This window comes from Erinaceus europaeus, chromosome 17 (assembly GCF_950295315.1).
Source record: "Erinaceus europaeus chromosome 17, mEriEur2.1, whole genome shotgun sequence".
Taxonomy (NCBI): Eukaryota; Metazoa; Chordata; class Mammalia; order Eulipotyphla; family Erinaceidae; genus Erinaceus; species Erinaceus europaeus.
In genome coordinates, this window is record NC_080178.1 from 9,633,303 (window position 1) to 9,705,391 (window position 72,089).

The 72,089-nt window shown below is 40.0% G+C and overlaps 2 protein-coding genes across 5 annotated transcripts in view; both read right to left on the reverse strand.

Annotated features, from left to right (window-relative positions):
- Window positions 1-10,727, reverse strand: part of MS4A6A (membrane spanning 4-domains A6A) — a 12,941-nt gene extending 2,214 nt beyond the window's left edge. The window contains exons 1-4 of one of the 3 annotated variants that reach the window (XM_060176258.1): window positions 10,568-10,727; window positions 7,569-7,722; window positions 4,224-4,286; window positions 2,992-3,048 (exon numbers count right to left, since the gene is read on the reverse strand). In XM_060176258.1, the coding sequence (XP_060032241.1) occupies window positions 2,992-3,048; window positions 4,224-4,286; window positions 7,569-7,715 (267 nt within the window). In that variant the 5' untranslated portion in view covers window positions 7,716-7,722; window positions 10,568-10,727. Of the gene's footprint in view, window positions 1-2,991; window positions 3,049-4,223; window positions 4,359-7,568; window positions 7,723-10,567 lie in introns of all 3 variants that reach the window. The other 2 variants (XM_060176257.1, XM_060176259.1) reach the window with 2 other exon arrangements.
- Window positions 10,728-20,618: 9,891 nt separating this feature from the next.
- LOC103110469 (membrane-spanning 4-domains subfamily A member 4A) lies at window positions 20,619-46,284 on the reverse strand. Of its 2 annotated transcripts, none has more exons than XM_007519635.3 (7): window positions 46,112-46,284; window positions 31,287-31,446; window positions 29,420-29,548; window positions 27,853-27,909; window positions 25,834-25,992; window positions 23,224-23,325; window positions 20,619-22,271 (listed from the first exon to the last, which is right to left on the reverse strand). In XM_007519635.3, the coding sequence occupies exons 2-7, from the start codon at window positions 31,428-31,430 to the stop codon at window positions 22,164-22,166; spliced, it is 699 nt and encodes a 232-aa protein (XP_007519697.1). In that variant the 5' UTR covers window positions 31,431-31,446; window positions 46,112-46,284; the 3' UTR covers window positions 20,619-22,163. The 2 variants fall into 2 exon arrangements, with proteins under 2 accessions (XP_007519697.1, XP_060032248.1); XM_060176265.1 differs by lacking the exon at window positions 46,112-46,284 and adding an exon at window positions 41,311-41,777.
- Window positions 46,285-72,089: the final 25,805 nt, after the last annotated feature.

The window sequence follows — 72,089 nt, forward strand, 5'->3', positions numbered from 1 at the left end:
GGTAGGACTTTGATAGGATGATAGGGCATATTTCCCTCCTATAGGCTTTATCCTGGAGAATTACTATGCCTGCAAAAGTCCCCAAGAGAGTGTGACTAAAGGCAGATGCAATTTCTCTCTCCTCAGCTGATTCATAACCCCTGCAAGAAGCATCAGTCATGCAGACAAACAGGGGAAAGCAGGTTACATTCCTTCTAGGCAACCTCTCTTAGAAGGACTGTCCAATAATGAGTGTGGGGGCAAAGGCCTCAGCCTCAGGCAGGCCTGGAATGTGTATAGGATTATTATAGGTGGGTGCCTCCAGGGCTATGTGGAGATCACTGGAAGCAGTGCTCTAGAACTAGATTCAAGATGGGACAGTATGTGAGTGGTGTTACCACCTTCTCCACCAAAGTATTATATGAGATCGTTTCACCTGAGAGAGTGAGAAAGCTCTGAGAACGAGGAAGGGGGTGGGGTTCAGTGCAAAGATCTAGGTTCGAGCCCCCAGTTCTCCACCTGCAGAGGGGATGCTTCACAAGTGAAGAAGCAGGTCTGCAGGTATCTATAGGTGTCTATCTTTCTTTCTTCTTCTCTATCTCTCCATCCCCTCAATTTCTCTGTCTTATTCAGTAATTTAAAAAAAAAAAGGCTGCTAAGAGCTTTGGGTTAAGTGTTGGTACCAAGGCTCAGTATAACCCTGGAGGAAAAAGAGGAGGGGGGGGACAGAGAGAGAGAATATCACTTGAGGATATACAGTCCCCAGGATTGAATTGGGAGCCTGAGGTATATGAATCCTGTACTCAATCCATTTGGCAACTTCCCCAATCTCTTGTTGGTTTTCCTGACAATTCCATTCTTCAGTTTCACTTCCCACCCTGCCTCTTACTTCCCCATTTTTGAAGTGAAGGGAATAAATGAAATGATATGAGAAATGGCTTCCTCCATTCTGAAACCTGCAGAAGGGGGATTCAGTCTAAAACCATTCTGCAAACTACAGTTAGAGGCAAGGAAAGCCCAGGGAACACCCAACGGTGAAAATGAGAATCTTCTTCACCATCTTTAAGTTCTTTCTAGGTACTCAACAGTGGAAGCTATGTGGCACAACAGAAATCAGACAGGCTGTGTCTCCCTTCCCAAAGATGGCTTATCATACACATTCCAGGGATGATTGACAACCCAGTAACAGTCTGCTCCTGACTGCCCACCAGCAGGATATCTAGAATGTGTGCTTCTTAGAATAATTGTGTTTCATTCTGAAAGCACTTTTCCTCAATCTCAAAGAGGGCTTGTATAATGTGTGGTCACAGTAGGACCCACAAGGCAGATGGCTTTAACCCAGATCTATCCTAAGACCCCCACCTTGCATCCTGGAACTTGCTCCCAAAGAGATTATCCTTCTCGTGGTTCAGAGCCCCCATATGCTTCTATCTGAACATCTAGGAATACTCTTATTTTATTTTGTAAAACTTTATTTGATTTATAGGACAGAGACAAATTGAGGAGGGTGGTCAGAATAGAGAAGGAAATAGGGAGACAGAAAGACGCTTGCAATACTGCTTCACCCCTTGGGAAATTTTCCCCTTGCAGGTGGGGGCCAATGACTTGAATTTGGGCACTTCCACATGCTACCACGTGCACTTAACTAGGTGCACCACTCCCCAGCTTCTCGAAGCATAATTCTTATGCTGGGCCATCCAGTGGTGGTCATTAGTTATATAGTGACCATCATCCACTCATAGGTAAAGCAAATATAAGGGGAAAAGGGGCAGTTCACTGGCTAGGACACATGCCTTGCCATGCTCACAGCTTGCATTTGAGTCCCAGCATCACATGGGAGGACCAAAGCACTGTGGGTAGCTCCAGTGCTGTTTTTTGTTTGTTTTCATTTCTATTTGAATTAAAAGGAATAATGAAAGTCATCCCAAGAGAGATAAAGTGGGGAATGAATGAGACCTCAATGCTACAAGTAAATAGATAAGCAAACAAACAAATTTAACTTGAATGCAGTAAACATTTCATTTCCTTTCATTGCTATTTTTTACAAAAGATTCCCATCATTCAGTGGCATAAAGGGTAAAATATTGACTGGAGACCTAGTGAAACTTTACAAATTTGACTTCCCTCTGTAAGTCAACTTTCTGCCACTTTCTGAATTACTGACTACTTTCTGAATTACAGAGAGATGTAATTCAGCTTTCTAGTTTTTCTGTGGCAAGAGTCAGAAGCAGGTAAATTTGTTTTCCTAGTTTATACAATGACTAGCATCAGCTTTCAGGAGGTGGATAGATGTACACAAATCCAGCAAAACTACTCCTTTCTGGATAGATGTAGAAGAGAATGAGAGTAAACTCCTCATATTTCAATGAAGCGTCCCAGAGGTTTTGAGAGATGGGCTTCAGTGGGGGATTAAGTAGATCTCTGTGTAAGCAAACAGCTCCTTCATCTTGAAGATCTAGATTTAAGTGGTTGGGCTGTGACGCGCCTGGTTAAGCGCACACATTACAGTGTGTGAGGACTTGGGTTCTAGCCCCAAGTCCCCACCTGCAGGAAGGAAACTTCATAAGTGGTGAAACTTTGTTGAAGATCTCTCTGTCTCTCTCTATCTCTCTTTTTCCTTCTCTATCCTCCCTTCCCTCTCAACTTCTTTTTGTCTCTATCCAAAATAAAAAAAAATAAATGTTAGGGGAAAATATTTTTTAAAAGAAACAAAATTATATATATATGTATATATTCTATATTTGAAGGCTACTCACTGCCAAAAGGGCATCGGAAGGAGGCAGAGTGTCTTTAGAATAACTCCCTTGGCATGGGTCTAGGGTGTAATACAAGATCCTAAGAACAGGCTTCAATTTGGGGGTGTAGTGGTTGGAGAAATGTACACTGGACATTTGGGTGGTCTAGGCTTAACTCTTAATCTGTTGAATAGCAGTTCTTAAGTATCCTTCTCTATTCTACAAAGTGACTAGGTGAACATTAATTCAGCCCATTGAGTCTTGGGTTCATACTCACCAAAATCTTCGTTGATTTTTTCTCTGTGATGATTGCTAGACATCCCGAGGTGATGAACTACTCAGAAAGGAGGAGAAACGGTCATGTTAGTTTCAACATACAGATGGCGCTACAATGCTGTTATGGTAGTATTTGTGGAAAACTCCATGAAGAAAAGCTCTGGGATCCCAACCAACGACATATGCCTGATACAAGACCCAGTTAAATGCATATCACCCTTTAGCTCATAGGCTATTTCTACAAGCCCAAGCAGTGGCAATTACTTAGCAATTTACCTCCAAAGAGTAGAGTCAGATACCAGGAGGAAGGAAAGAAACTCTGCAGTGGAGAAACCTAGAAAACTACCATTTGATACAGTTTCTCTTCATCGTTGACAGATTTGGTTGATAGTATACAGCCTTGACTCAAATGGGTGACAAGGACACTTGCCCTCTGTCATCTTTCACCTAAAATAACCATCACTTTAGTCTACATATTAGCAAAATACCAGGCAAGCCATTATTTAGGAGTAGTCTACCAACCTCCTTCTTAGTACTACAGAAAACAACCCAAATCATGGGATAAAGGTAGTCTGAAAAAGTCTAGTAGAACCCAAGCACAGACAGGTTTCTTCTCATGATGATCCCATTACTGTAGCGACTACTTCCCAACCAGTGTGCCCCAGAACCTCGCCTCAATAGGGAGTCCTGCCCCAATAGGGAAAGATAGAAACAGGCTGGGGCTATGGATCCACCTGCCAATGCCCATGTGCAGTGGAGAAGCAATTATAGAAGCCAGAGCTTCCGCCTTCTGCACCCCCCAAAATTTTTTGGTCTATCCTCCCAGAAGGATAAAGAGTAGGGAAGCTTCCAATGGAGGGGATGGGACACAGAACTCTGGTGGTGGAAACTGTGTGGAGTTATACCCCCCTGTTATCTTATAATCTTGTTAATTATTATTAAATCACTCAGAAAATTAACTACAATGATATTAACAGTTTGGACCTAGAGAGAAGTCACTAGCCTCATTCTAATTTGAGATGATAAGGAGGAATATCAGAAGATCTTCAGAAGCGATGATCATTTAAACCAATTGAAAAATAGACTGAAAATCAGACACTTTCTTTCTTGCCACCACTTTCAGTACTTCTCCAAAATACACTCACAGGAGAACAAAGGCCATCATTGAGACCTCTCAAATCTATCAGCAGCTTCCAACTCTACTGCTCCCATCCCTCAATGATCTCTACTCACACACATGGCTCCAGCGAAGGGGTAAGCCGCCTTCCATAAGCTGGAGAACCTGTTGGTAAAATGCTGAGAGAAGGGAGAAGACATCAAGATGACGGCCAGACTCAACACCATGATACCACACAGGATTTGGATAGTCTGTTGGAACGAAGGAAATTGAGGATGAGAATTTGTTGTAGTTAAGACAAGACTTCTCCCCCTTTCAGGGAATGTGTCCATTATTATCTATAGGGTCTCAGTGACTAGACACTGCACACACTCTAGAATGAAAACTGGGAAATGATGTTTTGGGGACAGAGAGATATCTCATTGGGTAGGGTATGTGTCCTGCCATGCTCAAAGCCACTGTGTGAACCTTCACACCACCTGGGAGTCTGAGGCACCTGGGAGTAGCTCTGCTGCTGTACTCTCTCTCCCTTTTCTCCATCTCTTACTGTCTCTGTCCCTTTATCTCTAAATAAAACAAAATTGGGATGCAAGTGGTGAAATTGTATACGTAGGAGACTCTGGCTCTACAAAGGCAACAAGACATAAAAATGAAAAGGAATGAAGGAAGGAAGGAAAAAAGGAAGGGAGGAAAGAAGGAAGAAGGGAAAGGAGAAAGAGAAAAAAAAAAGATGTGTTGGAGGAGAATGTTGGTGTGTCACAGAATATTACTGTGTCATTGGATCATCTAGAAAGAGCTCAGTTAAACTTCACAAGTTTTCTGCTCCCAGAAACACTTGACAAGGGTTGGACTCTGCTTCCCCCAGTTCTCTCAGTTCATTACTACAAACTTTCCTGTGACCTTTCATGGAAGTGGGGACTTTGGAAAGTCTTCACAGTTTTCAAAGCAGACCGTGTGGGATGTCTTCTTATAACCCCCAGAACTTGGCTTGCTGGCAAAACTTGGCCTCCTCAGACTGTCACTGTATAGATGAGCATCTTGATTCTGTTTTGTTTTTCTTTACCAGAATGTTACTCAGGACCTAAGAGATATCTCAATGGGTAGGGTGCCTGCCTTGCCATGCAGTCAGCCCAGGTTCAAATCCTGGCACCTAACAGAAGGTTCTGTGATAACAGAGGGAGCTCTGGTGCTTTAGCATCTCTACCTCTCTCAGTCTCTGTCTTGCTGTATGAATGGAGAAAGTGATTCGGAGCAGTGGAAGAAAAATGCACAAATGTCTAGTTCCACCAAATTAAAACACACACACACACACACACACACACACACACACACACACACACACACACACACACAACAAGATAGCTCTGGCTATTGTGGTGCCAGGAGTTGAATCAGAGACTTAGCATGCAAGTCTTTACTTAATTATTTTGGTCATTTAAATAAGATAATAGGATGTGTGTGTGTGTGTTTGTGCATGTGTGTGTATGTGTATATATATATATATATATTTTTTTTTTTTTTGCCTCCTGGGTTATCACTGGAGCTCAGTGCCTGCAATACAAATCCACTGCTCTTGAAGGTTATTTTTTCCCCTTTTTTTGTTGCCCTTGTTGTTGTTATTATTGTTGTTGTTATTGCTTTCGTTGTTGTTGGATAGGACAGAGATATCAAGAGAGGAGGGGAAGACAGAGAGGAGGAGAGAAAGACAGACACCTGCAGACCTGCTTCACCACCCCCCCTTGCCTCACAGGTGGGGATCTGGGGGCTTGAACCAGGATCCTTACGCCGGTCCTTGCTCTTAGCACCATGTGCGCTTAACCCACTGCACTACTGCCTGGCCCAGATAATTTTTTTTTTAACCAGAGCACTGATCAGCTCTGGTTTTTGATGGTGTGGGGGACTGAACCTGGAGCTTCAGAGTCTCAGACACACAATTCACTTTTCATAACCACTATGCTATCTACCTCGACCGTGATAATAGGAATATTGATCACACCATTCCCATCACCAAAGTTCTGTACCCCCAGCCCCAAAAGATAGTCACTATGATTATCTCAAAGCCCTAGATATGGGTTGTCTTTCTTTTATAATTTTCAAATTCATGTGTTTCAATTCTCTATAGTTCACATACGAGTGAAATTATCTAGTAGCTGTCTTTCACTTCCTTGTGCAAATCTTGAATCTCTACCTTAATAAATCAAGCATCAGAGAAGAGAGATAAGCAAAAGATTGCATTCAGTTTTCGTGATTTCCAGTGAAGGAAGAATTCTCATTTAAAAAAGTCAATACAGATTATTAAGCGTGCAATAACTGAACAAAGAGGGGGAAATGTATAGGACCAGAGAGATGGCTTGGCTTAGTATTCTAGCCAAGTGAGCTTGGGCTCTGGGTTCAATCCCTGGAACGACATGGGAGCACCAAGGACAGAAACTGCTGGATTTCCATGGCTATTGGAGTGATGTTTTAGTCTCTCTCCCTCCCTCTCTTTCTCCTCCTCTTTCATAAAAATAGAAAAGAAAAATAAATGGGTTGGGTTGGTAACTCAGCAGCAAAGTACATATGCAAAGCCCTGGGTTTGATTCTCAGCACCACACTGAAAAATGTCAATAACATAGGTAAATATTTGCCACTATTGTGGAAACAAACGAACAAACAAACAAAAAAAGATGGGTAGCTTTTTGTATGTCACATATCTCGATAAAGTGGTTTCTAAAAAGAAAATGTAGAGAAATGCCATATTATAAATATATACCATGTGTTGTATGTTGTGGAAACAACAACAAAAAATGCTTTTGCTCATATTCACAATTAGGAGGGAAAATAATTTTTAAGACCATCTCATGGGGGTAAGTTTTCAGGAAGTTTCCAAAGGCTTCTCTTGGTCATTGGCTCAACCTAGGGTTCTGACAAAAAGGAAGAATTTTTATACTTACAATGAATCTTTGGTCCCAAGTCCTAAAAATTCTCTTCCCTTTGCCCTCCATCCCCCCTTCTCCCCCAACACAGAGTTCAATACACTCTTAAGTGAGCTCACGGATATCTTCGCCCACCCTGTCCAACGCTTGACGTCTCGTCACCCAATCTGGTCCCCTACGCCTACACTGAACTTCTCTGTTCCAGTCTCTTGGAAACAGAGTTGGCAGTCAGCTGAGGTAAAGAACAAACACCTCATCACAGACCCCTGCGAGCGTCAACCCGGCTTTGACCTAGCACGTTATGATTGGGCCCTCCTCAATCGCTATCGAACAGGCCATGGCCGGTGCGCCGCTATGTTCCATCGCTGGGGAGCCAGAGACGACCCGAACTGCCCCTGCGGCTCCAGACAGACTATGACCCACATAGTCAACGACTGCCACCTATCCAGATTCAAAGGAGGTCTCGAAACTTTACATCAGGCTCAACCTGACGCCGTTGACTGGCTACAGAAGAAGGGCAAACGCTAGAAGAAGAAGTGAGCTCACCCCAAGGACTTTGACTTCTGCCTTCACATATTTCCTCAGGTAGCCCCAATTCTGATTGATGGGGTTGGGTTTCTCTGCTTGGGGCAACCGGATACCATCAGGAGTGAGAACCACCATGGCTTCCCTGGTCACGGGTTGGGATGACATGGCGAGACTAGTCCAGGATAGAAGAGAAAAGAAATTTAGCTTTCAAAAAGAGAAAGAAAGAAAAAAAAAAAGGCACAGATTTCCCTCCTCCAGTTTGGCTCCCCAAACAGGAAACCACTGTTTTATCCATGGCTTATCCTTTAGGGAAGGAAACACATGGTTTTAGTGTCAAGAACATTTTACCACAGTGTTGATCACCTTCCAGTCATTCTAGATGACATACCTGTTACCAGGAGGCAGCAGAATGAATCTTGAGAGGCCTCAGTGTTGAGAGACAGATGATCGCACAGAAAAGGCCACGTGTATATTTGTCTACCTTAAAGAATTGCTTTGTTGTAGAGCTGAGGAATTTCTCTCTCAGCTCTTATCACAGTCAAGGGGTCACCAACCTTTTCTTATTCAGTTTCTGCACTGCACAAATTTTTAAACTCTGGGTTTTATGTTTTGTTTTTTTTTTCAATCAAATACCAACACTTATTAGAAACAGCCCTGTGGTCTGGGAAGTGGTGTAGTGGATAAAGCATTGGACTCTCAAGCATGAGGTCCTGAGTTCAACCTCAGGCATCACATGTACCAGAGTGATGTCTGGGTTTTTTTCTCTCTTATTCTCTGTCTATTTTCATGAATAAATTCATAAAATCTTTTTTAAAAAAGTCCTAGATATTTTTATCAGATTGTACTATCTGTAAATGTACTAACACCTTATATATTTTATTTGTTTGTTTATTTATTTATATTTATTGCCACCAGGATTATTGCTGAAGACTCGGTACCAGCACTATGAATCCACCACTCCCAGAAGCCTTTTTAAAATGATTACTATTATTATTTGACAGGACAGAGAGAAATTGAGAGGGAAGCAGAGATAGAGAGGAAGAGACAGACACCTACAAACCTGTTTCCCAGATCATAAAGCATTACCCCTACAGGTGGGGAGCAGGGTCTCAAACCCAAGTCCTTGCTTATGAAGATAGGTCCACTTAACCAGATTCACCACAGCCAATCCTTTATTCTATAGTATCTTTAAATCTTACAAAAAATAATAAATAGGGGTTTGGGTGGTAGCGCAGCAGGTTAAGCACAGGTGGCACAAAACGCAAGGATTGGCATAAGGATCCTGGTTCAGGATCCCAGTTCAAGCCCTGGGCTCCCCACCTGTAGGTGTCTGTCTTAATCTCCCCCTCTCTGTCTTCCCTTCCTCTCTGCATTTCTCTCTATCCTATCGAACAATGACAACAACAATAATAATCACAACAATAAAACAAGGGCAACAAGAGAGAATAAATAAACAAATAAATAAATAAATATTTTTTAAAGGATGAAATAAATAAACCCTTCTCTTGGTTAGCTAGCTGTTTAGAAAACACATGTAACAGGCAAAACTCAGAATCAAAAACTTTAATGTGAACGGAAGCAATAAGAACTTTGCACGTATATGGATACACGGCGTAGAGTTAACATTAAAGAAAGGCAGGCAGATAAAATCGTAGTTCAGGCATATTCAAGTAGCTGAAAAAATCACAGTCAAACCCTAGTCAGACAGCAGCTACCCCAGAGTCTAGAACCTTTTCGCCATTGACTAAATCTTGCTACCTCTTTCTCCTTCCCCTACAGCAGCTGAACAGATTCTTTTGGGAGAATGGGCTTCAGACAGTGTTATTCAGATAGAACATGGAATCACACAACCCACATTGAAGACCTGATCCCTCTAATGGCAACCTCATCAAGGACCAGGTGGCCTGTGGTGTTTACAGCCTGCTGTCACCTGGACTCCCTTTTTTGCTGCCCCATCCTCAGGTCTCAGACTGGCCAGTGTCCATATGTCTTGAGACCATCTGAGGAGGTGAAGAGTTAGGGTCTCATTAATCACCTTAGAGAAAAGTCTCATCAAGTCACTGCAGTTAGAGGTGAAGAAACAATGAGAAAACTAGATAACCTTTGAGTGGTCTGATAACTCAGGCTGTTAGAATGCAGAACGTGTATGTCTTGGCTCCAAGAAACTGCAGATTCTGTCCTCTTATGCCGGAGCAATGCGCCCTGGTCTCATTCTCTCTGTGTTTTCTCCTGCTCCTTCCTCGCTCACTGTCTTATAGAATCAATACTATATATTTATATATATAATATATGTGTATACATTATATATAAATATATATTTCTATATAATATATAAAAATATATTATAATATAGAATATATTTGTATATAATATATATTTATATATTATTATTTATATATTATATAATATATGTATATATAATATATAAATATATGTATATATATTTTCCAAGGTATCTCTTTTGCTTGTCCACCTTATTTCAACTTTTTTTTTTTTTAAAAAAGATTGTATTTATTTATGAGAAAGATAGGAGGAGAGAGAAAGAACCAGACATCACTCTGGCACATGTGCTGCCGGGGGTCAAACTCAGGGTCTCATGCTTGAGAGTCCAAAGCTTTATCACTGCGCCACCTCCCGGACCACTCCACCTTTTTAAATAAATATATATTTTTGTTTCTTATTGGATAGAGACAGAGGTGAATTGAGAGGGGAGGTGAGATGGAGAGAGAGAGAGAGACAGAGACACCTGCAGTCCTGCTTCACCAATTGAGAAGCTTCCCCTCCATCCACAGATGAGGACCAGGGGCTTGAACTCTGTAATGTATGCACTTAACTCTATAACGTATGCACTTAACCAGCTGCACCACCACCACCTGCCCACCCCCACCCCCCACCTGATTTCCAAAAACATTCTAGCTTCTGGAAACCTCCCCCTGGGAGCATCCTATAACATATTCTCTCTAACAGTATCCCAGCAAGGGACCGGGCAGTACACAGTCTCTCTCAACATTACTTACTTGTGGCTGTGGACCAGCTTGGTGCCAGCTCTAAGAAACTCCCAGGAGATTTTTAACTCAGGTTTCTCATACAACCCCGTCAGAATTTCTCATGTTCCTTCATCCTGAAAGACACCAGCACTTCCTGAGTTTGGTGCTGTAAGCCACACAGGATATGATTACTAAAAGAGTGGTGTTTTTCAAACATGCCTGCACTTCCTTTTTTCTAAGCCCTTTGCTACTTCATAGGAGATACAAACAGATCCAGCTGATAGTTGGAACCACTGGATGCTCTCTCTGATCTAAGGGAGAGATGTCTCCTCCTGTGTCACCAAACAAACTTATCTTCCACCCCCTGCATTGTCCAAACTTCTAAGTAGAAAACAATCTCAGGGCTCAAAATTTCTTCTAAAAATTCCAGAAAATGCTTATACAGGGTCTCCCCTGCTTTCAGGGAACATTTCTTGATACATAACTTCTCATAATATCAATGGTCATTGTCATATTGATAGAATTCAACAATATCATGAATGCCCGTAATAATTTCACAATGAGGGTATTGCTTTCAAGGATAATTGAGTGACGTATCTTAACAGTAATAACAAATTAGAGACACATATGTACATTTATCCTTAGTATTTGTTTATATCATTTTTCTTTTTCTACTTTCTCTGGGAAGGCTGGACACAGACCCTCAGTATTCTCTGCCTTGTTGCCGCCTGTCAGACTCTGGTTTCTTTCTTCATCTGACAATAGCTCTTCACTCCTGAAAGACTGGGCTTTTCCAGTGAAGTAGGGGCAATGAGGGTGGGGGGTAGGTAGGGAGATGGCGGTGGAGGGGTCAGCAGGAATTGCACACATTAACAAACTCACAAGTAGGGGAGTTTTGTGAAGCAGTGAATTTTTTTTATTTCTTTTTAAATTTTTTTAATATTTATTATTTTCCCTTTTGCTGCCCTTGTTGATTTTTATTATTGTTGTAGTTATTATTGTTGTTGTTATTGATGTAGTTGTTGTTGGATAGGACAGAGAGAAATGGAGAGAGGAGGGGAAGACAGAGAAGGGGAGAGAAAGACAGACACCTGCGGACCTGCTTCACCGCCTGTGAAGTGACTCCCCTGCAGGTGGGGAGCCAGGGACTCGAACTGAGATCCTTACGCCGGTCCTTGAGCTTTGGGCCACCTGTGCTTAACTCGATGTGCTACCACCCAACTCCCGAAACAGTGATTTCTTATGCCTCTTCAAGATCTCTAGTTCTTTGGAAGCTGATCATGATGGTCTGGACAAGACTAGCAGAGCCACGGCTAGTCACAGCAGTGGACGTGCTCTATTCCAGAAGCTTCCTCCTTTTATTCTGGGAATGCTAGAAGGTACCCAAGAGCATAGCTTCTGTCACCTCAGGTGCCACTTAAACTTAATTCCATGCATGAATCTTTCTGGTGTCGAAAGAGTGAAGAAACGCTGGTCAAAAGGTTGCCTTAGTTCTCAGAAGCAGAATGACACATCTTACTTCACACAATATCATTGGTTTGACTTCTAGAGATGAGTCTGAGGAAGGAAATGGACAAGCCCAGAAATAGGTGGAAGAGAAACAGAAGAACTTGCACAACTTTCTCTCTCTCTCTCTCTCTCTCTCTCTCTTTCTCTCCCTCCTGACACTTCCAGAATGACTGCTAGAATTGTCTCATCATATTCCACACTCTTTTTTATACCTTTTTACCCCCATAGAAGGACTCCTGTCTCTATCTTCTCCATTTATTTATTTTATTTTTAACAAGGAACATGTGAGGCTATGCACAGGGCCAAGTTCAAGTTCCAGAACTTGGACACCAGAAGATCCACATCTCCAAGAAGCGGGCTTCACTAAATTGAATGCAGATGAATTTGAAGACATGCTGCCTGAAAAACACCTCATACCAGATGGCTGTGGAGTCAAATACATCCCCAACCATGATCCCCTGGACAAGTGGAAGCCCTGCACTCCTGAGACGCTCAGAGATATGCCTTAATCAATCATAATAAATCAACATCCTGCCTTTAAAAATGATTTATTTTGTTGACTTTATGTGTGAGAGAAGCCAGAGCTCTGTGTCAGTGTATGGTGTGCCAGGCTGGAACTGGGAGTCTTAGACATGGTCAGTCTTGCACTCCACCAGCTGGGCTATTTCTCCAGCAACTATCCCCTCAATTCAGAGCCCCCACCCCCACCCCTAGCCCAGACATCTGTTAACATTCCCAGCTGCCTCCTGAGTCCCACTGCTGGCAACCTAACTAGAAGGAGAAGCACTGATTTAACATTAATCCTTCCTGTCATATGGTCTTGTGGGACTTCTCAGAAGTCACTCTATGCATTCTGGATTGTTTCATTGGGGGAGGGGGCTGTCCCTGTGCCTTAGGGGATGTCTAAAAGGATCCCTGATGACTCTACACCAGATGCCAGGAACAGCCTCCGCCCCAGATGTGATGACAGACCATCAACGTTAGTAGATGCTGCCAAATGTCCCCTGATGGAAGGGGAACAAAATCTTCTCACTTCCTCATTCAGAACTGCTGATCTAGAAGCAAAAGTGCTTTCTGTGACTCTTGTGGAAAGAAGGCATATCTGCATGGAATAAAACACTGCTTTCTTGAGATCAGTTCACTTGGTTCAAAAGAAAGTTTAAAATTTCTTATTTGTAACTAATAGTAGGTTACAAGATTGTAAGATGACACTGTATAGTTAGATACCACCAAAGTTATTTTTTTTTAAATTTCTATATTGGGGAATTAATGTTTTACATTCAGCAGTAAATACAATAGTTTATACATGCATAACATTTCCCAGTTTTCCATATAACAATACAACCCCCACTAGGTCCTCTTCATGCTTCTTGGACCGGTATTCTCCCCACCCACCCACCCCAGAGTCTTTTACTTTGGTGCAACATGCCAATTCCAGTTCAAGTTCTACTTGTGTTTTCTTTTCTGATCTTGTTTTTCAACTTCTGCCTGAGAGTGAGATCATCCCATATTCATTCTTCTGTTTCTGACTCATTTCATTTAACATGAATTTTTCAAGGTCCATCCAAGATCAGCTGAAAACGGTGAAGTCACCATTTTTAATAGCTGAGTAGTATTCCATTGAATATATAGGCCACAACTTGCTCAGCCACTCATCTGTTGTTGGACTCCTGGCTTGCTTCCAGGTTTTGGCTATTACTAATTGTGCTGCCAAGAACATATGTGTACACAGATCTTTTTGGATGGGTTGGGTTCCTTAGGATATATCCCCAGGAGAGAAATTGCAGGATGATAGGCTACCCTATGATCCATTTCTAGCCTTTTCTACCTATGATCCATTTCTAGCCTTCTGGGAGCTCTCCAGACTGTTCTCCACAGAGGCTGGACTAATTGACATTTCCACCAGCAGGGCAGGAGGGTTCCTTTGACCCCAAACCCTCTCCAGCATTTGCTGCTGTTACCTTTTCTGATGTATGACATTCTCACAGGAGGGAAGTGGTATCTCGTTGTTGTCTTTATTTGCATTTCTCTGACAATCAGAGATTTGGAGCATTTTTTCATGTGTTTCTCAGCCTTTTGGATCTCTTCTGTGATGAATATTCTGTCCATGTCCTCCCCCCATTTTTGGGTGGGGTTATTTGTTGTCTTGTTGTTGAGATTTGCAAATTATTTATATATTCTGTTTTTTAGCCTCTTGTCTGATGCATGACATGTAAAGATCTTCTGCCATTCTGTGAGGGGTCTCTTGGTTTGGGTAGTAGTTTCTTTAGCTGTACAGAAGCTTTTTAATTTGATGTAGTCCCATAGGTTTATACTTGTTTTAGTCTTCTTTGTAATTGGATTTGTTTCATTGAAGATGTCTTTAAAATTTATGCAGAAAAGAGTTATGCCAATATTTTCCTCTAAGGATTTGATAGTTTCTGGTCTAACATCCAAGTCCTTGATCCACTTAGAATTTACTTTTGTATTTGGTGAAATACCGTGGTTCAGTTTCATTCTTCTGCATGTTTCAACCCAGTTTTTCCAACACTATTTTTGAAGAGACTCTGCTTTCCTCATTTAATAGTCTGAGCCCCTTTGTCAAAGATTAGACGTCCATAGGTGTGGGGTCTTACTTCTGGACTCTCAATTCTATTCCACTGGTCAGTGTGTCTGTTCATGTTCCAGTACCAAGCAGTTTTGATGACAATGGCCCTATAATACAATCTGAGATCTGGGAGTGTGATGCCTCTGGTTCTGTTATTTCTTCTCAAGATTGTTTTGGCAATTCTAGGTCTTTTCTGGTTCCAGATAAACATTTGTAGCATTTGTTCTATTCTCCTAAAATTTTGGTTGGGATCTTGATGGGGACAGCATTAAATTTGTAGATGGCTGTAGGTAGTATATTTATTTTGATGATGTTAATTCTTCCAACCCATGAACATGGACTATCTTACCACTTCTTTGTGTCTTTTTCAATTTCCTTGAGTAGTGACTCATAATTTTCAGTATACAAGTCTTTTACTTCTTTGGTTAGGTTTACTCCTAGATATTTTATTGTTTTGTTGCATAGTAAAAGGAATTGATTTCTGGATTTCAACTTATTAACTAACTTGGTGTTTGCATAGAGGAATGTCACTGACTTCTGAATGTTAATTTTGCAGTCTGACACCTCACACCATCAAAGTTCTGTGTCCCCACCCTCTCACTTGCCAAAGATAACCATCAGAGTTCTCACAAGTCTTAGAAATACTTTGCTTGCAAGTGCCAGGCTACAAAATTAATGTACAAAAATTGGTGGCATTTCTTTATGCAAACACTAAGTTCAAGGAAGAGGATATCCAGATATCACTCCCATTCACTAGCACAGCAAAATATATAAAATATCTAGGAATAGACTTGACCAAAGAAATGAAATACTTGTACACTGAAAACTATGAGTTGCTATTCAAGGAAATAGAAAATGATACAAATAAATGGGAAGATAACCCATGTTCATGGATTGGGAGAATCAATAAAATAAAAAACGATTATTCTACCCAGAGCCATGTATGAATTTAATGTGATGCCCATCAAAGTCCTGCCAAGTTTCTTTAAGAGAATACAACAAAAATTACTATCAGGGAGTCAGGCTGTAGCACAGCAGCTTAAACACAAGGACTGACATAAGGATCCCAGTTCAAGCCCCCAGTTCCCCACCTGCAGGGGAGTCACTTCACAGGTAGTGAAGCAGGTCTGTAAGTGTCCTTTTCTCCCCCTCTCTGTCTTCCCCTCCTCTCTCCATTTTTCTTTCCTATCCAACAACAATAACTACAACAATAAAGTAAAAAGGGCAACAAAAATGAAATAAATAAATATTTTTAAAAATTACTATCATTTACCTGGAACCAGAAAACACCTAAATTGCCAAAACAATACTGAGGAAAAGAAACAGAAGTGGAGGCATCACACTCCCAGATCTCAAACTATATTATAAGGCCATCGTCATCAAAACATCTTGGCCCTGGAACAAAAATAGGTACACAGACCAGTGGAACATAACTGAAAGCTCAGAAATAAACCCCCCTACCTATGGATGTACATCTTTTGATATAAGGGACCAAATTATTCAATGGAGGAAGGAGGCTCTCTTCAATAAATGGTGCTGGGAAAACTGGGTTAAAACATGCAGAAGAATGGTTCAGAAGAACCTGAACCATTTTATCTCACCAGAAACAAAAATCCACTCCAGATGGATCAAGGACCTGGTTGTTAGACCAGAAACAATGAAATATCTAGAGAAAATATTGGTAGAACACTTTCCCACCTAAACCTCAAGGATATCTTTGATGGCATTAACCCAATTGCAAGGAAGACTAAAACAAAAACAAATCAATGGGACTACGTTGCACAGCAAATGAAACCACCACCTAAACATAGAGACCCCCTCACAGAATGGGAGAAGATCTTTACATGCTATACATCAGAGGAGAGGCTTATAACCAAAATATAGAAAGATCTCAGCAAACTTAGCAACAAAAAGCAAATGACCCCATCCAAAAATGGGCAGAGGATATGAACAGAATATTCATGATAGTCTGCAACTGAAAATGTATCTGGAAAGCCGTCTCAGACACACTTCAAGGAATTAGGAGGAGGAAGGGCTAGAGTTCATCAGAAAGGCAATAAATCTGAAAAGTCAATCCTCTCAGTCAGATATTTCTTTTCAGAATGGGGAAGCTGAAAGTGTGAGGGGGGAAGAAAGACGAAAAACAAAGTCCCTACACTGACACTTCAGCAAGATCCAGTGTGAAGGATCTTTGTGGTAGGAAAAAATTCAGAGCTATAAATGAGGCCTTAGGTTCTGCTCTCTGTGAGCACTTGGGCATATAAAACTTGATTTGCTGCAGCAAATCCCCTCAGATTATTGTGTTCTATTTGTGTCTCATATATATCACATGGTATTTTCATTTAATGATATATGTCTGAAAATATCTCTTGGCTTCCCTACTCAAATCCATGCTTTTGACAAGGGTTATAGCTTCCTGAAAAATCAGTTTCTTCACTTAGCACCCTGACTACTTGGGGTAGGAAACATTGTCTTAAGTGAATTGTCTAGATAATTTAAACTAGCTAGGTCAAATCAGTACTGTACATAGGCTAATTCCTTCATTGAATCATTAGCATTGATGCATAATTAGGAACACTTTACCTAAGAGAACTTGCTACAGTTACAACTTCCCTTGATAAGTACAACACACATAGATTACCCTCAGAGTTCTTACGTTTGGGTTAATTATATTGTTAAGTGTTGAGATCTAATGAAAATATTAAAGTTATAGCGGAGATCACTATTTGTAAGAGGCAGATCCTGAGCACACTGAGACCAAGTAGCATGATGGCAACCAATATGAGCACATGTGTATATGAAATGTCACTTATAGGTAGGCCAATATCAACAATGCTCATCTAATCAACAGCATCACAGGCAACTATCCAGCAAACAATACGAGGCTCTTTGACTTGGTGTCCTAAGTGATAAATGCAGCCATGTTTGAACTGACTTAAAGCAGAGCATAGATGCATGCAAAGGGGTTACTAGACATCAGTTTAGAGTCCTGTTTCTATAGAAATTATAAAGTAGAAAAAAATCATGTATAAGATATAATATCCAATCTTCTTTAGTGAAGCTTTGTACTGGTTGTTCTAATTTACTTCTTGAAACAACTGTTGTGATTCTTTGCTTAAGCAATCTAGAGAAAATGACTGGCAGATAGCCAAATGTATGTATTTCTTCTCATGTGTAATCTATTTGCAGAATGATGTGACACTTTTTTTTTTTAAACCAAATCACTGCTCATGTCTTGTTTATATTGGTGCTTGGGACTGAACCTGGGACTTCAGAGCCTTAGGCATAAGTGTTTTTTGCATAACCATCATGCCATCTACATAATCCAGTACATCATTCTTAAAGAAATTTTCTGGGCAAAGGTAGATAGCATAATGATTATGCAAAGAGACTCCAAAGTCTTTAGGCTCCAAAGTCCCAGGTTCAATCCCCTGCACCACCATAAACCAGAGCTGAACAGTGCCCTGGTTTAAAAAAAATGAAAGAAAGAAAGAATGAATGAGAGAAAGAAAGGAAAGAAAGAAAGAAAATTTCTTTCATCCCTCAATCTCCCTTTTTAAAAATCATTTTATTAAGGAAATGATAATTTTCAAGAGACTTGTGAAATGAGAAATTAAAATTTCTTATCTCCCAGTGATACGTGTCTACACATCACTTCCAATACCATAGAGAGAATTTTTTTTTTAGTTGTCTTCATCCAGGATTACCAGATAACAGAGCCTAAAATGGAGGCTTAGTGGTAAAGCTTTAGTTGAAAGAACATAAAAAGCCAAAACACAAATCGTAAGTGTATAGCTAGTGAACACACTAGTATGAGTCTCTTTTCAAAAAAAGAATTTTTTAAATAAAATGCCAGAACATGGAATCAACACAGCCTTTGTATTTCCTGCAAACACACAAAGGTAATCTCTGTATTAATTTCTAATATCATGGACTGGTATGCAAATTAATTAGCGAAAGCAAACACAACTCACTCTAAGACACCTTGAAAACTAGGACGTCTTTTCCCCAGGGGGAGGAGAAAAAGGGAGAGGGAACATCTTGACAGTGAGATGATTCTAGAACTTTGTTGGTTGTGTGTTGTATGCTTTACATTGGGTTCTAGTTCTCCCCCGCCAAGAGAATTGGATCAGTCCTGTTAATTTTGCGGGCCTGCTTGGCCCCGCCCCAAGGAACCCTGCAAGAGTTCCAAAGTGGCAGAGTTCCAGAGTAAGAGAGAGTGCTTGTGCCGCCGCAAAGAGACAGCAGAGTTCTGTTTGGTGATTAGTTTGGTTTAGTTTATGAATCGTCGTTCTTGAATAAAGAAATACAGCTTCCCTGCCCAGCCGTATGTCTCTGGTCGTCTCTGTTACCCGCCCGTGAAGCTAACCTGGCAAACAAGAGCCGTCCGAAATTTTAACAACAGTTGTGTGTAGTGAGTCTCACACACATAGAGATATAAACCTGAAATTCAGACTTTTTTTTTCCTTTTCTTCTGATAGAGGAACAAACAGAGAGGGAGAGAAAGAGAGATACCCGCAGCACTGCTACACCACTTGTGACGCTTACTCTACACCACTTGTGATGCTTACTCTACAGGTGAGAACCCAGGGCTTGAACCCAAGTACTTAGGCACAGTAGTTTGTGTACTTTACCTGGCATGTCCCTGGCATGTCACTGTCTGCTCCCACCCTCCTGAAAATTCTATAGTATTTTAAGCCAATGACATCAATTTAGTAGGAGAAAAATAAAGCAATAATAATGCCTAGTAACTTCAGCACTACACAATTGATCAAAATGACTTAAATTCCTGGAACTCATATGACTAGCAGCAACTTCAAGAAGCCTCCGTGAGCAAAAATTTCGCTGACCCAAGTGGTTCCAAAAGAAAGCCAAATGCATTGTCAGCTCTGTTTAAGCCATTCTCCAATGTTGAAGCTGAGGTTTTTTTTTGTTTTTAATCTTTTCTCTTCACCAGGCAATCCAAAGAAGGTAACTTATTTGTATGTTCTGAGCTTACTACATAGAAATTAAAAAAATAAAAGAAATAAATCAAAACAAGCTAATTATTTTACATAATAACAAATGGAAATATTTGCCTGAAATTGTTCCTCTGTGCTAAAAAAAAATCTGAATGGTACTCAAGGCATTGAAAAACACATTTCAATAATAATTCATTAAATATAAATTTTCTGTCGTAAGTTTAAATGTAAAGAAATGAACGCATGTCTTTTGTGAGCTGGTTCTTAACCTAAATTAGACCACTTAAAATTAGCATATGGGAATGGTTACACTTGGACTTTGTGACTGAAACTTTAAAACTATCTGGTAAGCATTGATTTAATCAAAGAGGAATTAGGTGGTCCTGCTGTGTTAGGGCTCAATCACATTATTTGATTGTGATTATAATGCTATAATCACATTATTTGGTAATTGGGTTAACTTTGAAAAATCCTTTTGTTAGGATCTGCTGTATCATACACAACATCGCCGTAACGTCCTTTGATATTATTTGTATATAGCTGTGCCACTGGTTGCTGTTTTTTTTTTTTTTTGGCTTCCTTTCTTTAAAATAAAAAGATTGATTTATTTATTTGTTAAAGGGAGAAGGAATGAAGCAGATCATCACCCTAGCATGTGAGATGTTGATCAAAACTGGGGAACTCAAGCTTTAGAATTCAATGATTTATCCACTGTTCAGTCTCTTGTGTACTATAACAGATTTTTCTTAGGTGCCTATAGTGCCAGTCACTCCACTGTTGGTGCAGTTCTGTAGTGGCCAGGTTCCAGATGGAGTTGTGGATCAAGCAAATCCCACACTTGTGTCTAAATGGAGACTGAAGGAATGAATGATGGCACCATAGAGGAAGTTCCAGCCCTCATGATCAGAACAAGAGGAAATTCCTGCCATACTCTCAGCATTATAAAAGGTAAATGAAATCTTGGAGGAGAGGATTACAAGTGAGGGAAAAATTGCCATTCAAGGCATCAAGGCATGCAAAATACTTATTTAAATTTTTATTTTTTATTGGGGAGATTAATGGTTTACAGCGAACAGTAAATACAGTTGTTGGTATATGTGTAATTTTTTTTTTTCAGTTTTCTGCAAAGCATTCTTATACTCCACCTAGGTCCTCTTCCCCCATTCTGCACCAGGATCTGAACCTCACCCCATATCCAACCCTCCAAATTCCTCTGCTTCGGTGTCCAAAGTAAAAATTATGATTTGTGCTTTCTCTTCTGTTGTTATTTCTTAACTTCTGTCTATGAGTGAGATCATCCCATATTCATCCTTCTCTTTGAAAGATAGTAGGAAAGAGAGGAGATCAGTGCATTGCTTATTTCTTGCATGAGAAGGTACCAGGGATTGAACCTGCCACCTCTGGATCCTCAGCCCTGCAAATTGGTGTTTTAGGAGACTGAGCTATATCCCTGACCCACAGATAAAATATTTAGAAGACTATGATTGGCATAAGAACTAACAAATATGTCTTTATTATAAAGAAAAACAAACATTTCTATTTAACATTTGAAAATATTCATAAACAACACTAATACATGCCAGCTACAAAGTCACAAAAGAAGTAAGTAAAAGTGAATTACAAATGAATATGTTGCAAAATTCAGATGAAAAATGAAAAAAATGTTAAAATAATATGAAGAAATCAGATAAAATGACAGACTAAAAGTATTTTCAAGACACCAAACATAAATGAAAAATATAATTTTATCATCAAATATAGATAGCAGATTGTTACCAATAATTATGAAATATACACAGGTAACAAGTAAAATAAAATATGTAAAGATCATGAAAAACTCATCAAGAGGAAGAATGACAAAAACCTTATGCTTCGGTCAACAAGAAGCATGGGTCCCGTGACTGAAACAATAAAAGTTATTTATTAAGAATAAGAGTTAAAATAAGTACATGGGATAGCTTCTTTACCATGGAATAAGGAAAAAAACCAACTAGGGGCCTGGCATGTGGCATTCTAGGTGAAGTGAACATAGTAGTCAGAAAAATCCAAACTGTTGGAAAACATGGGAGATATTTTCCAGCACAGCAAAAGGATATAATCTTCACTTACGCAACCATGCATGCTTGCGTAAATTCATGCCAGTGGAATCTTGATTTTTGGAAAATTCTGTTAAATCACTAATAGAAAAAAAAGGAGAGAAAAAAAAAGAAACACAGCTAATAAGCATAAGTAAAACTGTAAAAAAAAAGTTATAAATGTATCTTCTCCAAGGAGGCTTCGTTGCAGCCATTTTGTTCAGTCCTTTGTCAGATTTCACTTACTAGTTTCACCTTATTACATCAAGCTCTAGATATGAGTGAAAAACTTCCAAAGGCTATCGACGTCTTCAACATCTGGTTTGTTCCTTTCACAACTGTTCTTCTTGACAAAGAAGCACTCATCTGAGTTACTGAGTTCATAGAGGGGGTGGGGAGGATGGAAACCTGACTTGAATTTGACATATTATAAATCAAAGTTGGATTCTGGGACTTTCTCTGAGCATGCTACTTGCATTACTTTCATGTTGACGTTACGGAACGTTTTTCTGTTGAACTATTGCTGGCGTCGAATAGTCCATAAATGGTGCAGATGGTGATGATTCTGCCATGTGAGAATTGGATGGCATAATGAGTACAACCTGTGAAAGCAATCAGGATGCACCAGGTGAGTTCATCACATCATTCCAGCCCTTCCCTACCCCGTCCACACAAGGTCGTCATGTGCCAAGTCTACTTTCCCTTTTCAAAATTCAATCTCAAGATGAACTGCATGAGGGCTCTCAGGAATTCTGTAGAGCGGGTGAAATCTGGAGAAAACCCTCAGCAACAGCTTTTGGGAAATGCTTGTAGCTGTTGTCCTACGAGTGAATTCACCTCATACGCAGGTAGTGGTTCCGAGCAAGATGGATAAACCCGAGTGTTGTGGAAAAGATAGCACTCTCTCTTCAAGTTAAGTTACTTGGTTAAGTATGTGTGTTGCCATGACAAAGACCTGGGATCAGGTCCCCAGCCTACACCTGCAGGGGGAAAGCTTCACAAGCAGTGAAGCAGGTCTGCAGGTGTCTGTCTTTCTCTCTCCCGTTCTATCTCCCCCTCTCTTCTCAACTTCTGTCTTTCCTATGCAATTAAAAAAAAAGAGTTAACAATCACATGTGCCTTACTTTAACCCCTTTTCCTAGTGTGGGGCATGTGTCTGATATATTGTTATTACTACTATGAGCTGGATACTAATCAATTAACTTCTAGCTTCTCAAAAAGGGCAACATTCTGGATGGACATGATCTACTCATGAACCCAATTAAAAGGACATTAATGAACAAGAGAAATTTAGAGTTCATGTCTTAATGGGCTCAGAGTATAAGCAGATTGCAGTGGATTCCACAGCTGAGAGGAAGTATATTCCGCCACGTGTGCTTGGAATTTGACCAGAGGCCTCATTTGGTCCACAGTGCCAGATGTGTCCTTTATTAAGGGATCTTTGAGCAAAAGATCCTGTTAAGTCATGGCCAAAGGCTTCTCCCATAGGATGTGAACAAGATGCTCTGTGTCGAAAGGCAATGAGGACTGAATGCAGGCAGCTTCAATACTCACCCCACCAGGATTACAACAGGTGACTCTGCATCCAAAAGCAGACAGGGACACAGCAATGCAGAACTCCAGTATGCTTAAAATTAACACCAGGAATTCTAGACCCTAAGGACAAATTCATAATAAAGACCAGTAAGGAATCAAGGTAAAAAGCTCTAAAGGTTGTCCATGGATTACAATTCCAAAAGAGTATTAATTATTGGCCAGTGGTCAGGAAAACGTGTCGCTAAATGCTCCATATTCTTGAGAAGTTCTTGACTTGTCAAATATCTTCTCTCTCTCTCTCTCCAAATAAGCAAATAATTACATCAGTTTTCTCCACCCTTTGTTTCCCAGCAATATTGTACATACAGTTTATGGAAATGCTTTAAAAAGCTCAGATGGTGAAGATAATTATCCATCAGTATTTTTCAAAGACTAGAAATTTCCTATATTGGGCTGTCAAAAATATAAATAGATAGATGGACAAATAGTTATGCAGATAATAGTCAACCTATATCTGTAACCTTGGGGAATTCACTGAAGTTTCCAATGGAGGGGATAGGGAAATAAAACTCCAGTGACAGAAATGGTGGGGGATTGTACCCCTGTTATCTTGTAATTTGTAAAAGCAATATTAAATCACTAATAGAAAGTAAATGGAAAATGTGTCACGACCTTTCCAACAACCCCATAGTTGATACAGCCACACAGTCCTGTGTCTTAGTGATTACAGCAAAGTGGAAACTGACACGTATAAGAAGAGGATCTGCTGTCTGAGAGAAGAGATTTGTACATCACACGTCCAATAAGAGGTTAACATAAAGCTATACAAGACACTCAGAAAGTGGCTCACTCAGTAGAGGGCACAGACATCACCATGTGCAAGACCCCAAGTTTAAACCCTTACTCCCACCACAAGTGGTGAAGCAGTGCTGTTGGTGTTTCTTTCTCTCTCATTCTCTGTATCCCCCTGTCCCTCTCACTCTCTCAAGTTCTCTACCTCTAGTCAAAAAAGAAAAGAAACAAACTCAGATACATCAACAACAAAACACATAATTAAAAATAGGCAGAAGATCTGAATAAACACCTCTAAAGAAGACATACAGCTAGCCCAGGAGAACATGAAAAAAAAAAAGCCAGGTATCATTTCTTTCAAAAGAAATACAAGTCAATGCCACCATGAGTGTGAACATGGTCTAGATTATAAATAATGGAAACAGCAAAAGTGTTGTCAAAGGTATAGAGAAAAAGGGAACTCTAATAAATGGTTGGTGATAATGTATGTTGGTGGAGCTCTTATTCAAAAAAAAAAAAACAAGCTGGAGATTCCTCAACAAGATAAAAACAGGTGGTCCAGGAGGTGATGCAGTGGATAAAGCACTGGACTCTCAAGCAGGAGGTCCCCAGTTCAATCCCTGGCAGCACATGTACCAGAGTGATGTCTGATGCTTTCTCTCTCCCCTTTCTCATTAATAAATCAATCTTTAAAAAAAAAAAAAAAGGTGGTCTGGGAGGTGGCACAGTGATAAGGCTTTGGACTCTCAAGAATGAGGTCCTGAGTTCGATCCCCGGCAGCACATGTGACAGAGTGATGTCTGGTTCTTTCTTTCTCCTACTATCATCTCATGAATAAATAAATAAATTATTAAAAAAAAGAATTTAAAAAAGATAAAAATAGGGCTGGGTGGTGGTGCACCTGGTTGAGTGCACACATTACAGTGCTCAAGGACCCAGGTTCAAGCCCCCAGTCCCCACCTGCAAGGGGAAAGCTTCACGAGTGGTGAAGCAGGGCTGCAGGTGTCTCTCTGTCTCTCTCCCTCTCTATCACCCCTTTTCCCTCTCAATTTCTGGCTGTCTCTATCCAATAAATAAAGATAATAAAAAAGTTTTAAAAAATATAAAAATAGCATTATCTCATGATAAATGCCACTATGAGGCATTTATCCCAAGAATATGAAAACACTGATCTGAAAAAAAATATGCATGTCTATGCTATTCACAGTACTCTTCACAATAGCCAAGACATGGAAATAACCTACATAACTATTTCTGGATGAAGGGAGAAAGAAGTTGCATCATGGGGCCAGGCAGTGGTGCAGCTGGTTAAGTGATCACATTACAGTTTGCAAGGACCCAGGTTCAAGTCCCTGGTCAGGTCCCCATCAGCAGCAGGACTTCAGGGGCCTCTCTGTTTCTCCTGCAATCTCCTCTTTCCCTCTCTCTATATCTGTGTCTTCTCTATCCAATAATAGATAAATACATTAATTAATTAAATATATATATTTTTTTTAAAAGTCATTTTACATATACTCAATAAGGTTATATTCAGATTTTAAAAATGAGTAAAATGTGGACTGGGTTTGGTGTATTGCACCAAAGCAAAGAACCCTGGAGAAGTAAGGGAAGGGAGATTCTCCCTGACAACCTCCAAAGAGGGGTCTGGTAATGACAGCTCTTTGATTTTAACCCAGTCAAACTCATTCCAACCTTTGACCTATAGGAATTATAAGATAATAAATTTATATTGTCTTATCTTCTAAGTTTGCAGTAATCGGCTACAGCAAAAATAACAAATGAATGCATTAGTCCCCAAAGACTGGTTTCCAGTATCCCATGAAAAGTATCACTCACTGTTATAATAGATACGACCATGGCACAATCCTCTTGCATCTTAGTACCGTAACAGATGTAAGGATGGAATGAATAAATGTGCAAGCTGATTGCCATGAATATGATCCCTATTGCAGCAAAGATGGAGCTTGTAATATTTACTCCTAGGCTACCTCGAACCTAGAAAGGAACAGGAATTGAATTAATAATCCACATAACATCTTCAGATATATCTTCAACAATTACTTTACATCCACCATGCCCTGTTTGTCAAAGGAGGCAGACTCAGGCTAGGTTTGGATAAGCCACTTTGAGGAAGCTCCAGTGTTTTCTATTTATCCCTTGAGCAAGGACATTCACATTTGATACTTGGCCAGGGAAAACCTCTATTGGCTTTTTATTGACTTTGTAATTGGAAGATATATTGACATGAAAAGTAGGTTTGAACATAGGCTTGTTATTTTTTTATTTATTTATTTTCCCTTTTATTATTGCCCTTGGTTTTTTTTTATTGTTGTTGTAGTTATTATTGTTGTTATTGATGTTGTCATTGTTAGATAGGACAGAGAGAAATGGAGAGAGGAGGGGAAGACAGAAAGGGGGAGAGAAAGACAGACACCTGCAGGCCTGCTTCACCGCCTGTTTCCCCTGCAGGTGGGAAGCCAGGGGCTCGAACCGGGATCCTTACGCCAGTCCTTGCACTTTGCACCACATGTGCTTAACCCACTGCACTACCACCCAACTCCCCAGACTTGTTATTTAATAGCCTTACTGCAAATGGCTTTCTTTTTATTTTATAATGTCACGAGGGTTATTGCTGGGGCTCGGTGCCAGAACTAAAAATCCACTGCTCCCGGCAGCCATCATTTTCTTTTTAATTTCTTCATTCTATTTCTTAAAACAGAGTGAAATTTAGAGGGGTAGAGGAGTTCAAGAAAAAGAGAGAAAAACACCTGCAGACTTGTTTCACCTCTTGTGAAGTGTCCCTGACTGCAGGTGGAGAGTGGAGGCTTGAACCTGGGGCCTCACGCTGCTCATGTTTTTCACTGCAATTAGATTTAAAATTGTGTGTGTTTCTGACTTATTACACTTAACATGATTTCTTCAAGCTCCATCCAAGATGGTCTGAAAACAGTGAAATCATCATTTTTTTAAATTAATTAATTTATTTTCCCTTTTTGTTGCCCTTTTTAATATCTGCGTTGTATTCCATTGTAGATGACTATGGGATGATCTCATTCACAGGCAGAAGTTGAAAAGCAAGATCAGAAGAGAAAACACTCAGCAGAACTTGGACTGGAGTTGGTGTATTGCACCAAAACAAAAGACTCTGGGGTAGGTGGAGGTTGGGGAGGGTTCAGGTCGTGGAACATGATGGCAGAGGAGGATCCTCCCTAGTATGCATGTACAAACTATTGTATTTACTGTCAACTGTAAAAAAATTAATCCCCCAATAAAAATAAATTAAAATGATAAATTAATAAAATTGTGTGTGTGTGTGTGTGTGTGTGTGTGTGTGTGTGTTTATACACAGGGGGCTGGGTTTGCTCAGTATGTAAGTGCACGTCTTACCATGCAGGAGATCATGGGTTTCATTCCCATCACCTCATGGGAGCACCACGGGTGGTAAGCTAGTGCTTTGGTATCTCTCTCTCTTTATCTGCTAAGATTTGTTAATACATATAATTGAAATAAATGGCTCAAACAATAAGTTAACAAATATTGTATTACACAAGTATTAGTACTTATCATGGATTTTCTCTAGAGCTCCAGTATTTTTTTTAACCAGCCCCATATAACATTCCTCTCAGAACTCTATTGTCATAAGGATTCTATCATCTGTTGTTTCTTGTTTTATTCATTTTCATGTCAATAGTTTCATCTTGGTTAGTTTTTTTTTTTTTAGTTTTTTGAAAGACAATCTCTTGAAATTCTTTCAAAGTAAGCAATATTTGTTTTCTACTCTGACAACATACTACTTTGCATATGTCCTCTTTTGGAACAAGGACACCAGAAAAATCACAAAGAACTATTACTCACCATACCCTTTGTAGTTCTTTTCCCTGCTCCAATCGATAAAGACCCCGAAACAATAAACTAATAACAAGAGAAGAATTTCAGTTAAAAATATAAACAAAGAATTGAAGTCAAAATTTGCTAGAAACTTATCGTATCCTGTGATAAATACAAGTAGAGCAATTATATAAGGAGAAACAATATTGACAAGTGGATGTCTCTTTTTCTCAAATGAAAAGTGAAATCCTATTAGATAGAGTCATGGAACTAGGCACATATTTTAAAAAAATATTTAACTCAATATATTTAAACATTTAGGACACTGAAATATAGATAACATATTAAATTTCTGACGCAGGCATTGGCAGGTCTATCCATACTCCCAGCCTGTTTCTGTCTTTCCCTGGTGGGACAGGGCTCTGGGAAGGTGGGGTTCCAGGACACACTGATAAGGTCGTCTGCCCAGGTAAGTCAGGCTGATGTCATGCATTTGCATTTGCAACTTTGTATCTGAAAAAGTATTAAGATATAAAGAATAACAAACTGTTTAATAATCAGGAACATAAAGGCAAGAATAGAGCAGATGAAATTTGGGGTCTCCATTATGGAAAAAGTTAGTAGGTCTATTTTAGGTATCCCTAGGGGCTCCATTTAAAAAAAAAATTAAAGATAAGTATGTGTATATCTGTTTGGATAAGTGGTTTTGTGATCCTTGGGTAGCTACCTAGAATGAAAATTGCTGGACTGTATGACAGATCTCCTTTCAATATTCTGAAAATTCTCATCTCTCTTCCCATAGAGGATGGGATGAATTTACATTTCTGCCAAAAGTGTAAAGGGTATCCTTTCCCTCCATATTCTCACCAGAATTTGTTGTTTCTATCCTTGTTGACTTATTTCCATAATAAAAATTTTAAAACAAATCAAATACTAATTTCCATTGACAAAAATAAATAAAATACACTTTTTAGATAAATGAGAACCTTGGTAAGTTTCCCTGATTCTAACATGAATTCACTGTATAGCTTAATTTTCCATATATCAGCAGATAAAGCTCTGGCTTCTACTCACTTGTATTCTTGATTTAAGAAGAAACTCTCCTTAGTGTCATTTTAGGAGAAATATTTAAACTCTTATATTTTAATGTAATATAATTTCAATTTTCTCTATTCAACATCTAGACAAAACACATTTGACAGAAATTCCATTTGCTAAGCCAGCTACTTATAAAGATCTAATGGTTGATGGACCAGACATGATAAATATTCAGTACCCAATCATGTCTTCTCTTCTCCCTTGGTGACAAGAATCTTTCTTGGGACCAATTTCCCATAATCTTCACTGACCCCTTCCGAGCCACCTAGAAGAGTCTTGCTTGGTCCAAATTAATAATCACAAACCTACTACCTTTCCTCATAATTGACTGAGCAGTCATGCCACCATAAATATAAGCCAATGTGAATCACAAAGAGGGTACACATCTTTGTCAAAGTTTTAAAACTACAGTGTAGGACTGGGATAATTTCCCAAAGCTGAGGATGTTAGCAAGTACAGTGTTATCTCCAGCTATATAAGAGGGTATTCTACTCACCATCACTGACCCCCAGATTGTGTAGCATGTGTACACCGAGAAGGGATACTGTCCATGATATGTTATTGTGACACTCATAGTTATGACTCCAAAACTGAAATTCATCAGGGCAATCACGATTTGTACAACCTAGAAAGAGTGAAGGGAGATTATCCACTACGGAATTAGTGCTCAAGCCACCCCCTTTCCACTTACTAATATAACTCCATTCTCCATCTTTCTTTTGAATAATCAGATAGTCTGTTGTTACTTTTCTGTGAGCCTAAAGTAATATGTTTATATTGATTAAAAATGATCTCTTATGTCATGCATCAGAAAAGCCACCAGGTTCCAGATGCTAGCATGATGCCAACCGGACTTCCCTGGGCAGACGACCCCACCAATGTGTCCTGGAGCTCTGATTGCCCAGAACCGCACCCCAGGACAGGCTGAACGTATGGATCAACCTGGCAAAGCCCATGTTCAGTGGGGAAGCAATTACAGAAGCCAGACCTTCCACTTTCTGCACCCCATAATGACCCTGGATCCATGCTCCCAGAGGATTAAAGAATAGGAAAGCTATCAGGGGAGGGGATGGGATACGGAGTTCTGTTGGTGGGAATTGTGTGGAATTGTACCCCTCTTATCTTATGGTTTTGTCAGTGTTTCCTTCTTATAAATAAAATAAATTTAAAAGAGAAACATAAAAAAATGATCTCTTGTGCTATCTATCTGCTGGTCCCAGTAATTGAAGGAGAGAGGTGCCAGGTGATCTCATTCACATGTGGCACTTTAGAAGCAAAGCAAGAGAAAAGGAGAAGGTGAAACACTGCAATTTCTACCTGTATATCTGAAAATACTAAGAGAGAGAGAGAGAGAGAGAGAGAGAGAGAGAGAGAGAGAGAGAGAGAGAGAAAGGGGGCAGATTAAGGAAGAGAAAGGGTGCAATGGACTCCAGAAGGATGAGAATGAAACTGTGGTGGAGAATGAGGTTTACTAATACTTATCTTGGGGAGATGGAAAGTTTTACCTCTAAGACAACACAATCTTGTAAAACAGCATTTCCTCAATAACTTTCCCTTTTACAATTTGGTACCAACTAAGAGGGTCCTACAGCAACTCATAATGTGACTCCTACCACAACTTCTTGTACATACTCAGAGAGAGTGATGCTGGATCTAGGAAGCAATGACTTCTAAAAAAGAGAAGTATTCTAAAAGAGAAGAGCAATGTAGCATTCTTTGGGGACTTGGGACATGTGGCCACAATATACTAGAGTTCTAAAATCAGAGATGTTGAAAAACAGTTACCCAGTAGCACTAAAAAAAGGTTCCACTGAGTCACATTACTTTTACTCCACTGGTTTAAAACTTGGAACAGGAAAAAAAAAAAAAAGCCTGTCACACACATGGATTAGTTTGTCTTTCTTTAAACTGCCTATTTATCTCAGGCACACCTACCTGAGACTCTAGACAGATATGCACAGAAGACAAAATCTTCCCATCTCCAAAAAGCAGGTTAAACAATCTCCCAGAGAAAGAAAGTAACACTATGAGGCCATCATTATTTGAAAAACTGGAGTGCCCATGTGAACTTTTCTTTTGCTCCTCTTGCTTGCAGAAGGGAAATGTATTTGCTTTGCTGACCTATCTTTCAATAGAAATGAAACCACTATATGTCAGCACAACTAATGAGAATCACAGCCTAATGATTTTCATTTCAATGTGTTTTAATTTTCAAAATATTGGTCTTTAAGATCAAACAGTGACGTCCCCAAGATTAGCTGATTTAGTGTGAGGCTAGGTGAGATTGGATGTTGGCACTAGGTGTGATCAGTTATGAGTTTCCAAGCATCCTTTGTCTCACCCCAGACCCACACATGACTTACACCCAACACCTTGGGCTCCCCCTTCAAGAACTTCTCTGCCAAGCCTTTCCACAGATACGGATGCAGAGCTATGGGCTGTCCCATATGGTACCCAGTGGAACCAGTGACTCCTGTGTCCTGTTCCGTCCCTTGCATGGTTGTCATGGCAGCAGAAGAGGTTCTACAAAAAAGAAATGCAGTTTAGGATGAGATATTTACAATGACAGTATAACCCTTAGTTTGCATTCACTTTCTTCATCTTCATCTCTAGACATCTTCATAACATGTAATCATTTATAGGCTAGTTAAAGAAGCAGGACAAGAAATATTCAATGATATTGACTCAGGGATGCTGGCTTTAAGATTCTAGAACATAGGGCTAGGGAGACAGCATAATAATTATGCACAAAATTCTCATGCCTGAGGATATGATGCCCTGATTTCAATCCCCAGCACACTTTTAATCTATTTTTTGAATTGATTTTCAGAGACAATATGGCCCTCTTTACAAATTTTGAAATAAGTGGAATTTGTCAGAATTCTGCAAGTTGGATTCACTTTTGATATTATTTTACCTACTTAAGATTGCATAAAAGTATCAATTCTGGAAATGGGTACCCTTTTGTTAGTAGCACAAAGGACAATCAATAAGTAATTTACTATGTAATGAAAAAATGATTCCAATTTTTAGCATACATCTATCTTTGGTAGACCAAAGAAACTTCATGATTAGTTATCCAGCTCTAGAAATGATGAACATCTACTAACTGGGTCAGTTTTAGGGTAGAGAATAACAATCAAAATTACAATAAATATTAATAATTTGCAACATTCATTTTCTATTATCAACACTCAAAAGTTCTGAAAAGAAGCAAAGTGAAAAGTACAGAAGAGTAAACCATAAATAAGTTTAGTAAAAATTTTATAAGCATAGATAACACAATCTGCAATTCATAATGAATACATAGTGAGGAGGTGGCTATATATTTAATATCAGTAAGTAAATAAGATTTAACAAATAAAGCCCATGTTTCTTCTTTTCTGGGAAGTTTCCCAAGGCAATGTGGAGAAAGAAAAATGGAGTTCCAGGAGTCAGGTTGTAGCGCAGCAGGTTAAGTGCAGGTGGCACAAAGCACAAGGACTGGCGTAAGGATCTCAGTTCAAGTCCCTGGCTCCCCACCTGCAGGGTAGTCGCTTCAAAGGCAATGAAGCAGATTTGCAGGTGTCTATCTTTCTCTCCCCCTCTCTGTCTTCCCCTCCTCTCTCCATTTCTCTCTGTCTTATCTAACAATGACAACATCAATAACAACAACAATAACTACAACAACAGTGAAAAACAACAAGGGCAACAAAAGGGAAAATAAATTTTTTAAAAATTAAAAAAAAAGAAAAATGGAGTTCCATTTTTGAAACAGAGAAACACCTATAATTCTGGACACTCAAGTGAAGTGATTGCTAAAAACAACAGACTACAAAGGAACTTTTGGGTGAAGCAGAGACAGAAATCACACATGGTGACCACCAGTTTTAGTACATTTAGTAAAAAGTCAGAGACTCACCTGACATAAAATCTACGATGCGATTTATAATCCCAAGAACAAACATGATTTGATGCCAGTACCTTGCCTCAGCAAGAATTACTGTGAGTAGCAGAAGGCAAGAATAAGAAAGAAATCCCATAAGAAGTCACAGTTTACAGGGAGGCATTTGTCTCTGAATAAGGTATAAAGCAAATATTCTTGACTTATATCAAGAAATTTCACAGTGACTCAGTTGAGAAAAACTGGCAGCATTTAGAAATAACTAAGTGGTGAAACATATAAAGTCACAGGTACAAGATATACAATATACACAAAGCTACATACTTTAAAAATGTCTTCTTCGAACCCCGGCTCCCCACCTGCAGGGGAGTCGCTTCACGGGCGGTGAAGCAGGTCTGCAGGTGTCTATCTTTCTCTCCTCCTCTCTGTCTTCCCCTCCTCCCTCCATTTCTCTCTGTCCTATCCAACAACAATAATAACTACAACAATAAAACAACAAGGGCAACAAAAGGTAATAAATAAATAAAATAAATTTTTAAAAAAAGACAATTGAAAAAAATGTCTTCTAATTTTAGTGTTAAGGGAGCGGGGAGGAAGAGGAGGAGAACATATAATGGTTATGCAAAGAAAAAAAAAAGAAAGAAAGAAGGAAAGAAAGATTCAGCCTTAGATAATTTGACTACACAGAAGTTCACTTTTTCCTCATTTAAAAATATTTTATTAATTATTTAATAATGGTTTATAAAATTCTAAGGTTATAGGGAAATAGTCTCATATATACTGATCCCAGTTATGTTTCTGCCTGCCAAAGAATGACCAGCATAGTCTTAGAGACAGTTCCCCTAAAATAATTTTATGTTCACTAATAATATATATTTTTTCTTCCACCAGAGTTAGTGTTATGTTCACTGCAGCTATATTTACTATAGCTACAGTTTGGAAACTACCCAAGAGACCAAAGACAGATGAGTTCCTATGATACATATTCGTAATACAGTTACTAGGGGAGAAATGCCACCTACTGATACAACGTGAGTACAAGAGCAGGGGTCAGGTTAAGTTAAACCACCCGCAAGGAGAATGGCAACCGCAGGAGGATCTCAGCCTTACGTACATACGTGGGATATAAAGACGCGATGCAGAGGAGCAGACAATATCAAATGAAACAAACCCAACCTGTGGGCTCTGGCTTCAGAAGGCAGGTTCTCAAGACAAGAGTTCTAGTGGATTGTGGTTGAGGTGAGTTAACACATTAGTTGCGTGTATGTTGTTATGACTCTTCATAATTCTGAAGAGCTGAGAGAGATACACGTTCTTATTCACCAACGTTACCTGGTGGGTAAACTTTTATTTTTAGAATTTAAAACTCAAACGGCTTTCAAGAAAGACACGTAGAGCATGTACTGTTTCACAGCAGAGGAAAATGTTGTGGGGGATCAGAGAGTAATAAGAAGTGAAAATACTCCAGCAACTAATAAATCTATAAAAACAGGGGTGAACAGGAGGTGACACATCTGGTAGATGTAAACAGTACCAAACACAAGGGCTCAGTTCAAGCCCCCATCTCCCACCTGCTTTTGGAGGGTGGGGGGAAGTGAAACAGGTCTGCATGGATCTATCTTTCTCCCTCTCTGTCTCCCCCACTACTGTTAACCTCTCTGTCATAACAAATTGAATAGAAAGAAAAAAAGGAGAGAAAATGGCTGAGAGTGGTGGATTTTTAGAGCTAGCACTGAGTCCCTAGCAACAACACTGGGGGCAATAAATAAATAAATAGGCAGAGATAAAACAACAACAACAAGGGTAGAAGGGAAAGCACCTGGTGAAAAATCAATTTTTCTTAAGAACTCTAGAATGATTGACTGATTGATTGACTGATTTACTTTTTTGCTACCAGACGTATCTCTGGAACTCATTGCTAGCATGATTCACACATTCTTGGTGGCCATTTTTGTTTTCCTTTTTTTGGATAAAATGTGAGAGATAAAGAGAAAGACACAGAAAAGGGAGACACCTGCAGCACTTCTCCACTGCTTATGAAGCCGAACACACACACACACACACACACACACAGACCATTGGTTTGAACCTGTGTCTTCTCACTTAGCAGTGAGCCCCCAGTGAGCCCTGGCTCTAAGAACTCTACATTTTAACAATAAAGAGTTTGCAAAGATTCAACAGGCAGCTGTTCAAAGAAAATACTGTATCTCAGTCAGTATACTGTGTTAAAAGATGCAAAACTTAGTATTTAACATTTGTACCTTTGTAAATGTTTTCTTTTCAGCAACTTTACATCTACTCACTCTGTTGTGAAGCTATCAGCACCATCCATTTCTGGAACTTCAGAAATTTTTGTTGGGGCGAGGTGTTGGTGCCCCTGGTTGAGCATACATGTTACAGTGTACAAGGACCCCAGTCCTCATCTGGCGGTGGAAAGCTTTTTGAGTGGTGAGGGGGGTTGCAGGTGTCTCTCTGCCTCTCTCACTCTCTATCACCCCCTTTCCTCTTGATTTCTGGCTGTCTCTATTCAGTAAATAAATATACTAAGAAGATAAAAAAAAAAACTTTGTTGTTAAAAGACTTGGTGTCCTTTAGATATTTATTTATTTAAATAGTTCCACCCCAAGTTCCTCAAACCTGGATAACCATAATTCTATTTCTTTTACTAATGAATTTAGCTGCTCTAAGATCCTTATGTAAGAGGCATTGCTCAGCATTTATTTGTTGCTGACTTATTTCACTTAGTGTCCCAAATGGCCATCCATGTTGTAACATGTGTTAAAATTTCACTTCTTTGCAAAGTAAAGCTCCATTGTTTATATTTTGGTTACACTTGATCAATAGATAAAATTACACCCACTCTAGTCTATTACAAATAACATTACTTTGTACATGGACATAGAATAAAGTTCCTCTCCTCCTTTTTTCAGGGTATGAATCCAGAAGAGGAAATACTGAATCACATGAGAATCCTAAGATTATTACTTTTTTTTTTTTTGGAAAATCACCATATTGTTTTCCAAACAATATGTGCTGTTTCACATCCTATCAGCAATACCCCAGGGTTATAATTATTCCATGTACATTGTTAAGAGTCAAATTAATTAATTATGAGAACTCTCCCCCCCACACACACACTTTTTAAATTTAAATTCTATATTTTCTTTTTTTTTAGATTTTATTTATTTATTAATGAGAAAAATAGGCAGAGAGAAAGAACCAGACATCACTCTTGTACACGTGCTGCTAGGGATTGAACTCAGGACCTCATGCTTGAGTGTCTGATGCTTTATCCACTGTGCCACCTCCCAAACCTAAATTCTATATTTTATAATGGGATTAGGTCTGGAGAGAATTAAGCAGTCATCTCAGGTGACTAGCTTAATCCCTAGCACCACCATAAGACAGAGCTGACCAGTGCTCTGGTCTCTTTCTCATTAAAATTAACTAATTATTAAAAGGAGAAGAAGGAGGAGGAGGAGGAGGAGAATGAAGCAGTCAGATTTCTAGAGTTCAAGGCTCTAGGTTGGTCTCAAGAAAAGAAGCATTGAGTGGAACTGGATTTCTCCAGCTTTTGAACTTCCACGAGAGAGTGAGAGAGAGAGAGAGAAACAGAGAGGGGAGGGGAGGGGAGGGGAGGGGAAGGGAGGGGAGGGGAGGGGAGGGGAGGAGAGGAGAGGGGAGGGGAGGGGAGGAGAGGAGAGGAGAGGAGAGGAGAGGAGAGGAGAGGAGAGGAGAGGAGAGGAGAGGAGAGGAGAGGAGAGGAGAGGAGAGGAGAGGAGAGGAGAGGTAAGAAGTTCTTTCACAGCAGACAGAGGAACTGTTAGTAATTCCCAAGTTTTTCTCCTTAAATGGTGGAGCAATTAGGAGCACTCATGAGTGAACCTGACATAAGGCAAATCCACAAAACCTCAGCCCACCTGTGGCCTCTGTAAATTCTCCCCTGTGTTTACATCCAGGTTGAGCATCCCTAACAAATCATCAGCACACTGTGTGAACACATCCCCATGTCTCCACAGGTACAGGGTCCATTTAATAGGATGCCAAGGAGGAAGCTCTCTATCTTGAGGTGAATGCTATAAGAAACACATCACTTGAGGTGGGGTGACAGCATAAAGGTTATACAAAGAGACTCTGATGCCTGAGACTCCAAAGTTTCAGGTTATATCCTTGGCACCACCATAAGCAGAACTGATCAGTGTTCTGGTAAAACAAATAAATAAATTAAAAAAATAAATAAATAAATCACCAGGACCAGGACAAATAATTGCCCAGCTTAATAATAATGATTGTTATATTTTATCAATTATTGTTAATTATACACCAATAGAACCAAAGAGAAAGACAGAAAGAGGGAGAGACACCTGGAACACCACTCCACTGCTTGTGACATTTCATCTCTTCCCCTCTAAAGATGGGTTCTAAGGCCTTGAACCTGGTCCTTGAACATGGTAACATGCGGCCTCATTGAGTGAACCACCAACCACTCAATTCCCAGCTGTTCACTGGTTTAGCCCACTCTCCACCCCTTCCTTGTTTCCTAAATATCATTTCTATTCTTTTGTCCTTTTATGATAACCATGTTATGGATATGAAGCTTTGAGATCCCTGATGGTTTTGGTTTTGAGATTCCTGATGACTAGAGGTGTTAAACATCTTTTTGTGTGTGTGTGATTTTTGGCCATATGCAAACCTTCTTTGGAGAAATGCAAATGAAAACTTGAACTGCATCAGGCATGCAAGTCCTGCCCCCAGCCCACAAGCTGAACTATCCCCTCCAGCCAAGAAGTCATTTTTATCTTAGCAGAATGCCCGGCAATAGCTCAATTTTTCATGCTTAAAAAATCTAAATACTCTCCTCACCTACCTCCCATTACACATCCCCCAATCATTCCAAAGCTAACTGTGCTAAAGTAAGGACTACAAAAGCTGAATAAGGGCAAGAGACTGGCATATGTTAACAATGACTCTTTAGTCACTACCAGGCCACCCCATCCATGGAGCCCTAGTCAGGGAGCCCTGGGGTTCCCACACAGACATGATGGGCCCAGACCTCTAACAGACCCTCTCATCATTGTCACTGGTCACCTCCATCAGAAACAACACAATGGACCACTTTGTGACCCCTCATAGGACTTTGCCCTCAATGTGGATCAATAATGGTAGGGAATGTTCCATTCTCCAAAGGAAGGTTGGACAACATACTCTACTTACTACCCAAGGAAGATAGATCCCAAAATTAGTACATCCTGGAATGTTCCTAGCCATGAACACAGAATACAAGCTCAGATCTACAGGGATGCAGAAGTTACATAGGCTCTTGAGCTGAATATGGAACCCAGATCAAATTGATGGGGTTACAGTTAACAATATTATATGCTTTCCCCATATTTGGGAGCTACTCTCTTCCCTGATCCAGCTTTCTAGTCCTTTTTCCAACTATGACACCATCTCCCCAGACAATAACTTGGGTCCACCTGCATATTAGCTTTCAGGCTCAGGCAAAAACTAATAAAGTCATGGCCCCTCTGAAATATACCTAAAACAGACCTACTAGCTTTTTCCAAAACTGAGACTCCAATTATTCTGTAATATTCTTGCCTTTAGGTTCATGATTAGTCAACAATTTGTTCTGTTTTATATCTTAACTCTTACTCAACCATCAGGTTCCAGATGATACTATGAAGGGATACGATCCAGAAGCTATCAAGGGAGGGAATTTCATATGGAGCTCTTGGGGTGGGCATTGTATGGAAATGTACCCCTCTTATCCTGTAGTCTTGTCAACATTTCCATATTATAAATTAAAAAAAATAATAAATCAGGTAGTTTGCCACCAATGCCTCCTCTTAGGTACTCTCTAAGATACCCACTCCATACTGGCTTGGATAGAAAAAATACAAATAGACTCTAAGTCACATAAGGATATGAAGAAATAGGAAAGCTTACAAGTTGATTTTAACATTGTAGACTGGTATAATCACCTCGAGGAAAAAAAAAACAAACAGTCTATTAGTACTGTAAGGGATGCATTGGATCGACCTTCTCATGGTGCATCCCGTGAGTACCCATTCATTGGGGAAACTGACGATCCTTCCTAGCCGACTGAATCCACATGGATCCCAGTCACTTTCAAAGCCAGCAACATGCAGCTCCTGACAGCTTTCAACCTGACACTGTTGACTGGCTATGGAAGAAGGGCAAACACTAGAAGAAGAAGTACTGTAAAATGTAAAAGACAGTCTTACCATATGACTCAACAATTCTATGCTTAGGAGAGAAATTCAAATGGGGTATGAAGAAATAGGACATCTTACAAGTAGATTATGACACTGTAGATTGGTACAATCACTTTGAAAATAAAACAATTTGGTAGTACTGAAAGAGGGTAAATGGAAGTCGCTTCACAGGTGGTGAAGCAGGTCTGCAGGTGTCTATCTTTCTCTCCCCCTCTCTGTCTTCCCCTCCTCTCTGTCCTACCCCACAATGATGACATCAATAACAATAATAATATATATAATAATATAATAACTACAATAACAATAAAAAACAAGGGCAACAAAAGGGAAAATAAATAAATAATTTTTTTTTAAAAAAAGGTTAAATGCAGACTTACCATATGACCTAACAATTCTACACTTAGGAGAGAAATGCAACATATGTCCATACAAAGACATGTATATACAATTTGTTAATAGCATTATCCACAAGAGGCAAAAGTGCAAAGACACCAAATGTCCCTCAATTGATGACTAGATAATGTACAAACAAAATAGTTCTAAAACAGTTCTACCTTTCAGCAGTATCCTATAGTGAATCTTCTAAGGAAAAAAAAAGGGGTGTGTGTGTGTGTATCAATACTGCCTGAATTAAAATTCCAACTCTGTTCTAAAACTTTCTGCCATTCAAGTACATGTTTTTATTCCTGATGACCAGATGCTCCAATCTATCTCTGCCTTGGAGATGTGGAAAAGCAAAGAAGAAGGATTTTTGTTGTGATAGATTAGATCATGTTATTCAGTGTACCATGTGGTCTTCCTCTCTTTTGCAATTTGTTTCAAAAACTGGCCAGGATTGTCCTTATTTTTCTAGTCTCAAGGAATAACCTACAAACAGGACTATGCAAGGAGGCTCTCTCTCTCTCTCTCTCTCTCTCTCTCTCTCTATTTCTCTTCTGCAATCTAATTAGTTCTAATGAAAATCTGATTGTGAGTTATGCTATATATTACATGCTGTTGAATAAGATCTATTCAAGAGTTTTCTGAAATCTTGAGCAATCTCAGAGATGACTAAGGTTTAGTTTTAGAGAAAGGAGAACAAAGTTGGAAGTCTCCTTTCTGACGTTCTATCTAGTTCACATACTCTCTTCAAGTTTCCCATGTGACACCTATCCTGATATTATTGAAAATAATTATTGAAAAGTCCCAGATTCATATTTATCACAGGATCCTATATAAGAGGGGAAGAGAAAAATGAAACTTAGAAGGAAAAAAAGGGGGGGGAAATTATGTACAAATGTAGACAGATAGAGATGATAGCTAACCCATGTCTGCAACCTTGGGAGAACTACACTGGCTTGCAATGGTGGGATTTGGGATTCAGAACCTTGGTGGTGGGAACGGTGTGGAATTATACCCCTGTTTACATGTAATTTTGTGAATCACTAATAAAATATTTTTTGAAAAATAATTTTAATCTGTACTCCTGAGGGATAAAGCATAGGGAGGTTTCCAATGGAGGAGATTGTATGCAGAAGTCTGGTGGTAGGAATTTTATCCCTCTTAGCCTACAATAATTATTAATAAAAATTAAAAAAGATTATTCTCATCAAACAGCTGGTCCCAAAGTGGAGCAGGAAGAATTTTTACTTAAAAAATGATGGAAAAAAAGTAAACAGAATAAATCCTGCCTCCCTCTACATTTTACTTTCAGAAGTTAATGCATTGTGTAGAGGAGATATTTATAGATTTATTCTTAATATAAGGTAGAAAATTAGAGGTAGAAATCATCATAACACATTTAGGGAATTCCAACTGACTTTTGTCATATATATATATATGCATATGAAATTTCAAGTGGCTTTTGCCTGTGTTTTAAAAGATCTATTTATGGGGGCTGGGTGATGCTGCACCCAGTTAAGTGAACTTAGCATTAAGTACAAGGACCTGTGCAAATATCTGGGTTTGAGCCCTGCTCCCCACCTTCAGGGCAGATGCTTCAGAGTGGTGAAGCAGGTCTACAGGTGTCTCTCTCTCTTTCTCGCTCCCACTCTATCTTTCCCTCCTCTCTCAAATTCTCTCTGTCCTGTTAAATAAAAACAAAATGGAAAAAAAATGACCACCAAGAGCAGAGGATTCATAGTGCTGGCACCAAGCCCCAGTGATAACACTAGAAGCAAAAAAAAAAAAAAAAAAAAACCAAACTATTTATATCTATCATATGAGATACTCTACAATGAAAGAAATCCTGGCATCATTTCAATATGAGAAATTCAGGTACCAAACCTCAAACTGGGTGCACCAGGAATGCACATCCTGCACCCCACAAGCTGAACTAGGTTTCCAGTCAACAAGTGACGTTGATCTTAATGAAATGCTCCACAATATTTCAGTCACTCATATTTAAAAACCACAGTTTTCCATCAGTTCCTTCTCTTAGCTAGTCTAAATGCGTCCAGTGACTTGTGATTTTTTTTTTTCTGATGTTGCACATCCTTTGTTCAGCTCTCAATAATTCTCCCACCTCTTAGACCAAGCTGTCATCCTTATTGACCAAGAATACTGATGGCGCCATTTTTGTTCAAACAGAAGTATTTGGTTCACTTCTGACCTTGTAAATTCAGTCTTCCCCACACACATTCATATCCAGAATGACTGTGTTACAATGCCAAAGCATGGTGTTCCTCTCCTTCAAATTCTGCCCTTGACGTCCAGTTTACTTGATTCAGAGTTTAAAAGATGTCCATAGGTGTGAACCAGTGACATAAGGACGGGTTTAAGAAACCTCAATTATTTCCATATTGTGTCTTAGGGTCAAATGTGCTCTTCACTAGCCACCAATGATTCTTCTTCAGTTTCACTTAGCAAGTACTTCATTTTGCTTCTATCCAATGTGGTTACCTCTCAGACATAACTTTAGACTGAGGTTTTCGAAAACACAGTTCTGTCTTACCAAAATTTCCCTGATGATCCTTCCTTTATATTTAGTAAGACTGTGAACTTCTGAGGCAGGCAGTGGTACATTCAGTAGAGCATACACATTACTATGCACAAGGACCCAAGTTCAAGTCCCCTACTCCCCACCTGCAGGGAAGAAGCTTCATGAGCAATGACTCAGTGCTGCAGGTGTCTCTCTTTGTCTCTCCCTATTTTCCCTTTTGCTTTCATTTTATCTCTGTCTCTATCAAAAAGAAGAAATACAGGAAATGAACCCTAGCCATAGTCCCAATGGGGGAGAGGAAAAGACCGTGAGCCTCCTCAGATTAGAGGCACCAATTAAAATAACACTTTGGGGGTTGAGGAATTGCGCATCCGGTAAGGTCTGTCCCAGCAATACGTGGGAGCATCGTGATACCAGAAGGTGCCCTGGTGCTTTGGTGACTTTTTCTCGATTTAAATTGAAGGAATGAAAAGGTCACTCTAGGAGCAGAAAACTAGATCTTGCAGGAACCCCTGTGGCTTCCAAAATAAACTAACTTAATGCTTCCTATTGCTGAGGTCTTTCTTTTGGTCTCTGGTAAAATAATACACCGAGTCCTAGTCACTTCGCTAGTGCTCTGCCATTCTAAATCTGACAATATGAAATATAACTGCTTTCTAATCTTACATCACAGAACATGAGTTAATTGCTAAGGAAGTCAATTCCTGAAAAAGAAAATTCTTTTTTTTTTCTTTTTTTAATGTTTATTTATTTCCCCTTTTGTTGCCCTTGTTGTTTTATTGTTGTAGTTATTGTTGTTGTTATTGTCTCTGTTACCCGCCCGTGAAGCTAGCCCGGCCAGCTGGAGCCTCCGAATTTTAACAACACTTGTTGTTGTTGGATAGGACAGAGAAAAATGGAGAGAGGAGGGTAAGACAGAGAGGGAGAGAGAAAGACAGACACCTGCAGACCTGCTTCACCGATTGTGAAGTGAATTCCCTGCAGGTAGCGAGCCAGGGGCTCGAACCGGGATCCTTCTGCCGGTCCTTGGGGTTTGCGCCACATGCGCTTAACCCACTGTGCTACTGACTCCCGAAAAAGAAAATTCTATGTTGACTTGAAAGGGTTTAATAATTCTATATCTATATGTCAATGAAACAAGCAAACAAAAAACAGTAAGTGTATTCGATGTGTAAGAAAAACATTGTTTCTAAGTTGGGGGAGTCTAAACTCTAGTAATATCACATCTGTAACATTTGTTGCAATTGTAGTTTTGTTCCTGCTATTGATGTGGAGAAAATAAGACACTTTCCTACCTCTCCAGGGTTTCAGGTTCAGCTCCACCATTTATCTTTCCTTCCCCCCCCTTTTTTTTTCTTATTGTGTCACTAGTCCCTTAAGTGTTACAAAAGAAGGCTCATGACAAAAGTGGTTTAAAAGAACTGTGACACATTTTTTTTTGGTCACACTTATAAAAGGGAAGGGACCCAGAGGAGTTCTGAATGAGGATAGTTCATTGGAGTTGACAATGGTGGGTCTGGACTGGGAAAATACAAGGACTAAGGCTCAGGAAATCTGGGTCCCTCTCCTAGCTCCAGAGGGATTTTGCCAAGTTATCTTCCTACTCTCGAGCTTCTCCTGTTTTATCACAGCAAAGACTGTCACAGGGCACAATTGCTTTTAATCAGCTGTCTGATTCCAAGAATGCCAGGAGTTTACAAGGTTGGTGTCATTAACAACCATCTTCAGGGCTGCTTCTGTTTGTTTGTTAAAGTCTTGTGAATAGTACCAGGGATGGTTGGAGAGAATGATGAGGTCAGAGTCTCGCTGAATAAAACCCTTCCCTTGTTCAACATTTTCACCTATTCTGCACACTGTGGATCTTGTCTTGATTGTTAAATTATAATAAACATGTTAGAGACAGAGGCTAAAGACTGTGGGACAAGGTATGAAAAGAGGTGTGTGGGACTGGGGAGGTAGCATAATGGTTCTGCAAAAAACTCTCAAGCCTGAAGCTCCAAGGTCCGAGGTTCAAACCCTAGCACCACCATAGGCAAGAGCTGGGAAGTGCTCTATTCTCCTTCTCTCTCTCTCTCTCTCTCATTAAAATAAATAAAACATTTTTTAAAAAGAAAGAGTACATGAAGTAATTAATCAAAAGGTAAATTATTGTTTGGTATTTCTTGAGATCCTGGGGATTCAGAGAGGAAATGTAACTAAAATAAGTAGTATTGTGGCCCACAAGATAGCTCAAATGGGAAGATGCTGGTTTTGTCATGCATAAGACCAGGTCCAAGCCCCTGTAAACCACATGGGAGGACCAAAGTAGTGAGGGAAACCTTAATTGTGTGTGTGTGTGTGTGTGTGTGTGTGTGTGTGTGTGTGTGTGTGTATGTGTAGTGAGGGAAACCTTAACACTGTGTGTGTGTGTTTGTGTGTGTAGTGAGGGAAACCTTAACACTGTGTGTGTGTGTGTGTGTGTGTGTGTGTGTGTGTGTGTAGTGAGGGAAACCTTAACACTGTGTGTGTGTGTGTGTGTGTGTGTGTGTGTGTGTGTGTGTAGTGACAGAAACCTTAACACTGTGTGTGTGTGTATGTATGTGTGTAGTGAGGGAAACCTTAACACTGTGTGTGTGTGTGTGTGTGTGTATGTATGTGTGTAGTGAGGGAAACCTTAACACTATGTGTGTGTGTGTGTGTGTGTGTATGTGTGTAGTGAGGGAAACCTTAACACTGTGTGTGTTTGTGTGTGTGTGTGTGTGTGTGTGTAGTGAGGGAAACCTTAACACTGTGTGTGTGTGTGTTTGTGTGTGTGTGTATGTGTAGTGAGGGAAACCTTAACACTGTGTGTGTGTGTGTGTGTGTGTTTGTGTGTGTGTGTATGTGTAGTGAGGGAAACCTTAACACTGTGTGTGTGTTTGTGTGTGTAGTGAGGGAAACCTTAACACTGTGTGTGTGTGTTTGTGTGTGTGTGTATGTGTAGTGAGGGAAACCTTAACACTGTGTGTGTTTGTGTGTGTAGTGAGGGAAACCTTAACACTGTGTGTGTGTGTGTGTGTGTGTGTGTGTGTGTGTGTGTGTGTGTGTGTGTAGTGAGGGAAACCTTAACACTGTGTGTGTGTGTTTGTGTGTGTGTGTATGTGTAGTGAGGGAAACCTTAACACTGTGTGTGTGTTTGTGTGTGTAGTGAGGGAAACCTTAACACTGTGTGTGTGTGTTTGTGTGTGTGTGTATGTGTAGTGAGGGAAACCTTAACACTGTGTGTGTTTGTGTGTGTAGTGAGGGAAACCTTAACACTGTGTGTGTGTGTGTGTGTGTGTGTGTGTGTGTGTGTGTGTGTGTGTGTGTGTGTGTAGTGAGGGAAACCTTAACACTGTGTGTGTGTGTTTGTGTGTGTGTGTATGTGTAGTGAGGGAAACCTTAACACTGTGTGTGTGTTTGTGTGTGTAGTGAGGGAAACCTTAACACTGTGTGTGTGTGTTTGTGTGTGTGTGTATGTGTAGTGAGGGAAACCTTAACACTGTGTGTGTTTGTGTGTGTAGTGAGGGAAACCTTAACACTGTGTGTGTGTGTGTGTGTGTGTGTGTGTGTGTGTGTGTGTGTGTGTGTGTAGTGAGGGAAACCTTAACACTGTGTGTGTGTGTTTGTGTGTGTGTGTATGTGTAGTGAGGGAAACCTTAACACTGTGTGTGTGTTTGTGTGTGTAGTGAGGGAAACCTTAACACTGTGTGTGTGTGTGTGTGTGTGTGTAGTGAGGGAAACCTTAACACTGTGTGTGTGTGTGTGTGTGTGTGTACACGGTGTGTGTTTCTATCTTAAAACAGTGACCCAGGACTGTGAAGCCCTGGCAACAACACACCTAAATTAATTAAAAACACAACGAAATTACTAATGCCGGTTTTTAAGAGCCTACCTTTACTTTCATCTCCTGCAACAAAGATTACATCTGAGTCCACCCCATCCCACCTCCTAAAATAAATAAATAAATAAATAAATAACCTCCCAAATGTACATTTCAATGAACTTGGAGCCCACCTCGACCAGGAATATCAGCCTGTGCTATAGGAAGTAGTCATCTCTGTTCTCATTTCATTCCCAGAGGCCCCCAATCAATGAATGAGAAACCCGGCTCCCCAGAATCTTAGGAAGGGGAGTCTCCACACCTACCTTTCTCCAAGCCTGTGATGTCTGCCCTGGAGCTAACGAGTACCGGAGACTGGAGCTGAGCTTCTTGACCACGAGAGATTATTTCCCGTCCGATCCACACCACACTCAGATGTTGAGATGTGCATTGCTTTTTTTTTTTTCTAACAGCACAGGCTGTGCTAGGCATTTCTGAGATACATGACTAGTTCCTTTTTTTTCAAATGTTAAAAATGCTAAGTGATCTCAGCATCCCTAATATGGGTCTGGATGTCTGCTATGAAACTTGATGACTAAGCAGTGAGTGCCTCATGTAGCTTTTCTTTTTCTCTTTTTTCTTCCTTTCTTTCCTTCCTTCATCCTCTCTCTTTCTCTTTCTCCCTCTTTCTTTCTTTCTTTCTTTCTTTCCTTATTTCTTTCTCTCTTTCTCTCTTTCTTCCTTCCTTTCATTCTTTCTTTCTTTCTTTCTCTCTCTCTTTCTCCTTTTAATTTATCAGAGCACTGCTTAGCTCTAGCTTATGGCAGTTCTGGGGACTGATCCCGGGAACTCCAAGCATCAGGCATGAAAATCTGCTGTGGAAACCACTTTTCCACCTTCCCCCACACCCTTCTATAATTTTTTCCCTAGGAGAACTACAATGGCTGTGACTATGGATCTCAGTGGATGAGAATATACTGTGTGTCAAATTCTGCTCAGAGGACTTTTTAAAACTTATATTTATTATTGGATATAAATAGAGAAATTGAGAGAGGAGGGGAAGATAGAGAGGGAGAGAGACAGAGAGATACCTACAGCCCTGCTTTACCACTTGCAAAGCTTTCCCCCTGCAGGTGGGGACTGGGGGCTTGAACCGGGGTCCTTGTGCAATTCAACATGTGTGCTCAACCAGGTGTTCCACCACCCAGCCCCTAGCCTTCCTTTTTATTAAGACAAAATGAGAGTTGGAGAGATAGCTCACTGTGCTATGCGCAGAACAAGCTCAAGGCCAAGTACCACATAGGAAGGGCTTTCATTATAAAGGAAGACACAGTGTTGTAATGTCTGCCCCCTCTCTCCAGCTCTCTCTCTCTCTCTCTCTCTCTCTCTCTCTCTCTCTCATTCTTCCTCTCTATCTAAATAAATCAGCAACCTGGGATAACACTGATTTTCCTGTATGTGTAAAGCTCTGGCATCACACACACACACAATATATATATATATATATATATATATATATATATATATATATATATATTTCCCTCCCCAACAATATTTATTGGCCAAGGTATAGATTATATCGAAGACAAATGAGGAACACCAAAGTGTTTTTTTCAGAGGTACTTAATGTCAGGATACACAATCAGAATATATATATATATATATATATATATATTCTTTATTTTATATAAATACCTTAAAAAGATTAAACTAAAAGCAATGATCTGTAGTATGGCCCTTTTATTCCCCCTCAGAATCTAGGATTTCTCATCTGTTGAGATAAAATGAAATGGATATTTGGAGATAAAACAGAAAAATTTATTTCTTCTCATACACTCAAGAGTTTCTGAGAGAAAAATAATAATGGCCAAGTAGTCTCCTAGAGCTGCAGATGTCAGTGAGCTGCACAAAACACAAGTTGAAAGAAACTCTCCTTGCCAGTGAGGCAGAAGAACCAGAATTGTCCTTCTTAGGAACTCTACATTCATTCATAGAACTAGTTTTTCTGAGATTGTCTTAGGCTGTGGCAAGATCAGTCATGACATCTGAATTATACAGTATTGTCCTGACCCAGATCTAGAAGAATTTGTGAGTATACTAAGCTCCCTGCTTGTGCATAAATTAGGATTAAGGGAAAGGTAGCTCCTTAGAGGAACTTAAAGCTGTTGCCATTTTATCAGGAGAAAAAGGGAATATAAACTTGTTGGATAGTATGCCAGCTCCCCCTGGCTTCTGCTTAACCATATGCCTATATAGGGATAGATTTAATCCCATTCAAAGCTTTGGTCTATTTACATAAATCACTTTTACATAAAGCACTCCCTCCAGGGCATTGATGGTTCAGTGATAGGATTCTCGCCTGCTCTGCCCCCTCCTTGTCACACTCTGATTTTCACCAGTCACTTTTCTCTCCACCCTCTCTATATCACATCCTGTTTCCACCCTACTTGGAGAGTATAAAAACAGCTGCTCTTCTGATTAAAGACACTTGGAAATTGCTTTCCGGCTCCGAGAGTTCCAGAGTGTATCTCCTGCGAAGTTGGTGCGGCACGAGTTCCTGATCCCTCTCCCATGCAGCAGCCTAGATCGGCTCCAGTTGAGTTCTCTCCAAGCCAGAGAGCACTAGCTCAGGAAGAAGTACCCTCAGGCTATCCCGGCAAAAACTATATACCCAAAATTGTAAAATACAAATAAAATCTTGCAAAGCATAATGATACCAATACATATTAAAGGATTAAGAAATTGCCATGTGGGAATCTGATGGCACCATGAACATGAGCTGTGAAATCAATCAGAGTTTCATAGATGAGTCCACACTACCATCTCGGGGCTCCCCTTTCCTGGCTTCACAATACTTTAAGGAGAGTCATATTTTTTTTCCTTCTCTGATTCAGTCTCAAGATCAACTTTCTCAAGCACTTCTTAGATCAGCTTCCTCTTTGAGAAAAAATCAGTAACTTGTGGCACAAGGTGCAGATAAACATGTCTTACAAGCAAATGGATCTTAGGTGTAGACAATGGGAACCGACACGTTTTGTGAAAAAAGAGAATTCTTCTTAGTTTGTGCTGATGGCAACAACACAGCCAATCATGATTTACTGCCCAGGGCTAAAACATTTCAAAGACTGCACTGACCTAGAGAGGGCCAGGGCTTGTTCACAGGTAGATCTTCCTGGGCGGAAACCAGCTTGGGTGGGTGATAGGAATTTCTCTGTAAGAGGAGAAATTCATGACAGAAACAGCCTCTCAAGGAGTTTGTAACACACGGAGAGGAGAGAAATTGGTCTATAGCTGGCGGCCAGTGTTGGGTCTTTCTTTGGTTTCAAAACTGCTATTATCTTCGCACGACGCCAAATTTTGGGCATAGATTTGGATTCCAAGATGTGGGACAGGAATGTAGTGAGCCCCTTTATGCCGCAGGGCCCAAGTTAAGAATGAGTTCTGGGGTGATGTTATCATAGCCAGCAGCCATTCCCAGTTTAACCCTCTTTAAAGTGTCTTCGAGTTCAGACAGTGTAAAGGGAGAGAGTTTTGGAGATGGACAAGATAAACGGAAGTGGGATGACCACTCATGGGAAATTCCTCTTTCCCAAACTGGGTCGATCTCAACTTACATTGAAAATGGATTCCAGAAGAATTTAAAGATGGGTGCTGTCTTTGTTGATCTCACAGCAGCCTATGACACGGTCTGGCACTGTGGTCTCCTAGTCAAGATCTAAAGATGCCTGCCTCCATGGGTGGCCAACACTATATCATTTCTTCTCCAAAACAGAAGATTCCAGATGCATCTGGGTGACAAATCTAGCAGATGGAGACTTGTCTCAAGTGGCCTCCCCTAGGGCTCTGTTCTGGCTCCTACGCTATTTAATATTTACATCAATGACCTTCCAGAAACTTCTTCAAGGAAGTTCATCTACACCGATGACATCTGCTGTGCAACTCAGGCATCCAAGTTTGACATCCTCGAGGAAACACTCACGAAAGACATGTCTCTGATATCTGATTACTGTAAAAAATGGCAACTAATCCCTAGCACTGCAAAAACGGTATCATCTGTTTTCCATCTACACCATGCCTCAGCCTCGCATGAGCTTAATGTGCAGCTTGGCGATACGAGAATCCGGCATGAAGCCCAGCCAGTCTATCCTGGCGTTACTCTCGATCGCACCCTGTCATTTCACGAACATGTCATAAAAACTGCAGCAAAGGTGGGCGCGAGGAATAACACCATTGCAAGACTGGCCAGCTCCTCATGGGGCGCAAGCGCTTCCACACTACGATCATCATCTCTGGCATTATGCTATTCCACTGCAGAATACTGTGCCCCCGTACGGTTCCATAGCCCCCATGTCCACTTGTTTAATTCCAAATTATATTCCTCCATGAGGATAATTTCTGGAACCATCCGTTCCACCCCAGTTCCATGGCTGCCAGTTCTTAGCAACATCGCCCCACCAGATATTCGTCGGGATGCGGCATCATCTAAGTTCATTTCCCACGTCTATGCTCGACCGGACCTGCCAATATACGCGGATATCTTCACCCACCCTGTCCAACGCTTGACGTCTCGTCACCAATCTGGTCCCCTATGCCTACACTGAACTTCTCTGTTCCAGTCTCTTGGAAACAGAATTGGCAGTCAGCTGAGGTAAAGAACAAACACCTCATCACAGACCCCTGCAAGTGTCAACCCGGCTTTGACCTAGCACGTTATGATTGGGCCCTCCTCAATCGCTATCGAACAGGCCAGGGACAGTGCGCTGCTATGTTCCATCGCTGGGGAGCCAGAGACGACCCGAACTGCCCCTGCGGCTACAGACAGACTATGACCCACATAGTCAACGACTGCCACCTCTCCAGATTCAAAGGAGGTCTCAAAACTTTACATCAGGCTCAACCTGATGCTGTTGACTGGCTACGGAAGAAGGGCAAACGCTAGAAGAACTGACCTAGAGCAGCAATGATCATCAAAAAACTAAGGCAATGCTAGTTCTTCCTCCATTAACTCAGTGTGAAGTAAGGAAGGGCTAGCTGTATGAACATGAAAAAGGAAACAATTGGGCACAGGGTAGATTGCATAATGGTTATGCAAACAGACTCTCATGCCTGAGGCTCCATAGTCTCAGGTTCAATCTCCTGCACCACCATAAGCCAGAGCTGAGCAGTGCTCTGATTAAAAAATTTTTTAAAAAGAAAACAAATTTAAAAAAAGAAAAAGAAAACAACTTAGGCAATACATGGCCTCAAAAACTTTAATCCTTGTCCTACATAGTCCCTCATCGTTGTAACTCTTGGGACTACTGTGCTTAGTAGTTAGTGGAAATGTTTCCCAGTTCTGTAACTACGAAGGGAACAAAAGGGAACATTAGTTATTATGATGTGAATGTTATGAAAGAGTTTTCTCTCTTACCCAAATACTTCACTCAATAAAAACAAATTGCTTCATTTACTGAAATTACAAAATCACTGAAAATTGCGGAGATACTTTAACTTCTAGGATTTTATAAGGCAAAGGTCCACTCACAGAATGAGTTCAGTTCTCTTTTGAGAGGAAGGGATGTAGAAGTGAGGGATGTAATACAATGTCAGTTCCCTCCCTCAAGGAAATAGATTATGGGGCATGCCAGAAAATTAATGTCTTTAGGCTATTACTATGATGTGGTTTGGGTTTTGTTTGGCCCTATACCTTTGGGTAATGAAACCTATGAGCAGCTGATGGGATAATGATATCTATTTTATATCCTTGGGGTCCTCACCTCTTAGAAGAAGATAATCTTGTCTTCTTATTTTTCCTCATTAGCCTTAGTCTCTTCCTCCCCATTTCCTAACCCTCTGCATCTGTGACAGTCTATCTACTTAACAGTCAGGAAGATTTACAGCTGATTTAAAGTAAAATAGTGAGTAGGTATGCACCACCAATAAATAAGTTACAACCCTGATTCTTCAATAGTCCATGGGAGACTGTATTAGTAAATAGAGAAAACCTGTTGAGGGAACTTCCCATTGAGAACTTTATTCTAACCTAGATGGAATGGGCATGCTATTTGAGAGAATAATGGTGATGAGGAAAGCTCACCTTCAGTTGTGACAAGCAGAATGTTAAGATAATGTCAACTACCTTTGCCCTCGTATGATTCTCTCCCTTTGAGGGATCTGTGCAGATGATCAGACTTTCCCATACTTAACAATTAAGTCAGTTAACTTTGAGTTAAAAGTTTAAAAGATGCTACTCTGAGTGGACTTGATGGATCTTGTAAACCTTTTAAAAGAGACTTAACAATAAAAGACTAGCTCTTTTATTTTTATTTATAAAAAGGAAACATTGACAAAATCATAGGATAAGAGGGGTACAACTTCGCACAATTCCCACCACCAGAACTACGTATCCCATCCCCTGCCCGATAGCGTTCCTGTTCTTTAACCCTCTGGAAGTATGGTCCCAAGGTTATTGTGGGTAGCAGAAGGTGAAAGGTCTGGCTTCTGTAATTGCTTCCCAAGACTAGTTTTTTCTTTCTGCCCTAAGAGCAGAAGTAGTCGGAAGTTTCATGGCTTAAATGAAATAGTTACACGTCCATGAATGATTAAAAATATAGACTAAGGACGCAGTTCTACATATGGTCTTCATTGAAGAGACACTAGACATAAGACCCAAATAAGTAGTTTCCAAAATTTTGACTCATGAAAACTGAAGGTCAATAGATGAGCTTTGTATGAAGCCTCTAAGTTCATGTGATTTAGAAAAATGTAATAATAAAAAAATGAAAACCGACATCTTTGGTCATTTCATCAGGTGCACAATAGGCCACTTTGCATCCAAAGGTAGAGCTGGACACAGAAATACAGAACTCTAGAACAGTTTAAGTGAGCACTAAAAGGGAGTTGAGCGGTAGCGCAGTGGGTTAAGCACATGTGGACTGGCGTAAGGATCCCGGTTCAAGCACATGGCTCCCCACCTGCAGGGGGTTTGCTTCACAGGTGGTGAAGCAGATCTTCAGGTGTCTGTCTTTCTCTCCTCCTTTTTGTCTTCCCCTCCTTTCTCCATTTCCCTCTGTCCTATCCAACAATAACAACATCAACAACATTAGCTACAACAACAATAAAAACAACAAGGGCAACAAAAAGGAAATGAATAAATAAAATTTTTTTTAAAAAAATGAGCACTACACTATCCAAACCCTAGGAACAAACCCATAACAAAGACATGTGAGGAACAGAGATGACACATTCAAAAGATTGACCACAGATTACAGTGCCAAGGGAGAGGAAGCACTGCAGTAGAACTGGTTCCTAATTGCATTCATACATCTAGTCAGTGATTGACTTAATGAATGTCACATATTTTCTTTCTTTATTCAACAATAAAATGGTCATTTCCCCCCCAGTCTCTCGCTCTTTAATAGCTATTGTAGATACAGAATGTGCAATACATTTAAATGGGTGGGGGCTAAATTGTAAAGATAATCATCAGCTCAGAGAAGCTTTTCTAACTTCACATAAAATGGTGGGGGCACATAAATCTAATACTAGTTTGGATACAACAAATGACACTCAGCACTTTAACAACTGGGAGAAAGTCTAAGCTCATCAGATAAAGAAGGGGCTACAAAAGCTAGAAAAGGGCAAGAGACTGGCTCACTGAACGATGGCCTTTTTGGTCAATACTAGACCAACCCATCATCTGGGGCTCTAGTTAGAGAACCCCTGAATTACTCCATAGGTAGAATGGGTCTAGACCTCTAATAGACCCCCCTCTCCACCATCACTGTTCACTCCTATCAGGAACATCATTATAAACCCTTGTTCAGTGGAGAAGCAATTACAGAAGCCAGGTGTTCCACCTTCTGCATCTCAAAACGAAATTTGATCCATACTCCCCAAAGGGTAAATGTTAGGGGAAGATGACTAGTGGGCTCTGAACTCCGATTCCATCAGGACCCAGATAGAGAAGTGGAAAAGCAATAAAATAAAAGGAAGAGCACTCAGAAGTAATAGGTGTGATTTGGAAAGGAAGAGAAGGTAGGACCGTAGGAAAAAAAAATGGGCAAATACATATAAATATAGATATATAGTTATAGAAGTAGTAGTCAACACTGATCTGTGAACTGAGGAGAACTAAAGCAGTTTCTAATGGAAGGAATGGGGACAGAGAACTCTGGTGATGGGAAAGGTGAAGAATTATATCTCTGTTATCTTATAATTTTGTAAGTCAATATTAAATCAAAATTAAAAAAAGATGGTGGGGTGATATTGTAAAGAAAATTAGCATGTAGTCCTTTCAGATACTATGAGTTCCATAGACCAGTGCCCTAAATTCAGGAAGTTCCGGTCTCCCCATATTTTGTTGGGGTATAAAGCAATAAGAACAACATTGGGGCCTGGTGGTGGCACACCAAGTTGGGCACACAGGTGCCCAGGTTTAAGCCACCAGCTCCTATTTGCAGGGGCAAAGCTTCATAGGTGGGGAAGCAGTGCTGCAGATATCTCTCTAGCTCCCTGTCCCCTCTCAATTCCTCTCTGTTCTATGCATTGAGCAAATCAAAACATAAATAAATAAATCTTTTAAAAGACAACATCAAGATGAGGGAAATTGATACAGACATGTAGAAACAAAAATAAAAGGATACTGAGAATTTATATTATGAACTTGGTGCTGAGGTAAAAGTGGCTACCTGTATAAAAATACCCATAGATATCAGAGTGGGTACTGAATTATTTGAAACTAGCTCTTAGGAGGTATGGGTCTGAGCATTTTCCTACATCTCCTCATCATAGCTAGAGAAGGAACAGAGACATGGGTCTGATATCTCAACAAAATATTGCCTTCTTTCTCCGTCACTTCAAGTTCCCACAATGATTCGCTAATTGGAGTGGACTTATTGTTCCTTTTGCCAAAGCCGAGATTAGACTTGTCGACAATCCTGTGAAAAGATGGACTACTCACCAATAAATCAGCTGTGGCCATGCAATGTTCTTTACTCTGAGGATGAGATAACTCGAACTCAATCAAACCAGCTGTAGTGAATGGCATGCCTACTGCAGCAAAGATGGCGCTGGTGATATTCACTCCTAGACTAGCTTGGACCTAGAAAGGAATTAAAACCAATTAAGCAATCTAACAACACCCTTGGGTGTGTCTCTACCAATCATTTACATCTGCCACTGTTTGCATCCACCCATCACAATCTATCTGCTTTATTTCAATTATTGTTCTTGCCTCTACACCTGTGAGTTTCCTTCCAGAACTTTCAGCTTTAGCCTTTTGCCAAAACATAAACATAATCACTTCTTCCTTCCTTCCTTCCTTCCTTCCTTCCTTCCTTCCTTCCTTCCTTTCCTTTTGCATCCAGGGTTATCGCTGGGGCTCTATGCCAGCCCTATTAATCCACCACTCCTCTCAGCCATTTTTCTTCCATTTTATTGGATAGTACAGATTGAGAGGGGAGGAGGGAGGTAGAGAGGGAGAAAGAAAGACAAACACCTGCAGACCTGCTTCACTGCTTAGGAAGCGTCCCCCCTGCAAGTTGAGAGCAGAGGCTCCACGATAACTTATTTACAAGCTTAGATCACTCAGATAAATCCAGTGGGAGTGTTGATTAAAAAAAAAAAATCAGTCTTCGGGGGTTGAGTGGTAGCGCAGCGGGTTAAGCGCACATGGCAGGAAGTGCAAGGACCAGTGTATGGATCCCGGTTGGAGTCCCTCGCTCCTCACCTGCAGGGGAGTCACTTCACAAGCGGTGAAGCAGGTCTGTGGGTGTCTTTCTCTCCCCCTCTCTGTCTTCCCCATCTCTCTCCATTTCTCTATCCTATCCAGCAACAAACGACATCAACAAAACAAGGGCAACAAAAGGGGGAATAGAAAAAATGGCCTCCAGGAGCAGAGGATTCAGGGTGCAGGCACTGAGCACCAGCAATAGCCCTGGAGGCAAAAAAAAAAAAAAAAAGAAGAAGAGGAGGAGGAGGAGGAGGAAGAAGAAGAAGAGGAGGAGGAGGAAGAAGAAGAAGAAGAAGAAGAAGAGGAGGAAGAAGAAGAGGAGGAGGAAGAGGAGGAGGAGGAAGAAGAAGAAGAAGAAGAGGAGGAAGAAGAAGAGGAGGAGGAAGAAGAAGAGGAGGAAGAAGAAGAAGAAGAGGAGGAAGAAGAAGAAGAGGAGGAAGAAGAGGAGGAGGAGGAAGAAGAAGAAGAAGAAGAAGAAGAAGAAGAAGAGGAGGAAGAAGAAGAAGAGGAGGAAGAAGAAGAAGAAGAGGAGGAGGAGGAGGAGGAAGAAGAAGAAGAGGAGGAAGAAGAAGAAGAAGAGGAGGAGGAGGAGGAGGAAGAAAAAGAAGAAGAAGAAGAAGGAGAAGGAGAAGGAGAAGGAGAAGAAGGAGAAATCAGTCTTCTTTGCAGGGATTTTAGTGTTTTTTTCCTGCTAAGCTGGACAGTCCAGTCTATTTCTCTTTTCTACTAGTCTCTCCTTCAGGTATCTGACTTCTCATTCAGTTCCATATGCTCTGTCTCTCTCCTGCTGCCATGCTTCCTGTCTCTGATTTCCTGTGCTGTTTATTCCTTTCCCCCTGCATGCCCTTCTCTTGGTGAAGTAATAGAGATGCTTTAACAACGGGACTTCCACAGGAAAGCATGAGAGATCAAATGTGTCTGCAACATGAGTTAGATTTTAATGGTTATATATAGTGAAAACGTGAAGGAGATGGGGCTGGACGTAAAACCTAGTTAAGCACATATTGTATCAAGTGCCAAGGACCCAGGTTCAAGACCCTGCTCCCCACCTGCAGCAGGGATGCCTCACGAGTGGTGAGGCAGGTCTGCAGGTGTTTATCTTTATTTTCTCCTTGCCTCTCATTTTTTCTCTGTCCTATTGAGTAAAGATAAATTTTTAAAAAAGGAAAAAAGGGCCACTGGGAGCAGTGGGTTTGTAGTGCCAGCATCCAGGACCAGCAATGACGTTGGAAGAAAAAAAATGTGAATGAGAGAAAGATCACCTTAATTTAAAAATCCCATAGTTTAGGAGGGCTGGGGAGATAGCATAATAGCTATGCCAAATGACTCATGCCTGAGACTCTGAGCTCCCAGGGTCAATTCCCAAAACTAATGTAAGCTAGAGCTGAGCAGTGTCCTGGTAAAAAAAAAAAATTAATTAATTGAAAATATATAATAATCAATAAAATTTCAGAATTTGATATTTATCACTTGAGCAATAAAATTCAAATATGATATTTAGCCAGCAGATACATTTGCTGAGATCTGGATTTATGTCGTTTATTGGCTTTGTGAAGAATGCATCAAAAGGAATGTTACATTTTTAATGTGACTCTTATCTATTAGTAGTTGTCTTGTTGTTAATTCTTTCCATTGCGAAACTGAATGAAAATTCTTTCACATAAAATTGGAACAAGCGTTTTAATAGACAGGTCAACAACTACCATGGCATGCGAGTACTTGGTGCTTTCATAGGTTGGATCTGAAGTGACAGTGTTTGTTTGACCTGTCCCCTTCTAAAAGTTCCCTAAGGAATTCTTTATGTTTTTCTGAAAGTATGTTTACTACTGCCTGGTCAAATAATTCATTCTCATGTCAGTGATTCAATCACCAGCCAATGTGCGTTACAATTTTTAGAAGACCAGTCCAACTAGATACTACTCATAATTTCTTGCAACATTTCAAAAGCTAACGATTACTTTCTACTCAGAAAATACAATAAGTATTTTCTTTGAATCCTTATTTTAGAACAAGAACAAAGAAGAAATGTCACTCACCAGCCCTCTTGTAGTTTTAGCTCCTGCTCCAATCGATAAGGATCCTGACACAATGAACTAACAACAGGAAGGAAAACACAGGTAAAAATTTTAAGCATACAACTGAAACCTCAACTTACTACTCCTTCTATGAGAATAACTATTTACCAGCACTGTAATTGAAATATTTTCTTCAAACTCTTGTCAGCCTTCAAGTCTTTGCTGGCCCTCACCGGGACAGAATGTGTCTAGGGAAGTTATGAATGTGGGCGTCTGGTCTTAGAATTGCTGACAACAATGTATGTTTTGTCTATTAATTGAGGCCCTTCTTTCTGATAATTATTCTCTGTAATCAGGGGCCATAGTATATGTTGTCTTTACTAGTCTTTCTGCATTCACTCCAAATTCCTGTCCTAATCTTTGTTGTTTGTAGCAGTCATTACACTTGACTTATTGAGATTTTGCTTACTTTCCAGTTTCAAAGTAAAGTTCCATTTTGTTTTAGTCTTTATACTGCTCATGGACACTTTAATCTTTTAAATTTTTAAATTATATTTATTTATTTTTTGAATATAGACATCCAAAAATCAAGAGGGAAAGGGGAGATAGAGAGGGAGGGAGACAGACAGACACCTGCAGCCTGCTTCACCACTAGCAAAGCTTTCCCCCTACAGGTCGGGGGGCAGGGATATGAACTCAGATCCTTGCACATTGTAACATGTGTGCTCACCTGTCCCTCAGTCTTTCATAGAACAGAAGAAAACATAGAGCTGGAGATATAGCTCACCTGGATAGTATACCAGTTTTGTCATGTACACAGCCCAGGTTCAAAGCCAGATTCCATGGCACTGGAAGAAGTTTTGGGGCTGCGGTATCTCTCTCTCATATCTGTGAGTAGTTCCATTTTACAAAGAAGTTCTAATTGGGTAAGAGGATGCAAGCCAGATGCATTGCTTATATATTTATTTGCTTATTTATTTTTTTTCACCAGAGCACTTCTCAGCTCTGGCTCATAGTGATGCTGGGGACTGAACCTGGGGCATTGAAAGCTCAGGCATGAAAGAGTTTTTTTCCAGGTTGGGAGTATGGATCGACCTGTCAGTGCCTATGTTCAGCAGGGAAGCAATTATAGAAGCCAGACCTTCCACCTTCTGCATCCCTATCTTCCATCGATTTAGTTCATCATGCCCAAAGTGGCAAAAATAATATCAAACTCATAAAAAGGTAGGTAGATCATATAGTCAATAATTTTTTCTTTTCTTCCTGTATCATTGAAATGTGTTTATATTTTGGGCTGGTGAATATCTTACCTGGATGGTGTGCTACTTTTTCCGTGTGAGAACTTGTTTTGAACCTGGTTCCCATATGTTGGTCTGCTTCTAAATTCTGCTTCTAAGACCCCTTCTGTTGCATTGCTTGTGGTCTATTTACATAATCATTGTATTGTTCGCACTGGTTTAATCCCCACTGGTTCGCAGGCTTTGCTTTTTCCTTCTCCCCACCCCTTATCCTACATATATCCTCTTCTAACCTGACATTTCCGCCTCAGGAGATATATAAGGACAGGATTATGATTAGAGCTAGATTGAACTGCATCCCCGCTCGTCAATAAAGTTTGAGCTGCCTTCCCAGCTCAGCCATGAGTCCCTGGTCATCTCTCTCCCATCCGAAAAGCTAGACCGACACCCATAGCTTTGAAGAAAGTTTTAGTACTGTGCTCTCTCTCTCTCTCTCTCAGATTTGTACAAAATAAAATATTATTCTGACATTTTATTAGATCTGAAGAAGTTTACCAAAGTAATCTTCGTTATAAGAGCAAGACTTAAAACTTTAAGTAATTATATTTAATAATTATAATCCAGCACATAACAAAAAAATCAACACAGTAATTCTACTAGATGGATTAAGGAGAGAATTTCTCATGCTTTAAAATATCTAACTGCAATGTTCTTTAAAGATTAAGGACACTGAACTAGTAAATAATATATAAATTCCATTATGGGGTGGGTGGGTGAGGTAGTTACTTACAAACTTTTTTGTCTTATAAAACAACAGACTTATTTATTATTATATTTATCAATTCTAAGACCAGATGCCCACATTCATAACTTCCCTAGACGGTTCTGAAAACTAAAAGGTACGTATAGAAAGTCATCTGTATCTGGATAAATATTACGTTGGAGTTCACAAAAAGGTTGCAAGATTCTTGCTTAATAACAAGTAATCCTAGAAGCCAGTCAGTGGCACATCTAGTAGAACACATATTACCATGAATAAGGACCCAGGCTCAAGCTCCTGATACCCACCTGCGGGGGGGTGGGATTTCATGAATGATAGAACAGTGTTGCAGACATTTCTCCTATAACCCCCTCCTCTATTTCTCTCTGTCTCAATCATAAAAATAGAACAAAAAGGGGAAAACAATAGCTTCTGGAAGCAGTGGAGTCATTGTGTAGAATCTAATCCCCTTGGTGGCAAAGAAAGATAGGAGGAAGGAAGGAAGGAAGGAAGGAAGGAAGGAAGGAAGGAAGGAAGGCCACAGAGTAGGATCATATGAGAATGCCATCAAAAGGTCACTTATAAAACAAAGAAATCATAAGATTTAGTTATGAGAAACACTAAGAACTTAAGATGATAGAATAATCGAACACAGATCTATAATCACATGGATGATATTATAGAATCAAATAGAATCATAGAAAAATGAAAAACACGGAAAGAGTGAAAAAAATGATATGACGATTTTGCAAGATAGCCTCAAACAACTTTCAAATGTGGAAATGTCACCTTGTTGACATTCTGTCCTGGTGAGGGCCAGCAAAGACTTGAAGGCTGACAAGAGTTTGAAGAAAATATTTCAATTACAGTGCTGGTAAATAGTTACTCTCATAGAAGGAGAAGGCTCAAACTTCAGAGAGGAAATGAGCCCTGGAGTGCAGGACTGAGTGTGTTTTAAAGCAAAAATTTGGGAGGAGTCTAAGATTCCATGATTGACAGACTGGGAGTTACATAATCAATCATAGTCTTTGTACGTGCTTACCCATAAGGCATATTGTGGGGACACGTTCACACACTGTCTAGTAGATAAGAATAGAAGACTTGTGATTTGAGAGGGTCTTGAGGACATATATATTACAACCATCGGCTGACCACTACCTAATCAAGCAGAAATGCTAATGGTCCAATATTACCAGAAAATTAGACTTCGCAGAAGAGATTTAAGTCCCTCAAAAGCAACACAAACAAAATGGATAACGGTCACCTTAGCATGGTGAATATGGTGGAGATATTAGAGTTACACATTATGCCATCTTAAATATCCACACCTCAAAAAATTTTTTTAAACTTTTTAATTATCTTTATTTAATTATTGGCTAGAGACAAGCAGAAATTGAGAGGGGGTGATAGAGAGGGAAAGAGAGAGAGAGAGACAGAGACAGAGACCTGCAGCACTGCTTCACCACTTGCAAAGCTTTCCCCCTGCAGGTAGGGACCAGGGGCTCGAGCCTGGGTCCTTGTGCATTGTAACATGTGTGTCCAACCAGGTGCACCACCCCCAGGTTCCCTCAAAAATTCTTAAAATGTCTAAAGACCTACTGTAGTTTGTATCGTGAGGGTCCCAGTGATAATCAGATGATGCCAATGATAATTGGAAGGCAAAGTCAGGTCACAGTTTATCTTGGCCCTGCCTCTTCCCTACAACATCTCTAGCTATTCTGCATGCATCAAATCTCTACCTAAATGTTAAATTCTAATAAACATATCACAGGTAGAGACTGAAATCCATGGAAGTAGATTCACCGAGAGCATGTAAAATAATCAGCCAAGCCATCGACAATATTGCTTTCATCAGTTTCTTGAGTGTCTAGGCACTTAGAGAAGAAACATAACTAAATAACTAAAATAACTACTGCTAGGTGCTGGGTGGTGGTGCACCTAGTTAAGCACACGTGCTACAATGTGCAAGGACACAGATTCAAGCCCTCAGTCCCCACCCGCAGGGGGAAAGCTTTGCGAGTGGTGAAGGAAGTCTGCAGGTATCTCTCTGTCTCTCTTCGTCTCTATATCCCTCCCTTTTCCTCTTGATTTCTGACTCTCTCTATCACATAAATAAAGGTAATAAAAAATTTAAAAGAAATGACTAGCACTAGATTTTAAGGGGTTGTTATCACTTCTGTCCTCTGAAGCAAAGGTTACCGTCTAACCATCACCCCCGCTGAAAAAACAACAACAACAAAAACCCTGCATTTAAAAATGGCTGGGTCCCATCTATACAACAGCGTCAAATGGCGCAATGGGAGGTTGCCTCGTCTGCTTTCACTCCACTGACAAAGGTCATAGAACCCATGGATGAGAAATACCGCACCCCCATATCTTAGAAAGATGTGCCTCTTAACCTACCTGTCCCCTGTGCTGTGATGTCTGCCATGAAGCTAATGAGTGCGGGAGGCTATGGAGACATGCAGACACCTCGCCGCACCCCGCACATCACAGTTTAAATCTGTTTAAATCTACATCTTTCCTCTTAACAGCTTTTTCGAACCACAAAGCCCCACTGAGTACCATCTGAAACAGATTAACTATTCCTTTTTTTCTCTCCATCTTAGAAATTATTTTTTAAAAAAATAAATAAATAAAATAAAAAAAGAAATTATTTTTTATATATATAAATTTTTTTCTCTTTTTTTAATATTTATTTATTTACTTATTCCCTTTTGTTGTCCTTGTTGTCGTCATTATTGGATAGGACAGAGAGAAATGGAGAAAAGAGGGGAAGACAGAGAGGGGAAGAGAAAGATAGACACCTGCAGACCTGCCTCACCGCTTGTGAAGCGACTCCCCTTCAGGTGGGGAGCCAGGGGCTCCAACCGGTATCCTTACACTGGTCCTTGCGCTTTGTGCCATGTGCATTTAACCCGATGTGCTACTGCCTGACTCCCCCATCTTAGAAATTCTAAATGACATGTGTAACATGTGGAGGTCTATAATGAAACTTAATCAGTGACTGCCTCATAAAAATTTAAAGAAAAAAATTAAAGGGGACATTACTGAGGACACCGGTGGATGGGAATTCACAGAGTGTCAAACTCAGCTTTGCAGTCTTTATCTGTATAGGTTAGTAGAGAAAAGAGAGTTTTTCAAATCTTTTTTTTCCTTGGAAGAACATAATAGTCACCTTAAGAAAGGAACAAACTATCAGAAGAGAAAACACAAAGCAGAACTTAGACTAGAGTTGGTGTATTGCACTGAAGTAAAAGACTCTCTGGGCTGTGTGTGTGTGTGTGGGGGGGGAGGTTCAGGTCCTGAAGGTTCAGCATGTAGTAGGGGTTGTATTGTTATGTGGAAAATTAGGGAATGTTACGCATGTACAAGCTATTGTATTTACTATAAAATATTAAACCCTAATAAATAAATAAAATAAATTCTATAAGTCAGAAAAAAAGAAAGGAACAAACTATAATAAATTAGTGAGCGAAACTAGATCACTACAACACACACATGATGAACTAAAAAAATGGAATACTAATTTGAATATCAAAGTAAAAAAGCCTACAATACATAGAAGAACCTACAGGGGATCTTCTCCTTGATTTTGGCCTCAGAAAATCAGTTCTAATAACAAGTGGGGGGTGTCAAAATAAATAAATGGGGTTAAATCAAATAAAAAATAATAACTTGAGAGAAGCATGCAGGAAAGTGAGCCCCACCCTAGAGGTTCCAGGTCCGGGAGAAATACAGGTTCTATTGAGGAAACGGAAGGTTCCTGCTATCTTAGGGTTTAAGAAGACAATAGATAGATAGTTATAGCTCTTAATCACATTATTTGGCAACTGGGTGAACTTTGAAATGTCCCTTTGTTAGTATTTGCTGCATCATACACAACATCACCATAATTTCTGTCCTTTGACATTATTTGTATATAGCTATACCACCAGTTGCTTCTGTTCTCCCTGGTCTAAGCTTTTAAGAGAGTCAACATATCAAAGACTCAGTCTATGTATTAAAAAGACTCAGTCTGTGCTTTAAAAAGTTTAAGACATTCAATTTTCCCCTCTCATATTAATTAAATCATGATTTATATGACTACAAATTAATAGGAGTGTACATAAACACCATTCCTACCACCAAAAGACTGTGTCCCATCCCATACCCCCCTTCCCCTCGCCCCCCCCCTCAAACATCCACCCTCTCACCCTCACCACAGGGTTTTTACTTTGGTGCCCTACTCCAAATTTAGTCAAATCCTGCTTTTAGTTTTCCTTTCTGTTATTCTTTCTCAACTTTTGTTTATATGTGGGATCATCCCATACTTGTCTTTATCTTTCTGACTTAGCTCACTTAACATAATTCCTTCTAGCTCCATCCAAGTTGGGTCAGAGAAGGTGGGTTCATTGTTCTTAATAGCTACATAGTATCCCATTGTGTATATATACCGCAGCTTTCTCAGCCACTCATCTGTTGTTGGGCACCTGGGTTGCTTCCAGGTGTTAGCTATTCCGAATTGTGCTGCTATGAACATAGGAGTACACATATCTTTTTGGTTGGATGTTATGGAGCCTTTGGGATATATCCCCAAGAGAGGAATTACTGGGTCATATGGAAGGTTCATGTTTAGCCTTGTGAGAGTTCTCGAGAAAAGAAAATCACTGGAAACTTTCACTCTGACTTGTGTGGAATAGAAATAACCAAGGCAAAAGAACTAGAAGCATGTAACAAAAAATGGCTCTTGGACATAATGAAACGTAGATGTTGCCAGAGCAAAAAAAGAGAAGTGTATGCAAGAAATGGATAGCAGGGCTGAATTTGATAGGGTGGGGGAGGTTTGCTGCTGATGTGGTAAAAGAATCACACAAGCCAAAATTTGAAATTGTATTCCAAAAATGCAAAGCCTCAGGGGTAGATAGCACAATTGTTATGCAAAGAGACTCTCATGCCTGAGGCTCCAAAAATACAAAGTACTGTAAAGTCATGATAAATATAAATTTTAGTGAAAAATGAGTAAATACAGACATAAGTTTGTATATATACTTAATAGATATTTAGTTGCTTTCATTTCCTACATCAGAAGAGTCTTTTTTATTTATTTCATTTTTATTTTTTAACCAGAGCACTGCTCAGCTCTGGCTTTTGGTGGTGCGGAGGATTGAACCTGGGACTTAACGGGGCCTCAGGCATGAGAGTCTGTTTGTATAACCATTTTGCTATCTATCCCCACCCAGTCAGAAGACTTTTAATATGGTGAAGAGAGACCAGTAAAAAGGGAAAAAGAAAAGAAACAGACATTTGTCCAGGTTTTATGGCCAAATTTAATTGAGAACTCCGTGTCAGATATGATTAAACAACTTTCTGAAGAATAACTTTAGAACTAAACCATCATAGACAGCTTGGTTCATTAGTTCACTGCTACATATTTTCCATGTAGTATATTTTCAGCAAATTTTAACTAAATAAGATATTTTAGAGATAAAGTTATCATGAAAATGTACTAAAAAAATCACAGCAAGCCAAGACCCACTTACAAGAAGGAAACTTCACAAGTGATGGCGCAGTGTTGCTGATGTCTCTCTTTCTCATCCTCTCCTCCTATCCCACTCTATTTCTCTCTGATTATATAAGGTAAAAAAGAAAAGAGAAAAAGAAAATAGCTTCTAGAAATGGTAGATCTTTGTGCAGGCAGTAAGCTCCAGCAATAACCTTGGTGGCAAAAATTTAAAAACAAAAGTGTATGGGGGGGAAGAAGTTGACTGGAATTATGGGAACCATTGTATGATGGTGGTGGAGAACTAAATTAGTGGTGGAACTGGTTCGAAGACACTTATCCGAAGGAGACAAAAAACTATGCCCACATGGCAACACTGTCTGGTAAATCATGGTTTCGCTTAAAAAAAAAAAAGAGAAAAAAAGAAAGAAAGAAAATGAAGTCAAATCTGATCCATGATATGATTTTCATTTCTGTACTGACACTCAAGTTTTGGTTTGTGTGTACCAGGAATGACTGCGGTTCTAAAGAACATTTAGGAGAGAAGGAAAGTTAAAGAAACAGAAAGTGAGGAAGACTATGAATGTCAGTTCTAAGAGAATGGGAGGAGGCAGAAACATGTGATCTCTAGGGAGCCTCATTTCATCATCTTTCTGTTCTTTCACTGTCAACTTTTATTCACTCAGTGTCATCATATAAAGTTCTGAAGAGATAGGAATAAAGGTTAGTCTCTACAGATCATGTAACAGTGGTTTGTATTTTTAACTTCTACTGAAATAGGCTAGTGAGTTCTTAGAAGGAAATGTACACTGATTTGAAATTCTTATGGATTATGAATCAAAATTAGATTCTTGCTATTTCTGCAGGGCTTCCAGATACCATTTCATAAAAATTTTCTGAAAGATTTGCCAGTTTATTTGTTGCCTTCATCACACCTTTGATCTGTGACGTAGGATGGGCTTCTTCTGCCACATGGGAATTTGATGGCACAATAAACATGACCTGTGAAAGCAATCAGAATGCCATAGACAAGTCACATGATCTCAGGGTTTCCCTTTCCTGACCGCACAATATCATCATGTCAAGAGTCTGTTCCTTCTCCTTTGAATTCTGTCCCAATATCAATTTGATCAACTTTTTCTCAGGTTGATCAATAAATCAGACTAGATCTAGGGGAAAAGTAATCAGTAAACTCTATAAAATCTATAGATTCTACACATCAGGCTAGATGTAGGGGAAATAATCAGTAGCCTTTGTCATAAGATGAAGATAATTGTTTTTTGCAAGTAAATGGATCTTAATTATGGATGATGGTGACCAACAAGTTGAATTAAGAAGGTTGTTTATGCTGATAGGTTCAATACAACAAATCTTGATTTGTTGGGTTTAACTAAAGGATTTCAAAGGCTACACAGAACCAGAATAGCATCATTAGAAAACTAAGCAATTTACTAGTCCATTTTTTCCACAACTCGACATGAGGAGGACTGGCCAATAGGGTAGATGTGAGAAATCAAAAGCCATTGTTCCCTTTGATCATTACTTCCAACCTGACAACTTGTAGCTTTCATGACAGCACTACTTAGAAGGAGCAATATTTCCAAGGGTGGTAACTATGCCAGGGACAGAAGGAATTAGCCACCTATACATGGTAATATTAAGTCTACCAAATACTGTGGATCCCTTTACCCAATGCTTTTCCCTCAGTGAATACAAAATGTTTCACTGAATAAAATGACAAAATCATTGAGAGTTGCCTAAACATTTTAACTTCTTGGGTTTTAAAATATAAATACCACTTGTAGAATTAGTCTGCCTCTTTTTTGTGGGCAAGGGTCATGGTTGTGGGGACATGTTTTTCTAAATACCTTCAGCTAATTGACTCTCTTACCCAATAGCCACTAATCATTCCTGAACTCTCCTCTACCCGTATCAATTCTCTTCATTCCTCAGACCCTTCACCATGAGGGTTCTGAACTTCAAAACCCATAATTATTGTCACATGTGAAAAATGTCCTTTGTTTCCTTCTGCTATTTAAACCTTGCCTTCTGTACAATAAACAGATCATTTGCAACCAAGTGGTCTCCTGGTCTTTTCCTGTTGTTAGCCACTAGAGTTAGCATGAAAGGCCAGTATCGACTCTCCCCTGCTGCGAGGTCCCCCACACGAGTACAGGCAACCACACCAACACATATCATTGTGAAACTATCAAAAGTCAAGTACAAAACATAACTTTAGGGGGTAGATAGTTTAGGAACTGAATGACTCGAGTGCAGTATGAAATTTGTAAAGGTAGTTACCCTTTCAAGGAGAATCACACGGGACAAATAAAAGGAATAGGGGGCAGAAGTGTGCACACCGGGTTAATTACAGATTTATTTAATGGTTATGCAGAAATAGCCTCATGACTGAGGCTCTGAAGTCCAGGTTCAATGCTCCACACCACCATAAGCCAGAGCTGAACAATAAAAGAAGAAAGTGACTTATAAAGACAGTATGATCAGACTTGCATCAGACTTTTTAGAAGGAAGCAGGGAGGCCAAGAGAGAGTGGGGTTGTATATTCAAGGTATTAAAGAAAACAACTGTCAACCACACATACTTAATTCTGCAAGACTATCATCCAAGTATGAAGAAGCAATAAAGCAATATCAGATATACAAATAACTAAAGGAGTTTTCTATTACCAGAATAGCCTTTCATGTTACTGAAGGTGTTCCACAGGGGGAAAAAAGGAAAATTTAACACTCAATAAGGTAACATACAATAAAGAAGACCCCAAAACAGAAACATAAGCCAGAAAAAAAAGAGGCTTTTTTTGTTTAATGGAGCACTGTTCAGCTCTGGTTGATCACGGCGCAGGGGATTAAACCTGAGCCTTCAGAGCCTCAGCCATGAGAGGCTCTTTGCATAACCATTATGCTATCTATCCCTGCCCCAATAAGAGACATTTTTTTAAGTATTAAAGAGGAAGAAGAAGTGGGTAGATGCTGTTCTAGCAAAGACAAGAACAGTTTTTAAAAGTCTCTCTTTGATATATTTGTATAATACATTTACATGTAAATTATGGTCCTACAACGTGAACAGCCAAGAATGTTCCTACCTGTGACCACTGACTGTGAGATCAAACTGACAGAGACCTGGAGGTCATAGGCCCCTGTGTTAATTATGAATATACTTGGGCCCTGGGTCAGATTGATATGGCAAGTAGTTAATTGTATGTATTTACCTTTTCAAGTTTGGGAGCCACTCTCTGTCCTAACCTAGCTTTCAGGTTCTATTCTCCACTCTGACACCATCACCCCAGAAATATCTCTAGTCAAAAGTAAAAAAAATATATTGAAAGAGTATGAGCAAAACAGTTCACTTGGATAGGGTACTGCTTTACCATACTCAAGCTTGAGCCCTGTCACAACCACATTGAAGGAAACTTTGGCACTATAGTCATTTTCACTCCCTCTGCTTCTCTGTCTCTATCAAAAAAAAGAAAAAACTGAGAGAATATAATGAAAGTGTGCTCTACCTGGTATGCCACTATTCTGCCTATAAATTTTAGACCTCCTTCCTTCCTTCCTTCCTTCCTTCCTTCCTTCCTTCCCTTCCTTCCTACCTCCCTCCCTTCCTTCCCTCTTTCTTTCCTTCTTTTTTTCTTCTCCATCTCCCCCTCCTTTTTATCCTCCTTCTCCTTTTCCTCCTCCTCTTCCTCCTCCTTCTCCTTCTCCTCCTCCTTCTCTTCCTCTCTGGGTTATGGTGGTACCAGGAATTGAACCAAAGATGTCTGGTGCATTAGGCAACAGATTCTGTTGCATAAACCACTATACTACCTACCCTTGACTAGTTTCCCTAATTCAACCTAACATCTAATTTATAACTTTATTTCACTCTTGGCAGCAGATGAAATGTATTACTTTGTAGCCAGGAGATAGCTCACTTGGTTAGGTATGTGCCTTGACAAGCATGAGGTCCTAGGTTCAAGGGCCAGCACAACATAGAAGCACCATGAACAGCACCAGAGGAGTTCCATGGAACAGAGCTATGGTGCCTCTCCTCTCTCCTTCCCCCTCCTGCTCTTCCTTCTCCTCCTCCTCCTGCTTGCTCTCTCTCTCTCTCTTTCTCAAAAACTATTTAATAAGCTGAGGTTTAAGAACTTGTTACATACTGTTATATTGTCTACCCTAACTTAAAACATATCATATATTTAAACTTCCTAGATTTTTATAACTATCCTCATTTTTAATATGAAAAAAATTGTACTACATAGGCTAGTGACCTTCCCAGAGTTATTCAACGATTAGATGGGGTAGGGTGGGGCTGGATGGTGGCACAGCTGGTTGAGCTGTTGTGTGTTGCAACACTCAAGGACTTGGGCTAGAAAGCCCCCAGTTCCACCTTTCGGGCACCATTTAGTTAAAAACAGAAGGGGGAATTGTTGGTATCTTCCCTTCCCCCCAACCTCTGAGAAGAATTGGTTTGCCCCTTGCTAGTTTCGCGCCCGCTTTCCCCCTGCCCCCTATGCTAAGGACGGGCAGAGTCCCAGCAGCAGCGGTGGAGAGAGGATGATGGAGAAAAGCACATGGTGTGGTGATTTTCCCGCTCGTGAATAAAGATTAAATTGTGTTCTCAGCCCAGCCGTGTGTCTCTGGTCGTCTCTGTTACCTGCCCGTGAAGCCAGCCCGGATAAAACAACAGGGGTGAAGCTTCCTGATAAGAGAAGCAATGTTGCAGGTGTCTCTCTGTCTCTTTCCCTTTCCCTCTTGCTTTCTCTTTGTCTCTATCAAATGAATAGATATATTTATAAAAATAGATGATATAATTGAAAATTTGAGGTTGTTAGCAATAATTTTGTATGTCCCCAACTATATTAGAAGGTGTTGTGCTTAGCATCAATGATCCCCAGTATGTATACCCTGTATACACTGAAAAAGGGACATATTTGTCCAAAGGGCCACTCTTCATTAGTATTCCCAAGATGAGGTTCATCAGGGCAATCAGAATCTGCACAACCTAGAAATAATGAAGAAATATTATTCACCATAAGAAATGATGGCCAACATATTTTCATTTCAACAACTTAGTCAACTTCCTTTTCTATCTTTTGAATAATCTTGACACTCAACTGCTCCTTTTTTTTTCCCACAAGGAACTATACATATGTTAGCTTACTCAACTTGTCACTTGGAATACTTATTGACACAGTAATTTTAAGGCAGAAGAATATATCAGGAACTTCCCAGAGGTCATCTATTAGAAAATATGATGAGACTCCAACCGCTTATGTCACTCAATTATGCACGTGCTCAGACACAAGTGTTTGAGAAGTTAGGAAGCAGTGACACTGGAAAGGAGAAGTTCTTTCTAGGACTCCTAGAAGTCTAAGAAAGAGAGCATATACATGAGGAAGTAAAAGAGAAAATTAATATACAAGATTTTGGGGGGGGGACACTAGCCAGTTAACCTGGATGAATACATCCAGGTTAACTGGCTAAGAACAGAAATACAGTTAACTGGTTGGTGTTTAAAAAGAAAAAAAGGTCCCAAGTACCACAATAACTCTTTCCCTCTAAACCTTGAAATATTGAAATAGAAACTTGGAACCTAATCACTGCACAAAAGTTGGGTGTCAGATACAAGAGAAAAAGGTAAGAATCTCACCTTATCAAGAAGGGGAAGTCAAATAGCAGGTGTACTCCTTCACAGGTGGGATATAAAAGACACAAAGCAAGGGAATGGAAAAAGTGAAGTGGAAGCAGGCCTAGACTCTGAGGAGAAGACCAAGGATATGAAAAGTGGAGGGAAGGGAACCTGAAACGGTGATGGAAAGCCAATAGATGTAGCTGAGGAATCTTGGTCCTGTGGTGGTGGACATGATTGGGGAAACATATGTCTTGAAGAGGTGTGAAGTTGCAACTCTAAAATATATGAAGGCTTGTGAACTAAAGTTACCTCTACAAGGAAAAAAAAAAAAACTGAGGATAGAAGGAAACCTTGATACTCTCAATACTCACTTTTTCCCCCATTGGCACTAGCCTGTCTTTCTTTGAACTGTCTGTCCATTGCTTTCAGACACACCATCCAGAGATTGCATGCAGAAGTACACAGGAAATAGAAGAATGTTTATCCTCTGAGGGGAAGGTTTCAAAATTCCCAGAAATCATGCTCAGTGGATAAAGCTTTGAACCTTCAAGGATGAAATCCCAAGTTTGATCCTCAAATGCCAGTCATACTCGGGTGCATTCTCTCTTCTCTTCTCTTCTCTTCTCTTCTCTTCTCTTCTCTTCTCTTCTCTTCTCTTCTCTTCTCTTCTCTTCTCTTCTCTCCTCTCCTCTCCTCTCCTCTCCTCTCCTCTTCCCTCCCCTCCCCTCCCCTCCCCTCCCTTTCCCTCTTCTCTTCTCTTCTCTTCTCTCTCTCTCTCTTCTCTCTTCTCTCTCTCTCTCTCTCCCTCCCTCCCTCTCCCTCTCCCTCTTCCTCTCCCTCCTTTCTCTCTCATTAGTAGATAAATCTTTTATAAATGACTCAGACAAAGACAGTGACATTATAAGGCCATCTGCTGTCATAAGAGTCTAGAGATTATAGCTAATGCAACAGTGACCATTTCTTTAGTTATTCTTCCATGTTGAAGCTATCATGATGCTAGACAGTTATCATAGTGACCTGCTACACTTTGCTAGATCTGATATCACTGTATTTTCAACTCAGCTAAAAATCATGATGCAATAGAATATTGTATCCTTTTTTTTTTTTTGAGTGCTAGCCCTGGTCATCAAACAGTGACATCACAGGACACTGTGATGGTTGACACTGTGTGAGGACAGTAGACAGTGTTGGGCATTCAGTGTGATCAGTTTCGAGTTTACAAAACCATTGGCCTTCTCCCAGATCCACCAGTGACTTACCCCAAGAATTTTGGGCTCCCCCTTCAAGAACTTATCTGACATCTCTTTCTGTGTATGTGAGCACAGAGTGACATGCTGCCCTTGCTGTAACACAACAGGGACATTGGCCAGTTGCATCTCTACTGTGGTTGTCACGGCAGCAGAAAGGGTGCTACAACAAGGAACACAGTTTAAAATCAGGTCTTTAAAATAACAGCACAAGCA

What these genes read in the sequence shown, in the direction of transcription:
- LOC103110469 (XM_060176265.1), bottom strand. Translation starts at nt 41,339, where the DNA reads ATGTGCATTCCTGGTGCACCCAGTTTGAG. An exon ending in GGGAGCCCAAGGTGTTGGGT is followed by an intron (nt 29,549 to 31,286) that starts GTAAGTCATGTG and finishes CACTCTTTCTAG; the next exon opens with GTTGTACAAATCGTGATTGC. An exon ending in AAAGAACTACAAAGGGTATG is followed by an intron (nt 25,993 to 27,852) that starts GTGAGTAATAGT and finishes GTTCCTTTCTAG; the next exon opens with GTTCGAGGTAGCCTAGGAGT.